This window comes from Coregonus clupeaformis, chromosome 19, assembly GCF_020615455.1.
Source record: "Coregonus clupeaformis isolate EN_2021a chromosome 19, ASM2061545v1, whole genome shotgun sequence".
In the NCBI taxonomy this organism is placed as follows: Eukaryota; Metazoa; Chordata; class Actinopteri; order Salmoniformes; family Salmonidae; genus Coregonus; species Coregonus clupeaformis.
The window spans coordinates 19,243,874-19,304,821 of record NC_059210.1 but is presented as its reverse complement, the minus strand read 5'-3'; the positions used below and the strand labels follow the sequence as shown (position 1 = coordinate 19,304,821).

Genomic DNA, 60,948 nt, shown 5'->3' with positions numbered 1-60,948 from the left:
AAGTTTTAGAACACCTACTCATTCAAGGGTTTTTCTTTATTTTTACTATTTTCTACATTGTAGAATAATAGTGAAGACATCAAAACTATGAAATAACACATATGGAATCATGTAGTAACCAAAAAAGTGTTAAACAAATCAAAATATATTTTATATTTGAGATTCTTCAAATAGCCACCCTTTGCCTTGATGACAGCTTTGCACAATCTTGCCATTCTCTCAACCAGCTTCATGAGGTAGTCACCTGGAATGCATTTCAATTAACAGGTGTGCCTTCTTAAAAGTTTGTGGGGGGGGAGTTTGGGAAAATGGCGGAAGCAAATGTTCTGTTTGAATCGGATGACATGTCAAGTGGAGATGAGAGTGAGAAGAATTCGATTACGGTGGCGAATGCAAAAGGAAAAAAGAGAAGTAAAGTGCTAGTGGAAACTAATAAATCCAAACCTAGTTCTTAGTCTTTTTTTTGGTTGGAATAAGGGTTTTGGATCCGTTTGAAGTCTCTATTAAAATTGTGGATGTGTTGGATAAGATGTTGTCAATTAAAATAAGTGGGCTTATTTTTTTTGTGTGTGTTTCTGTGGAACAGAAGGAGGAGCGTGCTTTGCGCCTCGAAGATGTCCGATTGGAATGTGTCGTGTGTGGATCTTCGAAGCAGGGCGCCTATCAAAGGCGTTATCTCTGGGGTGTCGCTAGAAGTAAATGCAAAGGATATACATGAAGAATTGGATCAAGTGGTTGGTGCACAACGACTGACCCGCATGGTAGATGGAGTGCGGAAGCCCTCTCCATCCATTCTATTGTTTTTTGATGAGTCTCTCCCTTCTCACATGTATTTGGGTTATATGAGATTCCCTGTGAGAGCCTTCGTGCCCAAACCAATGCAGTGTGATAAATGTAAATTATTTGGTTAAGTGTATGTAGACGAGAGGAGTATTATATGCCAGCTGAGTCTAAATGCTGCAATTGTGGTGGTGAACATGCACACGAATTTCTGATGTGTCCTGTTAGGGTGAAGGAGATGGAGGTGGCAAGAATATGGGCTGTCCAGAATGTCTCCTATCCGGAGGCATTGAGAAGAGTGGAAGAAAGGCTTGAAGTTGAAGAAGTAATGGTAGTAGGAGTAGAGACACAAGATGAGTGGTCCTCTGTAGCTCAGCTGGTAGAGCACGGCGCTTGTAACGCCAAGGTAGTGGGTTTGATCCCCGGGACCACCCATACACAAAAATGTATGCACGCATGACTGTAAGTCGCTTTGGATAAAAGCGTCTGCTAAATGGCATATTATTATTATGTTCTTTGTCAACAGAGGAACCCTGACATTTTGCATGTTAAGAAGGTGGACTTTGTAGCGTTTATTACTTTGGTTATCAACTGCACAGAGAAAACGGAGAGGAAATTGGAGAAAGTAGGCATCATTGTGAGTGCGGCTGAGCGTTTTTTGGGACTCATTAACTTTTCTGCAGAGGCATTACAAGGAATCCTGCCGATGAATGCTCTGTCCTCACAGGCACGTGAGACTGTGTAGGGATGTGATTTCAATGTGACTGAAGGAGTGGGATGGTTGTTTTGATTTATTTTTGTATTTTGTATTATCTCGGGTCCATCTCCCCTTCCCCCAATGGAATATATTATTTTTGTTTTGTTTCAATACCCCGTACAGTAGGTGGCGGCAATACGCCAATAGGTGTAGTCTGCCATAAAACTTTATAGAAGAAGAAGACCCTGAGGTAAGGGAGCAAAATTCGTCAGTTAGCTACGTAGCTATTCAAATTGGATTTTGTTACATTCTTTGTGTTTCAACAGGAGGTATTGAATAGTGAAACGGTAGGAACTGTCAGAGGCATGTTGCTAGTGTTAGCTAAGTTACTGTTTTTGACATTGACATTGGCTTTCTTGCTTGCTAGCTAGTTAGCAACAAATGCCTGGCTAGCTAGCGAGAAGCCCACATGTCATGTAGCTCGTTGAGTGGGGGCATTTGACTAAAGGAGAAACAAGCTTATATGAACAGGTTTTTCCGTCGTGGACGACCATTAATATCCGTTGGTTGGTAGTGTTTTCTGTGTGTGACGTTAACTGACTAACTACTTGCCATCGTGTTACCTGGTTTTTGTTGGCCATAAAATCGGTTGTTGAGGCAGCATGCGAACATGCTATCATCAGCTAGCACGCTAACGTTTACTGTCAAGTAATTGTGGCACCGCCCAGAGTTATTTGTGGGGATGCTAGAATTGTTTAGCTTCGCTAACAGGTATGCAACTAATGCGTACAGACAGTAAATGTCAATTTCGTCGTTAGAGGATCTGGTAATACGAGTGATAAATTCCTCGGTTTACGTCAGACCGCATCGCGAACAATCTTAGCTAGTTACTGTAGGTACGCTAGCAATGTAGCATGTCAATGTATCATTCATGCCAAAGGCATAATGCGTGATTGAACTGCGCTCTTGAGTCTTGTTGTGTTCCGATTACTGTAGTTAGCTAGCTCATGTTGATTTCACAATACCTATTGAGGCCGTCACTTTAACTTCAGATATTTTATATCCAGCCAAATAACAGTTCTTAGCTAAGTTAGCTAGTCAACTGACAGGCTTGTTTGGTTACTGACAATATGCTTGTTTGGTTATCAACAGGCTTGCCGGGAACTTTTGGTAGTAGCTACGTTAATTTAACATAATGCTAGCTAAGTTACCTAGCCACAACTGTTGCACTGTCTATGAATTTAGTATTAATTACATATCATTGCAGTTATGTTGCACACAAGCATGCATCCTTATTAAGACCATAAGTCACTTAATTCCCAGATTGACCCCTGTATCTATTTTGCTACAGAGCAGAAGGAGCTGTTACGATGGAGGCCAACAAAGCTGAAGGCAGAGGTATGTTCTTTTGTGTGATCTAATGTGGTGAAGGAATATGGCAAGTATCTGCTTTGCCCCTGTAAGACCAATTATATTACTCATAATCAGTTTACATCAAGCATCTCAAATCACACACTTGACAAGTTGCTTCAAGTTTCTCTGTCTCTACAACCCTGGAGTTGCATTTTCAACTCTATGAAAGACAGCTATGTTTCCTAGTGAGGATTTGAGGAGGATACAAAATCTGATTCAAATATAAAATGATTAAATGATGATATAAGAATTAAACTTATTTCATAACTTATTTCCCATGGGGGGCCACTTATGAAAAATGTATGCACTCACTTATTGTAAGTCGCTCTGGATAAGAGCGTCTGCTAAATGACTAAGATGTCAATTGGATCACTAAAAAATGTCATAAGAATGCAGCCAGCCACCCAGCTGTTAGTTGAACCTCTCAGCTAGACTCTAGATGGCAGGTAATGGAACAATCACGTCTCAGTTTGCCATCTAATCTCACAGCCTCTGATCTAGGCGGTCATAGGGTCATTGATTTTCCTGCACTGTACCTAACCAATTATCTGTCACCTCTTGAAGACAAATACATTTTAAAAGCACCATGCAATTTTATATCCACACAACATGCCTCTTACTTGGATGCTGTGAAAATACGTGTATTTTCTTCCATTTGATTATAGCTTTTTAGATCCCCTGGGATATGAACATAAACACAATAAGTGTTACTAAGTGACATTGCTTTGTACACTCAACCCTTTTTCAGGAACATAATAATAATAATATGCCATTTAGCAGACGCTTTTATCCAAAGCAACTTACAGTCATGTGTGCATACATTTTTATGTATAAGACTCCTTCTCAGGAATTTGGTGCCCTGTGTTTATTTGTATGTGTGTGTGCTTTGCATATCAGTTCACAACGCAAACTGAGCTATTGGTTGAACCCAAGTGCATCCTAGCCCCACCATTAGACCACTCCTTCAAAGCCTCAGCTCATTATTTCACAACAGACTATTTTGCATGTGGCATCTCACTGCCTTATACAGAAGTCATGGGCCATGTAATATTTAGTCACCAGCAGGGTTGTGATAGGACTGAAAGAGGTATGAACAACCGTCTTTGCTATAATATAGAGCGCATTTGTTATTATGAATGGGAAGCAAAAGCCTGTTGGATCAGCACAAACTCTTAACAGTGTCATCATGACTCATGAAACGGGTGTCATTATTTTTCCTGCCAGTCATTCGTCCTATTATAGGCACCAAACAGAAGAAAACTGACTGAAACAGGGAGAGACTGCCTAGACCTGTCTGATTTGAAACACTTGTTTTCTTTTTCCATTGCAAAATGTTTTTAAATGTTTTCCATTGTGGGACATGATGACCACGACCCTGGTCACAGAGCTGCTGACATGTTCGTATCTTGATAGCTAACTAGGGATGTGACGAATGGTTATTTTTTAAAGGTCCAGTGCAGCCGTTTTGATCTCAATATCAAATCATTTCTGGGTAACAATTAAGTACTGTACTGTGATTGTTTTCAGTTAAAATGGCCAAAAAGAAACAAATAGTGTCTTAGGAAATAGCAATTTCTCAAGTAAGAATTTTGCTAGTACTGTCTGGGAGTGGTCTGAGTGGGGAGGTGAAAACTGAGAACTAGCCGTTATTGGCAGAGAGGTTTGGAACACTTTCTTATTGGTCTATTAACCATCCCACCTAAACAGGCTGAAATTTCAGGCGCTCTTTTCAAACACCTCATTATCAGGGCATTATCATTTTCACAGTATTATTCCAACCTCATAGTGTGAAAACGTACACTATATATATACAAAAGTATGTGGACACCCCTTCAAATTAGTGGATTCGGCTATTTCAGCCACACCCGTTGCTGACAGGTGTATAAAATTGAGCACACAGCCATGCAATCTCCATAGACAAACATTGGCAATAGAATGGCCTTACTGAAGAGCTCAGCGACTTTCAACGTGGCACCGTCATAGGATGCCACCTTTCCAACAAGTCACTTTGTCAAATTTCTGCCCTGCTAAAGCTGCCCCAGTCAACTGTAAGTGCTGTTATTGTGAAGTGAAAACATCTAGGAGCACCATCTGGCAGTCCGACTGACGAATCTGGGTTTGGCGGATGCCAGGAGAACGCTACCTGCCCCAATGCATAGTGCCAACTGTAAAGTTTGGTAGAGGAGGAATAATGGTCTGGGGCTGTTTTTCATGGTTCGGGCTAGGCCCTTTAGTTCCAGTGAAGGGAAATCTTAACACTACAGCATACAATGACATTCTAGATGATTCTGTGCTTCCAACTTTGTGGCAACAGTTTGGGGAAGGCCCTTTCCTGTTTCAGCATGATAATGCCCCTGTGCACAACGCAAGGTCCATAGAGAAATGGTTTGTCGAGATCAGTGTGGAAGAACTTGACTGGCCTGCACAGAGCCCTGGCCTCAACCCCATCAAACACCTTTGGGATGAATTGGAACGCCGACTGCGAGCCAGGCCTAATCACCCAACATCCGTGCTCAACCTCACTAATGCTCTTGTGGCTGAATGGAAGCAAGTCCCAGCGACAATGTTCCAACATCTAGTGGAAAGCCTTTCCAGAAGAGTGGAGGCTGTTAATGCAGAAAAGGGGGGGACCAACTCCATATGAATTCCCATGATTTTGGAATGAATTGTTCGAGCAGGTGTCCACATACTTTTGGTCATGTAGTGTATATAAAACACAGGAAAATCACGTTTTTGACAGAACTTTAATACCTTAGCGTAAGACGTTGGGGGAGGGGGAGCTAAGCTGAAATGGAATTGTTTTAAGATGGTCATACTATGGATCATTTAGCTATTTGATTTTGAAGTTTAGTACCCCTTTAGGTAAAAAATTTAGATAAAATATAGATTTTGGCCTTTACTACTAAAGCCCATTGAAACGCATGGAATAACACCTTCATAAATGGCCAAAAGGAAAGTAAAATAAATAAATAATAAGAAACAAGGTTTTGAAGTCTGTCCTAAATCTAGGAGATATAAAAAAATCAGGAAGTATATATACATATATTTTTTTTACACATTTAACCCCTTTTTTGGGGTTACCTTCATACTTCCATTCTTTTTTTCTTTTCTTTTTTACTGGTACCGGTTACATTTAGACCAGTCCCATGACACTTGTGGGGGTTGTAGCGCAAAATGGAGAACACCATTGTGTGGGGTCCCATTAATATGTAGCCCAAATGGTTTGGACGCTACCAAACAAGTTGGCATATCAACGGTACCGACTTCAGACAAGTCTCCTGAGACGTGGGGGTCGTAGAACAAAATGGAGAACACCATAGTGTTCGTGAGTCATCTTTCAATAGAGGGGCCATAACAGTTTGTAGGTCAAACCATTCGGACGCTACAGATGTCTTTGTGAGAAGACCGATTTTCGCGATGTATCATGGTCTGACACAAACGGCTCTAGCTCTGCCACCTTTAACTGCAGATGCGGAAGTGCAACACTGGCAGATGCAGTGGATTGAGACGCATCCAATGCAAAAACAGATATCTCTAATTTAAACTGACATATTTTGATGGGGATTTTTTAAATGTAACTTAGATTCCCGGTGCGTCAATCGACTCTAGGGGGTTAAACGGCAATCGGTTTTCCATTAACCTCTACGGGATCGGTGTCCCGTATACGAGAAGATTGCGCTAACGTGCGCTAATGTGATTAGCATGACTGTTGTAAGTTAAAGCAAACTTTCCAGGACATAGACATGTCTTATATGGGCAGAAAGCTTAAATTCTTGTTAATTTAACTGCAATGTCCAATTTATAGTAGCTACTACAGTGAAAAAATACCATGCTATTCTTTGAGGAGAGTGCACAACAACAACAACAAATTATCACGGCAACTGGTTTGATACATTCACCTCTGAAGGTAAATAATGTACTTACATTCAGTAATATTGCTCTGATTCGTCATCCTAAGGGTCCCAGAGATAAAATGAAGCATAATTTTGTTTGTTAAAATCCATTTTTATATTAAAATGTAGGAACTGGGTTCTACAGTTTGAACCCCTGATGTCTCTGGCTCCACACCCACCCCGCCCGGCCATCTAGATGTGTGAAAGTTAGTGTATAAGCTAATGATCCATCATGTATGACATTCCTGGGAGTGTGTAAACTTACATTTTGTATTACCATATACTTTTTGTATGTTCTCTATAGTTATGTACTTGAAAATGTATCAATTGACCAATTCGGCACATTTGGGCAGACTTGATACAAAATAGTCCAGTATTGAAATGCTTCACAGGATCAATCTGAAACTTTTCACACACACTGCTGCCATCTAGTGGCCAATATCTAAATTGCGCCTAAACTGCAATATAATATTTTGGCCCTTCTCTTGAATTACAAAGATGATGGAAAAAAAAAAAAAAGTTAAAGAAAACGCATCTTTTTTTGTTTGTATTATCTGTTACCAGATCTAATGTTTTATATTCTCCTACATTAATTTCACATTTCCACCAACTTCAAAGTGTTTCCTTTCAAATGGTATCAAGAATATGCATATCCTTGCTTCAGGTCCTGAGCTACAGGCAGTTAGATTTGGGTATGTCATTTTAGGGAAAATTGAAAAAAGTGGTCCAATCCTTAAGAGGTTAAAACGATAACATGCTGCCTAAACCGCCCGCATTGCGTGAGCAAGCGCTGCAAAATAAATAGACACAGTTACATGTTATTCAATAGTTTCATCCAAACTGCTCCTGCACGTCAACGGGCGTCTGCGTAGCCAGGCGCTAAAATAGAGCTTGGTTCTATTTTAGACACTTGACACGCAGCAAGTTCTGCCTCCCCCATCTACTCATTTGTTTTTACGAGCATACTAACCCACGTGGGTGATTGAAAGATGGAGGTCCACAGTCCAGTTGATGGCGGTAATGCACATTAAAGTTGGTTGCCAACCGCCATATACAATCCACAGAGGAAGAAAGATGAACGAGGCGAGAAAACAAACAAAAAATGTACTAGGTTTCCCCTTTTATCTGTGGATCAATTGTCAGAGTAGAGAACACACGATTTTGTATGAGTCGAAATTCTACAAAGATCCAGCAAAAAAAAAAAACGGACCGTATGAATTTAAAATAACAACCCAAAGTTTATCTCCCAGGACAAATTAGCTAGCAACAGTAAGCTAGCTAAATGTCCATGAATCCTTTGTGTGTTTCAACCTGTCCCCAAATTAATATAGTTGGGGTCACAGTTGGTTTTGGTATTTTAACCTGCGTGTCATGAAATGCGTCTGGTGGGGATAGACAAAATCAACATATGCACGTGCGGCGGCGGTTTGGTCGAGGAGTAAGAAAAAATATATTTAAAAACATGTTAATTCAGAATGCAGCTGCCAGCAACGGTTTGGGTCTCACGCTGCGTCTCTTTCAGATGGTGAAGCATTGCACCTGTACTACCATTACTGTACTTCAATTCCACCTTGCAAAAATGTATTGCCTACAGGACTTCACTGCTGTCGCTTGCCTTTCTCTGACATTATTCCAACTGTTAACCAAAATGACGTAGTGGTGGAGAGTCGACTCCAAAATAACTGATTCCTTGACTCCTTGCACATCGACTCCCAGTGTCGACTCTCATTTCTGAGTGTCGGATTCCTAGTGCGGCACCTAATCAGTCTCCTCTGTTCTAAAAATACTGAATCTTAAGAGTAGGGAATCGACTCCTAAGATTCAGTATTTCTGGAACAGAGGAGACTGATTAGTTGCCGTGCTTCCGAGAACACAAAGACTAGCGAGGGAAACCTGCGGAAGAGTGTCTTCTTGGGTGTAACTGAGCCAAATGTATGCAAATTCAACACTTCCTGTCTTCTCTAATAAAACTGTTGGCTGCCCCCATCTAGTAAACACCTGGCTACTTGACTCTGTGTTTAGGCGTTTCTATAAACACTAGCTGTTTGCAGTAATACCATGCTACCTTCACTGTTACCTGGTGAAATTGAAACTACAGCATCTGTGTCTATGCGCTCTCCATGGCGTGTCTCTCTGTGCTCACTTGGCCTGTGCGTTCTTGCCGAGTCTTTGTGCACACTGGGTACTCTGGGCACTGATGGGCTGATTGAGTGCAGGATTGTTCGGTGGTGTCTTCGGCGCATTCTTCACATTATATTGCATTCCTCATAAACAGTTTAAGTGTTTTCCTGACACTTATTTAGTCCATATAACCCATTGCGCTGTTCACTTCTTTGTTCAAGTCCATGGGAGTTTCATTTTCAATGTCCCAATCATACTCATTCAATGTTTGTTCCTTTGCAGTTAATCGTTCCATATATTCCTCCAAGACATTAACATCAGGGTTTTCTTCTCCCAGTACCTGATCAATTCTGTTCAACAGCTTTGGAGTTGCCGTCCTTGTTGTTCCCCGAATCTGTTTAAATCGTGCAAGTTGCTCGGCCATGGTTTCTAATGGTTAACTCCACGTTTCCAATATTAATCCTCAGAATCTCTTTTCCTTGTCGTTTTTCCATTGAGGAATCCCACCCTCCCGGGTTTCAGAACTAATTTGTGGCGTATAATGAGGAGTCCCAACGCAGTACTTGCAGTTGAAAATAAATCAGGTTTTATTCCCTATTGTTTAACAAATCTCAACTTTGGGAAAAGGGTAAGTGGAACAATAATACAAATCAAGTCATTATTTCGCCCTTGCAGGTCTTCTCCTGCCATGGCAAACACAATATCTGTAGAATCTGCTCATTAAGAGCTCTGGTGGGGGGTTGGGCGCAGCCCATTTGCAGAGAGAGATTTATTCCGAATAGGCGCATTCTCGGACTCACAGGTTATCATGCCATTTCTTCATATAGTTACAACACCCCTGACCTTGCCTCCTTCTCAACACATTGGAGGAGGAGAAGGGATGTGAGGAATCATGAAAATACAATTTAGATTCAGTCTAAATGTGCAGATTGGAACATAGCCAACATGATTCACACAGTGAATCGATGAGTAGTAGTGCTCAGGTGTGAGTCAGTTTGTGTGCTCTGGTTTGACAGGTAAGGGAGACCATGGCATGCAGATCCCAGGAGGGCCGTTGGACAAACCGGACAGCCTCCACAACATGGAAAGGTGAGCACTGGTCACAGATTTATTTAATGTGCGATTCCAACACTATGGATGTTACATTTGCACGCAAAATAACAACTTTAATGTCTCGTGTAATGGACAAACAAAATATGAACTAAACTTTTGATGTGTGCGTCTATAGTAGGGGTGTGCCTAAGGCTGTGGCGGTCATGAAATTTGGTCAGCCGTTAATTGTCATGCAAATGACTGCAGGTCTCACTGTAATTGACCGTTAATTAACATAAACATGTTTAGCATCTACGGGCTTCTACGAATACAAGCTGCTGATGCGCGCCTTTGGAACATCTACATTTAAAAAAGTTGAATAACTCCATTTAATATAGCCTTCACCTTCACAATAAAATCCATTATTTATTTAGTTGTGATAGGCCTATAAACCTGGGAATGTCTTAGAAATCAAAACATAAGGGCAGCATGGTGCAAAAGGCATGCGTTCTGATCCTTTCAACTTGCCGTGGAGAGGGAGGCAATTGCATTGGTGTCTGCTTGTCTGGAAAGCAAGTTAGGGGATATCTAATCGATGGAAGATGGAATTAAAATGACAGATTAAAAGAAAGAATGAGAAAGGCTACAACGACCAAAGGAGTCTGAAAGTATGTGGACACCTACTCGTTGAACATCCCATTCCAAAATCATGAGCATTAATATGGAGTTGGTCCCCCCTTTGCTGCTATAACAGCCTCCACTCTTCTGGGAAGGTTTTCCACTAGGTGTTGGAACATTGCTGCTGGGACTTGCTTCCATTCAGCCACGAGCATTAGTGAGGTCGGGCACTGATGTTGGGCGATTAGGCCTGGCTCGCAGTCGGCGTTCCAATTCATCCCAAAGGTGTTCAATGGGGTTGAGGTCAGGGCTCTGTGCAGGCCAGTCCAGTTCTTCGACACCAATCTCTGCAAACCATTTCTGAATGGACCTCGCTTTGTGCACGGGGGCATTGTCGTGCTGAAACAGGAAAGGGCCTTCCCCACACTGTTGCCACAAAGTTGGAAGCACAGAATCATCTAGAACAGGGGTGTCAAACTAATTTTAGCTCAGGGGCCACATGGAGGAAAATCTATTCCCAAGTGGGCCGGACCGGAAAAATCATGGTGTATATATAACTTAAAAACAACAACTTCAAATTGTTTTCTTTGTTTTAATACGATCAACATACAACATAAAGCTGGAGCCTGAGGACAGTGTGTCCAAAATAGTACAAGCACAACATCACTATTAATCATAAAACACGTCAAGTTTATTTGAAAATTCTAAAGAAAAAGAACACACAAACACACAATGCCTCAGTGATTAACATAACTGTTTCACAGATCACAGAACTATATCAGGGTGTCATTTCTCAGGCAGAAATGTAGATAAAAATAATGAAATCCTGTTCCCCAAACAAGTGCAAGAACCACAGAGTCAAGAATAGGTTAAATATACAAATAAAATAAAATCTATTAAAAACAATAGCACATCAACATAAAAACATATAAACATAAAGCTGGAGCCTGAGGACAGTGTCCAAAAGCACAACATCACTATTAATCATAAAACACTTCAAGTTATTTGAAAGTTCTGAGGACAAAGAACACACAAACACACAATGCCTCAGTGATTCACAGAAGTATATCACAGATCACAGAACTATATCAGGGTGTCATTTCTCAGGCAGAAATGTAGATAAAAATAATGAAATCCTGTTCCCCAAACAAGTGCAAGAACCACAGAGTCAAGAATAGGTTAAATATAAAAATAAAATAAAATCAATTAAAAACAATAGCACATCAACATAAAAACATATAAACATAAATCTGAAAGCGTTGCTCAAACTCCCGTAACAGTCCCGTTATTTTATCTTTGAACCGCTTCATGTCTGCCACATGTTGGGTCGCGCACACATTTTTCAGACAGGGGAAGTGAGCTGCATCACCACCGGCAAGTTGCGTCTCCCACAATGACAGCTTCAACTTGAAAGAACGTATGCTGTCATAATACTGCGTGACAACTTTGTTGCGCCCTTGCAGCTGTTTGTTCAAGTTATTCAGGTGCTCTGTAACATCCACCATAAATGCAAGGTCCTGCATCCATTCTGCGGAATGAAATTCTAACACTGGTTTGCCCTTTTCTTCCATGAACTGTTCAATTTCTTCTCGTAAATCAAAGAAACGCCTCAGCACAGCACCTCGGCTTAACCATCTTACCTCAGTGTGGTATGGCAGGCCATAGATGTGGTCTTTCTCTCTGAGAAGGGTGTCAAACTGACGGTGATTCAGGCTTCTGGATCGGATGAAATTAACAGTTTGGATGACCACCTTCATGACGTTATCCATCTTTAATGACTTGCAACACAAAGCCTCCTGGTGCAAAATACAGTGAAAAGTCAAAAAATCACGTCCTCCATTTGCAGATTGCACTTTCTCTCTGAACTCTGTCACAACGCCTGCTTTTTTCCCGATCATTGAGGGCGCACCATCTGTAGCCAGGCTGACAGCGCGGGACCAGTCCATTCCGACCCTGTCCAGCGCGCCGACGAGTGCGGTAAAAATATCAGCTGCTGTCGTTGTATCTGTCATCGGCACCAACTCCACGAACTCCTCGGTGACGGTCAATGTGTCATCAACTCAGCGGATGAAAATGGCCAGTTGTGCAACATCTGTAATGTCCGTGCTTTCATCAATTGCAACCGAAAACGCAATAAATGACTTTACTTTTTGCTTCAACTGGCTGTCCAAATCCACTGAAAGATCGGTAATCCTGTCTGCAACTGTGTTTCTTGTCAGGCTGATATTTGCAAAAGCCTGCTGCTTTTCAGGGCACACAATCTCCGCTGCCTTCATCATGCATGTTTTTACAAATTCACCCTCACTAAATGGTTTTGAAGCCACTGCGATTTCATTAGCAATGAGGTAGCTAGCTTTCACTGCAGCGTCACTGATGTCTCGGCTGTGAGTAAACACAGACTGCTGTTTCTTCAGACCCGCCAACAGTTCATTCACCTTCTCTCATCTCCGCTGTCCTTGAAAGTTGTCATATTTGTCAGCATGAAGACTTACATAGTGGCGACGAAGGTTATATTCTTTCAGCACTGCAACATGCTCTGAACACACCAAACATACAGCTTTCCCATTCAATTCCGTGAATAAATAGGATGACCATTTTTCTTGGAACACTCTGCACTCTGCGTCCACTTTTCTCTTTTTTGACAGAGACATATTGGGGCAATGAGGGTGCCAAAGCACATAATGTTAAAAGTAGAAGCCGTAATAAATATTGCGGGCAAAACAAAGTAGCTCATTGGCTGCACGTGCTTGACCTACTTGCTCTGCCCCGGTATAAACAGTTTGCTTGCTTAACACAATTGCTATTGCGCCATCCAGTGGACACAATTGGAACAGCAGTTTATTTTATAGAAAAATTGCAGCGCATTTTTATACTTTACAAATTTTTATTTTATTTTCAGAATCATCTCGCGGGCCGGATTAAACCCGTTTGCGGGCCTGATCCGGCCCGCGGGCCGGACGTTTGACACCCCTGATCTAGAATGTCATTGTATGCTGTAGCGTTAAGATTTCCCTTCACTGAAACTAAGGGGCCTGAACCACGAAAAACAACCCCAGACCATTATTCCTCCTCCACCAAACTTTACAGTTGGCACTATGCATTGGGGCAGGTAGCGTTCTCCTGGCCTCCGCCAAACCTAGATTCGTCCGTCGGACTGCCAGATGGTGAAGTGTGATTCCTCACTCCAGAGAACGCATTTCCACTGCTCCAGAGTCCAATGGCGGCGAGCTTTACACCATTCCAGCTGACGCTTTGAATTGCGCATGGTGATCTTAGGCTTGTGTGCTTCCACAGGCAGTTTGGAACTCGGTAGTGAGTGTTACAACCAAGGACAGACGATTTTTAAGCGCTTCAGCGGTCCCGTTCTGTGAGCTTGTGTGGCTTACCACTTCACGGCTGAGCCATTGTTGCTACTAGACACTTCCACTTCACAATAACAGCATTTAGTTGACCGGGACAGCTCTGCCATGGCAGACATTTGACGAACTGACTTGTTGGAAAGGTGTAATCCTATGACGGTGCCATGTTGAAAGTCATTGAGGGCTTCAGTAAGGCCATTCTACTGCCAATGTTTGTCTATGGAGATTGCATGGTGGTGTGCTCGATTTTATACACCTGTCAGCAACGGGTGTGGCTGAAATAGCCGACCACTCATTTGAAGGGGTGTCCACGTAATTTTTTTTGTATATATAGTGTGTGGTCATTATTTGAACTGGCTAGCCAGCTAACTTAACGTTAGCTAGCTAGCTAACAAGCTAGACATTTACCAAAACATTGTTTAGAAAGTTGATTTTAGTTGCATGGTTTGCTAGATTGACATGTACTAAATTCATTTTTAAACAGATGGGTTTATTGGTGTTAAAATACACCAGTTATGCTATTTTGGACCACCAGGCTGCTGATGTTATGCAGCCTGTCGTTTTTGTGTTTTAAACTTTTTCATAACGACAACGAAAATGTTGATGTCGGACGAGAATTGAATTTCATGATGTCACTGCGACAACTGTCTACAGACATGTCGATAGACATATAAACCAGCCTTTAGTCTTGAAATCTTTGGCTGTTTAGTACACGACCGTACTCACTCTGTTTAGCACATGGCCTCACATGTGAATCCTTAAAGAGAAGGGTGGGGCTAAGGCTTAAGAGGGTGTGAATGATGCTGAATGGGTGTAGACAAAGCTCTCCAGTAGGTGTACCAAAACATTCAAGGGCCATTTTCTCAAAAGTGGGTTTAGAGGTTTATCAACTTTCAAAGCAGAATTACTTTCCCACTGTAGTGTATGATATACCATTTTCTAGCTCTGAGTCTCTACTTTTAAAAACACCATTTCAAATTTTGCTAACTAAGACTGAATCGAGGTGGTCGATCACAATCCATTGACAACTTTGGCTTTAGCTTGCCTATATAGAGCTGGTACTCCCTTTTTTCTGAAATGGGTGCAAGAGGGCGAAGTTCGTAACCTGCTCGAGCACTTTCACGAGGTGCTGAAACTCCCTATTCTTCTCAACCACTGAGAATGGGTGCATATCTGCGTTTTATAAACACCTATCGCTCTTGTAATTTCTTTGGTCCGGTCAGAATCCGCTGCGAAGTTGTTTTTTTGCGCTTCCGTTTTGATCCGGTGGTAGGAATACTGCGGTGACGTCGGTGTGATGTAAATATGTCAACATGTTTGAGGTGTTGGCATCTGCATAGGCTGTTCTCGTTGAGCAGTGGAGACATACTCTCTCTGTCCATCGCCGTTGTAATCTACTGGGAAACTAAAATGTTCACAAACTGGAGATATAAACGATGATGGAGAATCCTCCTGGTTTATCGACCCCACCACTCGCCATTGTACAGAACTAGTTCCTGGCTGCGCCTCACATTTACTTTAAGAAGGCACATGGAGAAAGAGATTGTGAACCCAAACGTGGAAGTTTTATTCTAGTGGGTTGAGTGGCGAAAAATAGATTTGGGTAGCGCAAGGCTATGCAATCTTGTCTTCAGGAGATGTTATATTTAATGTATTTATTTCACAAAGCTGATCTATGCAAGTCAGTGGAACAATTTACATTCCTGATGATGGGCTATCATGTAGGATAAGAAGTGTGCTTGTCAGCAAGGACAGTGCAGTTATTCCTCATACTTGTAAAAATTATTCCTCAAATTCCAGTGTAACTAATTATTTGATATCTAATATTCATACTTTTGAAACAAATTACATGATACTATGCTTTTTTGTAGGTGTTCATGTAGGCTGTCATGGACAGATTGTATGTCATAAAAACAAGAATAGGCTATATTGAAATGCCTCTTACCTCAATAATCCTGTTTTGTCATCTTAGTGTGCACAAGCTTATATTATTATTATACAAGCTGCTAGGCAGAGATGTTAAGGCGACTCAATAGCTCATAAACGCGAAATATCTTGCCTTCAGAAAGTATTCACACCTCTTTTTCAGATTTTGTTACAAAATTAGATTTAAATTAGATTTAATTGCAATTTTTTGTCAACGATCTACACAAAATACTCTTAATGTCAAAGTGAAAGAAAAATTATAATATTTGTAAAAAATAAATAAAAGATATCATGAAAAACATAAGTATTCGACTCGACATGTTAGAATCACCTTTGGCAGCGATTACAGCGGAGTATATCTGGGTAAGTCTAAGAGCTTTCCATATATTTGGATTCTAAGCTTGGGCGGTATCCAGATTGTCATACCCTCATACTGACCTTGCGCCATATCGGGATATTTGATAATACCGGTACTGAACACAAAGGGCGCGGTTTTCAAACTCCACTGATACTCTGTAATCCGAAAGTTAGCAATGCTAAGAAGTGCATGTAAAAAGAATGCGAACTAAATGCTAATGAGCGCATTGAACATTTTGTACAGTTTCTGACCTTAATGAGACAAGTAACTCAAAAATGCTACTCACAGTTTGCTGCAGGCACAAAAATAATTTAGCCAGCAAGGCTCTTGATCCAGGAGGGATTCTCTGCTTTTCCCAAGTGACTGCTTGATTTTGGAAGAAGCTAACCACTTAGCTAGATAGCTAACTAGCTACTAAATTAGCAAACCAAATGCACAACTGCAGAGCATTTAGCACATTTTAGACAGTTAACTTAATAGTTATAAGACATCTAGCTGGCAAACATTTAGTTGTGAATTTCATACTGTAATTAGATCACCTGTCGCATGCTGCACAACAGTACAAACAAGGCTTCCTTCTTTTCACTCTGTTGATTAGGTTAGTATTGTGGAGTAACTACAGTGTTGTTGATCCATCCTCAGTTTTCTCTTATCACAGCCATTCAACTCTTTTTATTTGTACCCATCAACCAATACGTACCCTTTGCGAGGCATTGGTAAACCTCCCTGGTCTTTGTGATTTAATCTGTTTGAAAATCACTGATCCACTGCGGGACCTTAGATATGATTGTATATGTGGGGTACAGAGATTAAGTAGTCATTCAAAAATAATGTTAAACACTATTATTGCACACAGAGTCCATGTGACTTTTTAAGCAACTTTTTACTACTTCACTTATTTAGGCTTGCCATAAAAGGTTGAATACATTTCAGCTTTTCATTTTTAATTAATTTGTAAACATTTTGAAAAACATAATTCCACTTTGACATTATGGGGTAGTCTGTGTAGGCCAGTGACAAATATCAATTTAATCCATTTTAATTCCGGCTCTAACAAAATGTGAAGGCACTGTATGTACTGTAAGAAGATGACAAGTTGGGCTTCCCGAGTGGCCCAGCGGACTAAGGCACTGCATCACAGTGCTTGAGGCGTTACTACAGACCCGGGTTCGATCTCAGGCTGTGTCACAGCCGGCCTTGACGGAGAGACCCATGAGGCGGCGCACAATATGTCCAGCATCGTCCGGGTTAGTGGAGGGTTTGGCCGGCCGGGATTTCCTTGTCCCATCGCTCTCTAGCGACTCCATGTGGGGGGCCAGGCGCCTGAAAGCTGACTTTGGTCGCCAGCTAGACGGTGTTTCCTCCGACACATTGGTGCGCCTGGCTTCCAGGTTACGCGAGCAGTGTGTCAAGAAGCAGTGCGGCTTGGCAAGGTCGTGTTTTGGAGGACGCATGGCTCTCGACCTTCGCCTGTCCCGAGTCCGTAGGGGAGTTGCAGCGATGGGACAAAACTGTAACTACCAATTTGGATATCACGAAATTGGGGAGAAAAGGGGGTAAAAGTACAACAACAAAACAGTTTCTTAAACTTGTCAGCTAGCCTCAACCACATTTAGATTGTTTTTGGAGAAATTAATTATAGTATGAACATTTTCAAACACTGCAGGATTTTTTTCAAGCCCTATTTTAAAGGGATAGTTCACCCACATTACACGTGTACATGTTTGTTTCCTTACCTTGAAAGCTGTCTAAGCAGACACGGAGAGACTGCAATCCATGCTTTGGTTAGCTACTGCCACAAACCGTGAAAAATAGGGGTAGGGTTGTAGAGAATCGAAGGACCATGAATGTAATAAGAAACCTTAAGTGCTGGCTTAAGGCCGGTAGCAACCACTACAGAATGTCCGGTCAGAACAAGGATGAGGCAGATGTCCAGGTTAAAGGGAGTTTAATGGAAGATGATGTCCACATTCACACATCACACACACATCTGACCATGCATGGTTCAGATAACTGAGAATAATGTCCAGTGAGAACTGACATGAACTATGTGGTCCTGAAAGCAAAGAGGAGAAAACTTAGACTATAGCACTGCTATAAATGAATGACATGGCTGTATAAGCTAGCACAGGTAAGTATATAACATCAAGGGCAAACACTAAAGCAGGCATAAGGCCTAGTCACATGGCAATGGACTAAACAGCCTATTGGACTTGTACACATGAAACTCAGTGCTCAAATAAACATTACAGTAATGTTGAAATGTATACATAATATAGTTACAATGAGCATGAGTGACATATAGAATAGAAAATAGCCTAGCACTGTAAATGAGCAATGCTAATAAATGGCTAATCACTAACAGTCATGCTAAGATGCTAATGCATTCCAATGCAAAATGCTAACGGTAGTGCTAATGCTAGCGGGAGCGCGAGCTACCTAACAAGCTCAACACACGGTAATTGTACACAATAAACCACAAAACTTAGCTCTACATAATGACACAGATCTCACGGCACTTACATTTAGATGCACAAACAATTAAAGATCAGACATACAGGGATTCAGTCCACAGGAGGAAAAGTTAAGCAGGAGGTTAAACTGTGGAAGTGATCATCAGGATGGGGAAAGCACGTTTCTGACCACACAGTGTGCTGGGGTCATAGACTAACTGAAACTGAAGCCCCGGGAATCAAGGCCACTGATAGGCTGAAGGAGATGTGGTGATAAGTATTTGGTGTGACCGTGACCAATAAGACACTAACAAAAGTGGGGGTCCTAATTTACTGGACCCATAAGCATTGGGTGCGTAACCTGATTAGGGCGTCCACCCACAGTGCTCAGAATGACAGAAATCACATTTATTAACAGAACATACAAGTCGAGATTGCAATGATGTGCGGTCCAATAATTCTGATGTGCACTTCGAACATTTTAGAATAACTGTCCACATTTACTTTTCCTCAGCCAACAAGTTTAGGCTACCTATTCTATTTGTCAGCTTGTCGAGAAAGAAATGGTCTATTCCAAACAGACTCTGGGACAGTTGTGGGATGACAGATCCCAAATTCATACAACCCGTAGGGACAGGCTACATAAAATAAAAAATAAGCAATGAGGCTGATGCACCAGATGATAACATTAAAGCATAACATTTTGATAAACTATTATTTCTTCACATTATAAGCGCAGCAATGCACACAAGGCAGTAGGCTACTTGCGAATGTTCGCTCCATAATGCAATTACTGGGAAAACACCATTGTCAAAATGGCACTGCACATGTGAGTGGTTTCATGTGACAGAGATGAAAATATCCATTAGAAATTTAGAAGAGAGGAGATCTAATAGGCTACTTTGAAACAATGTAAGACGAGCCTCGTATTAAAACATTCAGGTTTCAAACAATGAAGTATATGTTTTTAAAATGCATACGGCCTCCAGCTCATTGTAAAGTGGTGTGTGACGCACTGATGAAGCCTGCCTTCTGTTGCCGTTTGACGCCGTGTTCAAAACAACTGTGAACTGGCAACTCGGAAATCTCCAACTTCCGACTTGTGCGTTCAAGACTGGGAACTGGGGGCAAAAATGAGCTCCGACTGGGGATTTTCTTTCTCAAAGGTCACCCAACTCGGAATCTCGGGCCTCTTTCTAAAGCGCCGACTTTTTGACCTGAAGATCACTGATGTCATGATTTTACCTGTATTTTCCCAATTGTCTTGAAAGCGCCACAACCTGATGCAGCAGCTCTTGCGCTGTCTGACAGATTTTCCACTTGAAGGCTCTATCGGTATGCTATCGGTGTGTGATAAGATGCATAACGAATATACTGTACACGCGCCAATTTAATTCCACTAAATTATGCAAATTACCCCATAGACCAATAAGCGTGACCAGTCAAATGTATTTCCATCGACTGGTATTTCCATCAATGAATAGGCCAAATTTTATTTATTTCAATGTTTCTATATCTTTATCGGACAAAAGCCGGCTATTACCGGCTAATGGAAACCCTGGTTGACATGCATAACCTTTTCTAACCAATTCTAATATTTTGAATAATGTGATGGGCCTATGCCGCTGAAAGCAGATATGAAATAGTTTTATTTATGGATTGATCATTGCCTCAGAAAGAAAGTATTTCAACATCTCCAAAGCAATTAATTGCCTGTATGGCGCAGAAACCGCTGACTCGCTGCCTTTAAAAAAAAAAGTATAATCAAGACACCTGCTGGCAACGCTTAACTGGTTAGGACAGCTCATGGGGTCTCCTAAATATCTGTTGACTAGGTAGGACTCGTATGACTGATCTGTAGCCGTGCTCTACCAATCTGTAGCTCAATTGGTAGAGCACGGCGCTTGTAACGCCAGGGTAGTGGGTTCCATCCCCGGGACCACCCATACGTAAAAATGTATGCACACATGACTAAGTCGCTTTGGATAAAAGCGTCTGCTAAATGGCTTTTATTATTATTATTATTATTATTATTATTATTACTAAAGAGGCTTCATGCATAGCTTTTGATTTTTACCCCTAAGAATAATAGGAAAATGTCTATTCTCAGTACTTACAACCAATTTTCTTCTCTGAGAGACTTTGTTGATACGGCCCCTGGCTTCATACTCTGTAACGGCCTAAATTCATGCAATTTTCTATTTTAACTGGTCAAATAAAGCCTGCAATCCAACATTTAGACCTTTAAAGATAATTATGAAGTGGTTTAATTTGCAAATGACAAACTTTATTTTCCATGCTCAGATTGACTTTTCCCACGGAATTGCCCTCATAGAGTCATGCTACTATACTTATTTCAAATGCGCATGGCTCTGGATTCCGGAATGTTGTATTTTCACTCAATCTGCACTGGGCCTGCAACACTGTCTGCCTGCACAGGAAGAATAAGGTTTAGGACTCATCTCGGAAACCCTATGTCCCAATTCTCCTGAAGTGTGCTCTTGTTCACTTTGCTACATGGATTTAAAATGAAAGAACTGATTACGGACACTCCCTCTTTAGCCCATGATTACACTTATCCAATGCTTTTACATTTATGGGGATAAGTGCATAATTGCAGACTTTGGAGAAAGGATCAAGAATTGGGACACCATTTTGTGATGTGTGTGCATGATAATGCCTGTCCCGCTCTTCCCCAGCCTGCTCCCCAAGGCTGTGAAGAGGCGAGTCTACGCCCTGAAGAGGCTACAGGTGCAATGTGCCCACATAGAGGCAAAGTTCTATGAGGAAGTCCACGAGCTGGAGAGGAAGTACGCTGGCCTCTACCAGCCCCTCTTCGACAAGGTACAGTCACACCTCACTACTACAGTTGTTACCTCTGTGGCCTCCTCTTCTTGTCTCCTTTCCTCTCCTGTGCACTGAGCTATAAACACAGGATTAGTGAAAGCAAATGACAGACACATTCTTGGATTTTCTTAACAATTTGTGCAGACTAAGGACAGGAAACCACTTGAGATAATGACGCCCCACAGGAAGGGATAGAGGTCGACTACTTTCAACAGTGACTCACTACTCAAAATGTAAAAAAGGGGTGTGCTGCTTTGGCATCAAGTATGAAGACAGGTGCTAATCGGAGAACAGGTTATAACTTATAGTGACCAAATGAAGTTGCAGCTCCATTTACATACACTACCAGTCAAAAGTTTTTTAACTATTTTTTTTACATTGGCTCAAACGCATTAAGAAGGAAATAAATTCTACAAATTAACTTTTAAGAAGGCACACCTGTTAATTGAAATGCATTCCAGGTGACTACCTCATGGATCTGGTTGAGAGAATGCCAAGAGTGTGCAAAGCTGTCATCAAGGCAAGGGGTGTCAATTTATTCATTGTCTTTTGTTTGGAGCGCTCCTGTCAATGTTGCGTAAGGACGCGCACCTGATTACGCATAGAAGTAGGCCTAGGCTACCTGACCTGTGCGCAAATGTATACATGTGCCCATTTGGGGATGTCTGATAGTATTTGTCTTAACTCGGCGTTCCTAATGAGCTGTGGAGCTTCTCAAAGAAAACATTTCTTCCCTTCAAACGGCAAGTAATCCGTTTTTTAAAGTCTATTGAGAATGACAATAGTTCCTCAATGTATTTGAAAAATCTTTCCCGCTCTCTCTCTTTTGATAACCACCGAGCCTCGGCGTGAAAGGGGAAAAATGTTATTCTCTGATCCAGTGGAAACGTCATAAAATATCTGGTTAATTCTTATCCGTTATCTGTCCGGAGCTCACTAGCATGGAAACTGAGGGCCTAGTTGATACAATGTTTCAAGTTCATTGCAGACAGTCGGAGTAGAGAGATGAATGTGATTTTTTTTTTTAGTTCTTTATTTTTATCAGGATATTGCAATGTTTTTATATGTTGACTTTTGTAGGCTATTTTTATCTAGTTGCCAGTATAAGTTACTTGCATTGGTATATAGGCCTCTCTCTGCATTCTGCTCTAAGTTATTTAGCTGCTAATGGCACGCGGTTTAGGCCATCATACAATATGACAAGATAAACAATGTGCTCGCCTCCACCTTATATAAACTTAAATTGGGTGCTGGATCCTCGTGTGTGTATATAATCCAAAAAAAAACAGAAATAGGACAGCACTCGGGTAAATAAACTTAAATTGACATTTTTATTGCCGGATGAAGGTTTCAAGTATGAGCCCTTCGGCGTGCAAGGCAATGGCAATTCATGTCACAACAACAATACCACACAGTGAAGAGGCGACTCCGGGATGCTGACCTTCTAGGCAGAGTTGCAAAGAAAAAGCCATATCTCAGACTGCCCTTCTTAATCTTTTCTTTTTATTGGCCAGTCTGAGATATGGCTTTTTCTTTGCAACTCTGTCTAGAAGGTCAGCATCCCGGAGTCGCCTCTTCACTGTTGATGTTGAGACTGGTGTTTTGCTGGTACTATTTAATGAAGCTGCCAGTTGAGGACCTGTGAGGCGTCTGTTTCTCAAACTAGACACTAATGTATTTGTCCTCTTGCTCAGTTGTGCACCAGGGCCTCCCACTCTTTCTATTCTGGTTAGAGCCAGTTTGCGCTGTTTTGTGAAGGGAGTAGTACACAGTGTTGTACAAGCTCTTCAGTTTCTTGGCAATTTCTCGCATGGAATAGCCTTCATTTCTCAGAACAAGAATAGACTGACGAGTTTCAGAAGAAAGTTATTTGTTTCTGGCCATTTTGAGCCTGTAATCGAACCCACAATTGCTGATGCTCCAGATACTCAACTAGTTTCAAGAAGGCCAGTTTTATTGCTTCTTTAATCAGCACAACAGTTTTCAGCTGTGCTAACATAATTGCAAAATGGTTTTCTAATGATCATTTAGCCTTTTAAAATGTTAAACTTGGATTAGCAAACACAACGTGCCATTGGAACACAGGACTGATGGTTGCTGATAATGGGCCTCTGTACGCATATGTAGATATTCCATTAAAAATCTGCCGTTTCCAGCTACAATAGCCATTTACAACATTAACAATGTCTACACTGTATTTCTGATCAATTTGATGTTATTTTAATGGGTAAAAAAATTGCCTTTCTTTGAAAACAAGGACATTTCTAAGTGACCCCAAACTTTTGAACGGTAGTGTGTATATATACTGAGATCATGTGACACTTAGATTGCACACAGCTGGACTTTATTTAACTAATTATGTGACTTCTGAAGGTAATTGGTTGCACCAGATCTTATTTAGGGGCTTCATAGCAAAGGGGGTGAATACATATGCACGCACCACTTTTCCGTAATTTTTTTCATTTCACTTCACCAATTTTGACTATTTTGTGTATGTCCATTACATGAAATCCAAATAAAATCCATTTAAATTACAGGTTGTAATGCAACAAAATAGGAAAGACGTCAAGGGGGATGAATACTTTTGCAAGGCACTGTATGCTTATGTTTCTTGCCAGTCACCCAGTGTTGTTTTTGTGTGCGTGTATGTGTGCGTTCTGCCCAAAGAGACGAGACGTGGTGACAGCCACAGTGGAACCCACAGACGAGGACTGTAAGTGGCACAGCGACAGAGAGGAGGAGGAAGAGCTAGCGGTAAGTAGAACTGATTAGCTCAAATTTATCATGCCTCTCAAACGCCTTGTAGTCAGTCACAGCTCAGTTCAGATTGAACCTTGAAACTCTGCTTCCTCACTAGTCCCATTTCAATGTATACATGGTGCTATAATTGCTTGGTCACCTTACCAAATATTCATTTTGGTTGAGTGTTACCTGTGTTTGATCTAGTCTAATCATTTCTAAACATTTTAAAATAAATTACAGAAGATATGAGAAGTAAATCGGATAAAGTTTATTAGTTATGTTGCTAGTCTAAAGCAGTACTATTTGCCAGTCTAAAGCAGTACATACAAATGTTTGTGTGTGTGTGAGATCTGTCTTGTAGCATGTGGAGGGGCATGGCCACCAAGCATGCAGGTGACCATAGTCTGCTCATTAAGAAGGGACACTCCATTGCTAATTGGGGAAAAGTTTCTGCTCTAGTCCAGCTCTTTAAAAGTATTTTATATGTTTCTGTATCATACAGGTTATAGTATCTAAACTGTTATTGTAGAGTTGTTTACTTTGCTAAGTGTTTATTGGCTTAGTTTGACAGTGCATTCAATTACAAATGTTTCCTGTCACCTGTTCTCGGCTTGGTTATAAATGCTCAGGTGTAGAGCTTTATGGGAGAGAAGATGGCCACCTGTCTTTGCAGGGGTTAGTTTGGGTTGTTCGGAGCCCTGGGGCTAGTCAGACTGATCTTCAATCTTTATATTAGTTTGACTAGTTTTTTAAATCTGTTTATTATTTACTTTGAGCCTGGTCCAGCATCTTGTTGGATGATTTGTATATTTTGTAAATACCTGCACCTACTCCAAGAGCCTTAAAATAAAAAACTTGCACTGGATATTCTGCTTCCTGCCTCTGCTTGCTCACCAACACCAGCCAGACAGCTCGACCATCCAGGGCAAGTAATGGGCCTACCAGCCACCCCTAAAATTTGCTGCACTTGAACAAAATTATGCACATCCAGTATAGCTCTCCAGGACCACTGTTGGTAACTGACAACTGCATAGGAAATGCACAGATGGGGAATACATGAGAAATCAAAGTGTAGTAACCCAGTGTAGTAACAATTGTCTGCCTGTAGGAGGAGCTGAAGACTAAGGCTGCTGTTGAGGAGAAGAAAGAGGATGCCGCCCCAGAGGAAGACCCCAAAGGCGTACCCGAGTTCTGGCTCACCATCTTCAAGAGCGTGGACATGCTTAGTGACATGCTGCAGGTAGACACAGTCTTACTTACATGTGGGGCCTAGTCAGTGTGTGATTTCTCTCCTAACGGGCGCACACACATAGCAGAGTGGTGAGTGATATGCTGCATTTGAGTGATATGCTACAATGTAAACACATTGGAGTGGAGTACTGCATTGAAACTGTTTCTATCCCATCAGGAACACGATGAGCCCATCCTGAAGCACCTGCAGGATATCCAAGTCAAGTTCTCTGAGCCTGGACAACCTATGGTAGGTATTACAATCCAACTGAGTCTGAGATATCTGGGATCCATTTTTTTTCCCTGGATCATTGAATCCTTCATCTGTGTCTGGACATAGAAAATTGAAATCGATAATTGAGTTCCTGGTCTTCTGACTTGTTTTTTCAGATCACATCCCTTTATTCATTGAATGAATTCATCCATGTTTTTATTTTGTACAAGAAACTGATCAAATAGCTGATCAAATAACTCTCACTGTCTGTACGTGGAACACAATGGTGGTTGGGAAGTTGTTTGCTGGGTAATTAAGTCATTTGGCCTTCTATTGTTCCCCCTTGACAGAGTTTCACACTAGAGTTCCACTTTGAGCCCAATGGTTTCTTCAACAATGCTGTGCTCACTAAAGTCTACAAGATGAAGTCGGAGCCTGACGCCACCGACCCCTTCTCATTTGAGGGCCCAGAAATTATCGACTGTGAAGGGTGAGGGTCAACGACATTAGGAGATTATCACGATACTCCATCTCAATACTCATCGCAAGGAAATAAAACATGAAACAAACATTTCCTCAGGAAAGCAGTCCTAAAGTGGTAAACAAATAGTCATGTTTCCACCGAGAGTCAAATGTCTTTATATTCCAAGCTATAGAACATATTTTACATGAAACAGGTTCTTAAAGGTAGTGAACGGCAATACCGGGTCAATTTCCGCAACAACTAATTGAAGCGCGAGGTTTAACTTCTCCCGCAGCTATCAAGTTGTAGCTATTTAAGGGCACCTGTGCACATGCGCATCTACTCTGTGAATGCATTGTAACGCATCGCTCATCTGTTACATCTCATATCGCTGAGTCTCTGTTTAAAAGACCATAGTGTTTTGTGTAAATTTTTTTGCCATGGAAAATGGTGTATCATGGTATTGTGACAATAATAAACCATAACCCTCTAAGGGACAGTTTCCCGGACACAGATTAACCCATAACAGTCCTGTCTAAGCCAGGGGAGAGGGGGGTTCTACTAAGCTATATGGAATTGTCCTGCTTAAACTGACAGGTTTTAATGTTTTTTTATTATTATTATGCTAATGTGATATCCGCGGGGGTGCGGACATTGACTCTAGGGGTTTAAGCTCAGTCCTGGACTGAAAAGCTATTTCAATGGAGATGCACCATTGACCATGCTTTTTATTCCAGGACTATGCAGAAACCGGCCCTCAAAGTTTTACTCGTCATGTCAGTCTGCACATAAAATTGAATTGTATAATTTCTCTCTTCTTTCTCTCCCTGCCCTCCCCTCTAGTTGTCAGATAGACTGGCACAAGGGGAAGGATGTGACGGTGAAGACCATTAAGAAGAAGCAGAAGCACAAAGGCCGTGGCACCGTCCGCACAGTCACCAAGCAGGTCCCCAACGACTCCTTCTTCAACTTCTTCAACCCCATCAAATGTGAGAACACACCACAAACACAAGTCTTTACACCCTTTGCACAGTTGTCACATTTGGCTCCCTTCAATTTAAATCTAACAATGGATTAAATTGGGAGTTTTCCCTACTGATCTACACAACCTACTCCACACTTTCAAAGTGAAAATAAATGTATAGACGTTTTTGAAAAGATTTATTGATGCGTAGGTCTTCGCACCCCTTGGTAGAAGCACCTTTGGCAGCAATTACAACTGTGAATCATTTTGAATACATTTCCACCAACTTTGCACAACTCTTGGGGCCCAATCTATCTATTGTTTTTGGCAAAATTGCTCAAGCTCATTCAAGTTGGTTGAAGAGCATTGATGGCAGAGATGGGATCAAGTCACAATTTAGCAAGTCTTAACCTTCAAGTCTTGTGTTAAGTCCCAAGTAATAATAGGCAAGTCTCAAGTCAAGTTCCAGAGCTCAGGTCAAATCACACGTCCCTAATTTTGGGTTTAGAGTCCTCAAGTCAATAGTTAAGTGTTTTATACCAATTTCAATTCCATTAAAATATGCAAGTAATATTTTATATTTTCCTTACACTAGCCTACTAGTACAATTTACAGCTGGTGTTGATAGTTCAGCTACAGTTTGACTGACATTATGAAATCTCCAATTAGAATGAAGTGTTCTTTTTTCCTCCCGGCCACTACATGCGCGTTGAGGTCTGTGGTTGGCTGAGAATCAACATTCACGTAAACTCTTGCTCAGAGCGCATATTTTCAAGCGACAAGCGTTGAAAATATAGGACAGTGCTCTATTTTCCCCCTTTCCGCACCTGCCGGCACTAGGCAGAACCAAATTTAACGGTCATTTCCCATATAACTCAATGTGATTCTCCGCTTAGAGCAACGGAATTGCATGTTTACTGTGTAATGACAGAATTTAACAGGAGAAGAAGGTGGTGCTGCTCTTTTGGGAAATCCAAGTCTCTCGAGTGTTACAGCTCAAGTCCCAAGTCATAGTGTTTATTTTTATTTTTGCCAAGTCGAGTAGTACTCATGTCCAAGTCACGTGACTCGAGTCCACAGCTCTGATTGATGAACCGCAATGTCTGAGTATTGTCTCTGGTTTTCAAGCAGATTTAAGTCAGGGCTGAGACTAGGGCAGTGGTGTTCATGAAATTTTGGCAGCTGGTAACTGTCATGCAAATAATGGTAGTTAACCGTTAATTAACATAAACACGTTTGGCATCTCTGGGCTTCCACGCATAGCTTACAAACCACTGATGCAGGCCTTTGGAACATCTACAGTGAGGGAAAAAAGTATTTGATCCCCTGCTGATTTTGAACGTTTGCCCAATGACAAAGAAAGGATCAGTCTATAATTTCAATGGTAGGTTTATTTGAACAGTGAGAGACAGAATATCAACAAAAAAATCCAGAAAAACGCATGTAAAAAAAATGTTATAAATTGATTTGCATTTTAATGAGGGAAATAAGTATTTGACCCCCTCTCAATCAGAAAGATTTCTGGCTCCCAGGTGTCTTTTATACAGGTAACGAGCTGAGATTAGGAGCACACTCTTAAAGGGAGTGCTCCTAATCTCAGCTTGTTACCTGTATAAAAGACACCTGTCCACAGAAGCAATCAATCAGATTCCAAACTCTCCACCATGGCCAAGACCAAAGAGCACTCCAAGGATGTCAGGGACAAGAATGTAGACCTACACAAGGCTGGAATGGGCTACAAGACCATCGCCAAGCAGCTTGGTGAGAAGGTGACAACAGTTGGTGCGATTATTCGCAAATGGAAGAAACACAAAAGAACTGTCAATCTCCCTAGGCCTGGGGCTCCATGCAAGATCTCACCTCGTGGAGTTGCAATGATCATGAGAATGGTGAGGAATCAGCCCAGAACTACACGGGAGGATCTTGTCAATGATCTCAAGGCAGCTGGGACCATAGTCACCAAGAAAACAATTGGTAACACACTACGCCGTGAAGGACTGAAATCCTGCAGCGCCTGCAAGGTCCCCCTGCTCAAGAAAGCACATTTACATTTACGTCATTTAGCAGACGCTCTTATCCAGAGCGACTTACAAATTGGTGCATTCACCTTATAGCCAGTGGGATAACCACTTTACAATATGTATATTTTTTTTGGGGGGGGGGTTTTGTTCCACCATTGGGGTGCCAGAGCAGCGAACAGTTTTGACTGGGCTGAGCGGGAACTGTGCTTCCGCAGAGGTAGGGGGGCCAGCAGGCCAGAGGTGGATGAACGCAATGCCCTCGTTTGGGTGTAGGGACTGATCAGAGCCTGAAGGTACGGAGGTGCCGTTCCCCTCACAGCTCCGTAGGCAAGCACCATGGTCTTGTAGCAGATGCAAGCTTCAACTGGAAGCCAGTGGAGTGTGCGGAGGAGCGGGGTGACGTGAGAGAACTTGGGAAGGTTGAACACCAGACGGGCTACGGCATTCTGGATGAGTTGTAGGGGTTTAATGGCACAGGCAGGGAGCCCACCAACAGCGAGTTGCAGTAATCCAGACGGGAGATGACAAGTGCCTGGATTAGGACCTGTGCCGCTTCCTGTGTAAGGCAGGGTCGTACTCTCCGAATGTTGTAGAGCATGAACCTACAGGATCGGGTCACCGCCTTGATGTTAGCGGAGAACGACAGGGTGTTGTCCAGGGTCACGCCAAGGCTCTTCGCACTCTGGGAGGAGGACACAACGGAGTTGTCAACCGTGATGGCGAGATCATGGAACGGGCAGTCCTTCCCCGGGAGGAAGAGCAGCTCCGTCTTGCCGAGGTTCAGCTTGAGGTGGTGATCCGTCATCCACACTGATATGTCTGCAGAGATGCGAAGCACATATACAGGGCCGTCTGAAGTTTGCCAATAAACATCTGAATGATTCAGAGGAGAACTGGGTGAAAGTGTTGTGGTCAGATGAGACTCAAATCGAGCTCTTTGGCATCAACTCAACTCTCCGTGTTTGGAGGAGGAGGAATGCTGCCTATGACCCCAAGAACACTATCTCCACCGTCAAACATGGAGGTGGAAACATTATGCTTTGGGGGTGTTTTTTTGCTAAGGGGACAGGACAACTTCACCGCATCAAAGGGACGATGGACGGGGCCATGTACCGTCAAATCTTGGGTGAGAACCTCCTTCCCTCAGCCAGGGCATTGAAAATGGGTCGTGGATGGGTATTCCAGCATGACAATGACCCAAAACACACGGCCAAGGCAACAAAGGAGTGGCTCAAGAAGAAGCACATTAAGGTCCTGGAGTGGCCTAGCCAGTCTCCAGACCTTAATCCCATAGAAAATCTGTGGAGGGAGCTGAAGGTTCGAGTTGCCAAACGTCAGCCTCGAAACCTTAATGACTTGGAGAAGATCTGCAAAGAGGAGTGGAACAAAATCCCTCCTGAGATGTGTGCAAACCTGGTGGCCAACTACAAGAAACATCTGACCTCTGTGATTGCCAACAAGGGTTTTGCCACCAAGTACTAAGTCATGTTTTGCAGAGGGGTCAAATACTTATTTCCCTCATTAAAATGCAAATCAATTTATAACATTTTTGACATGCGTTTTTCTGGATGTTTTTTTGTTGTTACTCTGTCTCTCACTGTTCAAATAAACCTACCATTGAAATTATAGACTGATCCTTTCTTTGTCAGTGGGCAAACATACAAAATCAGCAGGGATTCAAATACTTTTTTCCCTCACTGTACATTTAAAAAAAGTATAAATCCATTTAATATAGCCTACACCATTATTTTAGGCAGGTCTAAAGAAACATTATGATATGAATTAAATGTAGCTTATTTCAGAAGAACAGAATAGCATATTCTGAGTCTGTTATGCCCCAATTTGGCTATGCCATATGGCTGTGGGTTACACTAGTTCATTTAGCAGATAAGATTTACTTATAATTCCCGTGGCATTATTTTATAGTCAGAAGAATACAATTGGTCATAGCTGAATAAAATAGAATATTCTTCCCAAACGATTTCCGAGGGAGTGCGCACATGCAGCTATTCTGTGTTGAGCGGTTAACAAAGTGATAATTTGAAAATGGTCCTCCTATATGCTTACTTTAGTTACTTATGCAACTTTAGTTGTGATACAAACCATATGTTTTGATTTCTAATACATTCTAAGGCTGCATGATGCGACTAATGATAAAAGCAAAGTCACAATATTCTCACATCAGACTGCTCAATTTAATCTGGTCTTTACATACAGCCTACTAATATATGTGTGGAATAATTTTTTATTTAGAATGGCCCACAACAAAAAACATGTAATCTGCACGCGAATAGCAAATGGAGGAAGCACTTCCCGCGGCTACGTTTTTAATATGCCAGGTAGGCTACACTGGTTGTAAAGCAGATTAATGTGCTTAATTTGAAACATTTAGCAATAAATATAGCAGCATGAGAAAGCTGGGATCCTCTTTTAAATAGGGGCCATTCAAAACTGTGTTTATACACAAGATTGCGCAATGACTGGGCTTATAAAAACTCATGTTTCACTAGGCTATGGGCTCTCCAACACTGTTCTAGGGGTCATAGGCCTTTAGGCTACGCTTAGTTATTTGGCCACTTCAGTTGTGATACAAACCTTACCAAAACATATAGACCTATGATGCATGCAACTAGGATTTTGACTCAAAGGTCACGTGGAATTTGACTGCGGTCATGACCCGTAACTGCCGATGTGGCAGAAATGTGGTCACCGTAACAGCCCTAGCTGAGACTAATAAACACTCAACACTTTGTGGAAATCCATTCTGGTGTGTCTTTGACCTTATAATTAGTGTAAATATCGCCCTGAAAAATGTAACAGAGGTAGGTTTTCCTCTAAGGCAGGGATTGGCAACTTTTGATGGGGTGGGGGCCACAAACAAATCTCACAGAGGGGCCGCAGTTGCGCCGCTGCCGGTGTAGAGAACTTTTCTGCTTTAAAGCAATTTTGCTGCCATTCTACGCATTTTGCCATGGAGTGGAGAGATTTTGGAATTGTATAACTAATTTCATGCAATTCTACTCATTTTTCCATGGGGCGGAGAGGAATGTTTGCAGTTTTAAATATGACAGCTAGACTAACTTCTACTATTCTAACTCGCAACAGTGAGTTGAGATCCCAACTGAATAAAACAATGAATAAATAAATACACTTAACAAAAATATAAACGCAACATGCAACTATTTTAAAGATTTTACTGAGTTACAGTTCATATACATTTATAAATGCATTAGGCCCTAATCTATGGATTCCACATCACTGGGAATAAAGATACCTTTAAAAAAAAGTAGGGGCGTGGATCAGAAAAACAGTCAGGATCTGGTGTGGCCACCATTTTCCTCATGCAGCGCAACATCTCCTTCGCATAGAGTTGATCAGGCTAAGCACACAGCCAAGACAATGCGGGAGTGGCTTCGGGACAAGTCTCCGAATGTCCTTGAGTGGCCCAGCCAGAGCCCGGATTTGAATGTGAGAAACTCCCCAAAAACAGGTGTGCCAAGCTTGTGGAGTCATGCCCAAGAAGACTCAAGGCTGTAAATGCTGCCAAAGGTGCTTCAACAAAGTACTGCGTAAAGAGTCTGAATACTTATGTATTTGTGATATTTAAGTTAAAAACCTGTTTTTGCTTTGTCAGTGTGGGGGTGTGTGTGTGTGTGTGTAGATTGACGAGGGGGGGGGGGGACTATTTAATTAATTTTAGAATAAGGCTTTAATGTAACAAAATGTGGAAAAAGTAAAGGGTTCTGAATGCCTAGTATATACATACACACACATGTATGTGGACAGTCCTTCAAATTAGTGGGTTCGGCTATTTCAGCCACACCCGTTGCTGACAGGTGTATGAAATCGAGCACACAGCCATGCAATCTCCTTAGACAAACATTGGCAGTAGAATGGCCTTACTGAAGAGCTCAGTGACTTTCAACGTGGCACCGTCATAGGATGCCGCCTTTCCAACAAGTCAGTTCGGCAAATCTCTGCCCTGCTAGAGCTGCCCCGGTCAACTTTAAGTGCTGTTATTGTCAAGTAGGAACGTCTAGTAGCAACAACGGCTCAGCCGCGAAGTGGTAGGCTACACAAGCTCACAGAACGGGACCGCCGAGTGCTGAATCGCGTAGCGCGTAAAAATCGTCTGTCCTCGGTTGCAACACTCACTACAGAGTTCCAAACTGCCTCTGGAAGCAACGTCAGCACAATTACTGTTCGTTGAGAGCTTCATGAGATGGGTTTCCATGGCCGAGCAGCCGCACACAAGCCTAAGATCACCATGCGCAATGCCAAGTGTCGGCTGGAGTGATGTAAAGCTCGCTGCCATTGGACTCTGGAGCAGTGGGAAACACGTTCTCTGGAGTGAGTGTTTACGCTTTACCATCTGGCAGTCCGACAGACGAATCTGGGTTTGGCGGATGCCAAGAGAACGCTACCTGCCCCAATGTATAGTGCCAACTGTAAAGTTTGGTGGAGGAGGGATAATGGTCTGGGGCTGTTTTTCATGGTTCGGGCTAGGCCTGTTAGTTCCAGTGAAGTATGCTAATGCATACAATGACATTCTAGACGATTCTGTGCTTCCGACTTTGTGGCAATAGTTTCAGCATGACAATGACCCTGTACATAAAGCAAGGCCATACAGAAATGGTTTGTTGAGATCGGTGTGGAAGAACTTGACTGGCCAGCACAGAGCCCTGACCTCAACCCCATCGAACACCTTTGGGATGATTTGGCGAGCCAGGCTTTATCGCCCAGCGTTAGTACCCGACCCCACTAATGCTCTTGTGGCTGAATGGAAGCAAGTCCCGCAGCAATATTACAACATCTAGTGGAAAGCCTTCCCAGAAGAGTGGAGGCTGTTATAGTAGCAAAGGTGGGACCAACTCCATATTAATGCCCATGATTTTGGAATGACGAGCAGGTGTCCACATACTTTTGGTCATATGGGAGGGTGATTGATTCTAGGGCCTTCAAAAGAGGGGACGGTAGTTACCCATCCCTACTCTAAGGGTATTATCTGAGCTTTGCCCATTTCATATTTATTTTGATTCTGACAAACTCCCAAGGTCCTTGCGGTGACAACAATCATACCCATAACATGATGCCACCACAATACTTGAAAATATGGAGGGTCCACTCTGTGATGTTGGATATGCCCCAAACCTAAAATGTTGCATTTTTGCCAAAAAGTTTTTCTGTGCAGTCTTCACTTACAGCTTTGTTTCGCCTAACTGTGGGTACACGCGAGGTCTCTAGTGGGTATGCGAAAAAAATCAGAAATATGCGTTTTACATTGCCAAATGTTCCATTCTTCACAAATTGAACTGTCAGGCCTCTGTCAAGGAATGGTCCCCATTTCAAGCTAATCTAGCTGTACCTTCTGTGTTTCCGCTATATTCATTTGGAAGTGGCGCTGTGCTGCTGCTAAATTGTTGCCACCACGCCAAATAAATATTTCTGCCGGCGCACTTTGAAGATACTGAGCTTTCCTCAGCCAACAAGACAGGTAACGGACAGCAAAATCAGTTTATTCAATTGATCAGCTTGTCTCATTCAATGCCAAGAACATAATATTCCTCTCGAGGCACTTTCAAGTTGAGTGCCACAGGGAGAGAAACATGCATTCTGATAAACCCAGTCATTGCACAAGATTTCTTAATGCAATCATGGGAAAAACACACTTTTGAAAGAAGATTTGAAGGCCTCTCCTAAAAATGAGACTCACACAAATATCACAAAGCTATCCATGCATCAGTAAGATGTAAGGTGCATGGGTACCTATTAAAGGTAACCATGCATGCAGAAAGCAAGATTGACTTACATTTTAGTCATTTAGCAGATGCTCTTATCCACAGCGACTTACATTTAGTGAGTGCATACATTTTTCATACTTCAGGCCATGTGTAGCATACAGTACTTTCTCTGCAGTTATTCAACACAACCAGCAGGTGACGGTAGACTCTTACTCCTGCCCTCCGCACCCTGGTCCTGGCAGTGGAACGGCTTTCCCCCAGATACTCAATCTGTACATACTTCAATATATCATATCTTGGTTACTAAGACGGCAAGCACCTCTTTAGGCATTTTAAATATTCCTAGAGGTGATTTTGGTTTTAAAGTGACTTTAAGATGCTCTTTGTAGTAATGAAAAGTGCTTTATAAAGTAGGCCTAAATCTGCGTCTGGAATTCGTCCATACTTAGAGATATACAGGACTGGAGCTGCTCCCAGTGCTCACATTGCCTCTCACACAATGACAGTCTATTCATGGATAGATGTGTTATTCACAGCCTGGTCTGTGTAGGCACAGTCTCTGTTGTGGACTAGAATCAGACTTCTGTCCCACATACGTTGGACTTCAAAGCTTAGGTTACGTCAAAGATGTGAGCTTTCCATTCTTCGCCAAGACAAGAACAACTCTAAACTGTGTGTGCTTGTGCGACCCAAGATTTTGATTTGTTTACTCACATGTTCTATCTATTAGTCAGCCCTTCCTTTCAAACATGCCTGCCTGCACCAATCCTGAACCCTCACCTTCAAACTCCTGATACCTCTTTGGCATATTCTAGGCATGTGATTGGTAGATATTAATACTGCTCAGGTGTGTGCCCTCAGGGTGGGGCCTATGTAGTCAAGTCTTTGTGAATCAGCTGTTTATCGTCTAACATGCACACAATAGTTATTCTTTGTAAAGAAAAATAAATAAATTGTACACCTCACCCTCACAGCCCCTCTGACTCACTTCCCACCCTTCAATGTAAGCCTACATTTAGTTAAATTCAGTGTAGCCAAAATGGCTTGACATATAAATTCCACTATCTTTCCTCTATCCCATCCTCTTTTGTTAAACTTCATTCTTAAGTCTCTACCTTATCTTCTGTCCTCTATTTTTATCTTCCCGTGAAGAAAGTTAATTCCATTCCATCCCCCTCTCCTGTCTCCTTCCTGCAATCAGTGTTGTCTCTCAGGCTATGTGAGTGGGAAATGGGGAGAATGCTGGTTAAGGGCTAACCTTAACCTTGACTCGTCTGACTTTCCTTCCATAGCAGATTCCCTGGAATGCAGCCCTGCCTGCCTGGTACCACTGTGGGAATGTGTGTGCGTGCGCACACCCACCCATGTGTTACTGTTAAAGAAGGTTTAGACTTATGCGTGAGTGTTGTCTGTTTGAATGATTGTGTGTGTGTGTGTTGCACAAGCGTGTGAGAAGTGAATCATATATATGTACACTACCGGTCAAAAGTTTTAGAACACCTACTCATTCAAGGGTTTTTCTTTATTTTTACTATTTTCCACATTGTAGAATAATAGTGAAGACATCCAAACTATGAAATAACACATGGAATCATGTTGTAACCAAAAGTGTTAAATAAATCAAAATATATTGTATATTTGAGATTCTTCAAATAGCCACCCTTTGCCTTGATGACAGCTTTGCACACTCTTGGCATTCTCTCAACCAGCTTCATGAGGTAGTCACTTGGAATGCATTTATATTAACAGGTGTGCCTTCTTAAAAGTTAATTTGTGGAATTTCTTTCCTTAATGCGTATGAGCCAATCAGTTGTGTTGTATACAGAAGATAGCCCTATTTGGTAAAAGACCAAGTCCATATTATGGCAAGAACAGCTCAAATAAGCAAAGAGAAACAACAGTCCATCACTTTAAGACATGAATGTCAGTCAATATGGAACATTTCAAGTACTTTGAAAGTTTCTTCAAGTGCAGTTGCAAAAACCATCAAGCGCTATGATGAAACTGGCTCTCATGAGGACTGCCATAGGAATTGAAGACCCAGAGTTACCTCTGCTGCAGAGGATAAGTTCATTAGAGTTACCAGCCTCAGAAATTGCAGCCCAAATAAATGCTTCACAGAGTTCAAGTAACAGACTCATTACATTTTTACATTTTAGTCATTTAGCAGATGCTCTTATCCAGAGCGACTTACAGTTAGTGAGTGCATAAATTTTTTCATACTGGCCCCCTGTGGGAATCGAACAAACAACCCTGGCGTTGCAAACGCCATGTTCTGCCAACTGTGTGAATCAGGCCTTCATGGTCAAATTTCTGCAAAGAAACCACTACTAAAGGACACCAATAATAAGAAGAGACTTGCTTGGGCCAAGAAACACAAGCAATGGACATTAGACCGGTGGAAATGTGACCTTTGGTCTGTAGTCCAAATTTGAGATTTTTGGTTCTAACCGCTGTGTCATTGTGAGATGCGTTGTGGGTGAACGGATGATCTCTGCATGTGTATTTCCCACCGTAAAGCATGGAGGAGGCGGTGTTATGGTGTGGGGGTGCTTTGCTGGTGACACTGTCTGTGATTTATTTAGAATTTAAGGCACACTTAACCAGCATGGCTACCACAGCATTCATTTACATTACATTTACATCATTTAGCAGACGCTCTTATCCAGAGCGACTTACAAATTGGTGCATTCAACTTATGATAGCCAGTGGGACAACCACTTTTTTTTTTGTTGATGGAGGGTGGGGGAAGAAGGATTACTTTATACTATTCCAGATATTCCTTAAAGAGGTAGGGTTTCAAGTGTCTCCGGAAGGTGGTCAGTGACTCCACTGTCCTGGCGTCGTGGGGGAGCTTGTTCCACCATTGGTGTGCCAGAGCAGCAAATAGCTTTGACTGGGCTGAGCTGGAACTATGCTTCCGTAGGGGAGCTAGCAGGCCAGAGGTGGATGAATGTAGTGCCCTTGTTTGGGTGTAGGGTCTGATCAGAGCCTGAAGGTAAGGAGTTGCTGTTCCCCTCACAGCTCCGTAGGCAAGCACCATGGTCTTGTAGTAGATGCGAGCCTCAACTGGAAGCCAGTGGAGTGTGCGGAGGAGCGGGGTGACATATGAGAACTTGGGAAGGTTGAACACCAGACGGGCTGCAGCGTTCTGGATAAGTTGTACGGGTTTATTGGCATGTGCCGCTTTCTGTGTAAGGTAGGGTCGTACTCTGCGAATATTGTAGAGCATGAACCTGCAGGATCGGGTCACCGCTTTGATGTTAGCGGAGAACGACAGGGTGTTGTCCAGGGTCACGCCAAGGTTCTTTGCACTCTGGGAGGAGGACACAATGGAGTTGTCAACCGTGATGGCGAGATCATGGAGCGGGCAGTCGTTCCCCGGGAGGAAGAGCAGCTCCGTCTTGCCGAGGTTCAGCTTGAGGTGGTGATCTGACATCCATACTGATATGTCTGCCAGACATGCAGAGATGCGATTCACCACCTGGTTATCAGAAGGGGGAAAGGAGAAAATTAATTGTCGTCTGTGTAGCAATGATAGGAGAGACCATGTGAGGATATGACAGAGCCAAGTGACTTGGTGTATAAAGAGAATAGGAGAGGGCCTAGAACATTCTGCAGCGATACGCCATCCCATCTAGTTTGGGCTTAGTGGGACTATCATTTGTTTTAATCCCATCTAGTTTGGGCTTAGTGGGACTATCATTTGTTTTTTCAACAGGACAATGACCCAACACACCTCCATGCTGTGTAAGGGCTATTTTACCAAGGAGGAGAGTGATGGAGTGCTGCGTCAGATGTCCTGGCCTCCACAATCCCCCGTCCTATAATATGCCATTTAGAAGACGCTTTTATCCAGAGCGACTTAGTCATGTGTGCATACATTTTTACGTATGGGTGGTCCCGGGGATCGAACCCACTACCCTGGCGTTACAAGCGCCATGCTCTACCAATTGAGCTACAGCGGACCACAACCAAATTGAGATGGTTTGGGGTGAGTCGGACCGCAGAGTGAAGGAAAAGCAGGCAACAAGTGCTCAGCATATGTGGGAACTCCTTCAAGACTGTTGGAAAAGCATTCCAGGTGATGCTGGTTGAGAGAATGCCAAGAGTGTCAAAGCTGTCATCAAGGCAAAGGGTGGCTATTTGAAGAATCTCAAATATAAAATATATTTTGATTTGTTTAACACTTTTTTGGTTACTACATGATTCCATACAGTGGGGGGAAAAAAAGCATTTAGTCAGCCACCAATTGTGCAAGTTCTCCCACTTAAAAAGATGAGAGAGGCCTGTAATTTTCATCATAGGTACACGTCAACTATGACAGACAAATTGGGAAAAAATTATCCAGAAAATCACATTGTAGGATTTTTAATGAATTTATTTGCAAATTATGGTGGAAAATACCGTGACAAGATCCTGGGGCCCATTGTCGTGTCATTCATCCGCCGCCATCACCTCATGTTTAAGCATGATAATACACAGCCCCATGTCGCAAGGTACACAATTCCTGGAAGCTGAAAATGTCCCAGTTCTTCCATGGCCTGCATACTCACCAGACATGTCACCCATTGAGCATGTTTGAGATGCTCTGTATCGACGCGTACGACAGCGTGTTCCAGTTCCCGCCAATATCCAGCAACTTCGCACAGCCATTGAAGAGGAGTGGGACAACATTCCACAAGCCACAATCAACAGCCTGATCAACTCTATGCGAAGGAGATGTCATGCTGCATGAGGCAAATGGTGGTCACACCAGATACTGATTTGGTTTTCTGATCAACACCCCTACCTTTTTCTTAAGATATCTGTGCGTATCTGTATTGCCAGTTGTGAAATCCATAGATTAGGGCCTAATTTATTTATTTCAACTGACTGATTTTCCTTATGAACTGTAACTCAGTAAAATCTTAGAAATTATGTTTAGTGTATGTTACTGTGCTTGTACAAGTAGTGGTTGTGACATTCTTGGGCTGTTTTCCATGGGTTTGTGGATGTATGGAATTGCCCACATGACCGTTGGTGATTGTTTGAGATTTTGTAACATACAGTATCCTTAGAATAAAATACATTTAATTATACTAAACAAAAATATAAAAGCAACATGTAACAGTTTCCAAGATTTTACTGAGTTACAGTTCATATGAGGAAATCAGTCAAATTAAATAAATGAATTAGGCCCTCATCTATGGATTTCAGATGACTGGGAATACAGATATGCATCTGTTGGTCACAGAATACATTAAAAGAAATGGGCCTCGGGATAACGTCACAATATTTCTGTGCATTCAAATTGCCATCGATAAAATGCAATTGTGTTCATTGTCCATAGCTTATTTACATTTACATTTACATTTTAGTTATTTAGCAGACACTCTTATCCAGAGCGACTTAGTTAGTGAATACATATATTTTTATACTGGCCCCCCGTGGGAATCGAACCCACAACCCTGGCGTTGCAAACGCCATGCTCTATCAACTGAGCTACATCCCTGCCGGCCATTCCCTCCCTACCCTGGACGACGCTGGGCCAATTGTGCGCCGCCCATGAGTCTCCCGGTCGCGGCCGGCTGCGACAGAGCCTGGATTATGCCTGCACATACCATAACCCCACCGCCACCATGGGGCACTCTGTTCACAACGTTGACATCAGCAAACCGCTCGCCCCCATGACACCATACACGCTGTCTGCGGTTGTTAGGCCATATTCTCTAAAATGATGTTGAAGGCAGATTATGGTAGAGAAATGAACAGTCCATTCTCTTGCAATAGCTCTGGTGGACATTCCTGCAGTCAACATACCAATTGCACGCTCCCTCAAAACTTGAGACTTCTGTGGTATTGTGTTTTGACACAGCTAGTAGAGCACGGCGCTTGTAACGCCAAGGTAGTGGGTTCGATCCCCGGGACCACCCATACACAAAAATGTATGCACGCATGACTAAGTCGCTTTGGATAAAAGCGTCTGCTAAATGGCTTATTATTATTATTATTATTATTATTATTATTATTATTATTATTATTAATCATCATGTTATTTAATCAGCTTCTTGATATGCTACACCAGGTGGATGGATTATCCTGGCAAAGGAGAAATGCTCACAAACAGGGATGTAGACAAATCTGTGCACAACATTTTAGAGAAATAAGCTTTTTTGTGCGTGTGGAACATTTCAGGGATCTTTTATTTCATGAAACATGGGACCTACATGTTGCATTTATATTTTTCTTCAGTGTAGATTGAGATCAAGATTATTGGGTAAAGATGAAGACTCCTAGGTTATTTAATTAAAACTCATGACATTGATGTTGAGTCACTCATTGCCCTGGCTGGCGATGGAGTGATTTCCCAACACATTCTCAGAACAAGATAAAGAAAGCAGGGACATTTCCACCTTCCTTTGAAAACTCTTTGATGTTTTGTCAGTGACAGCTGTGCTCTGTCGGTCACCAGGGAGTGACTGCTGTGGCAACCGAGGTCAAAGAGCACCTGGGTGATGCCGCTGTAATTTTATGGAGGTGCAGTATAGACGTTATCAGAAGCGTGAATGTCATTTGATCGTTGTTGAGTGATTGATCTATATCGGCCTGCCCTTTTTAAAGATTTTTTTCTAAAGAATTGGCTGTGTAAAACGTTTGTTTGCTAAATGGAAACTTTTTGAATCAGAAAGTGAAATACTCACAGGTAATAATAATTTCCTTTCTCTTCCAGTGTCACCTGATGGAGAGATGGTGAGTAATATATTGTCTGCATTTCAGACCCAAATGCACAATTTAATATTACATTTATCAGTTTCTACATTTAATGGAAATATTGATAGAGGCCAGTTACTTGGACAGAAGCCTAATCCTGGACTAAAAAAGCGATTTCAATGGTTTTCCATTCAGAATGCTTTTTAGTCCAGGGGCTGTATTTACAAAGTATCTTGGAGTAGGGTTGCTGATCCAGGATCAGGTTCCCCCTTTCCATTAATTAATCTGAAAGGGAAAATGGATCCTAGATCAGCACTCCTACTCTGAGTACATTTTATGAATACTGGCCCTGGTCTGGGCTGTGTCTAGGAAAACGGCCCATGACGTCCAGTCCTAAAAAACAACAACTGTGTTGTCTCCCCAGGATGAGGACTCAGAGTTCACCCTAGCCACAGACTTTGAGATTGGCCATTTCTTCCGCGAGAGGATAGTCCCCCGAGCTGTGCTCTACTTCACTGGAGAGGCACTGGAGGACGACGAAAGTGTACGTGTCAAACACTCACACATTTAGTTAGGCATTCAGCTAATACATTTTATAACATGAGCGTAACTATTGAGTTTGTCAGATAAGTACATTGATAAAGAGGTTTCCAATTCCACAACTTTGTATGTGGTGTGTATTTGAAATTGGGAGCTGTAACAGAATGTGGAACGAACACTCAGTTGTCCTCTTGTCTGTGCAGTTTGAGGAGGAAGAGCTGGAGGAGGGAGATGAAGAGGTAAGGAGAGGATTGGATATTAATATCTTTATTTGTTAAACATTTTTGTGAAATATAACATGCTAAGGATAATTCTTTATTTACTCTCTGTCTCTTGTGTTTTAGGAGCAGGATGGTGATGATGATGATGATGACGAGGGAGACTTTGACCCTAAGGTCAGTATTTACGTAGTGCTGCTAGTGTGTTCCTAACTGATAATTCTCCTCACCTAAGTGCATGTGTGTCATAGGAAGTAGCCTCTTAGTTCCCTTCATAAAACATTGTTATAACTAGGACTGTCAAAGTGAATGTGTTAATTATAGGTCACTTGAATTTTTTTTACCACCATTAATTGTTTTTAGCGCATTTAATCACTGTCAATTTTTTTTGCCCACAAGTCAGTCTTTCCGCTGAAACCATCCACTCTTGCTTGCAGCAACAAGTTTGAGGGAAAACGTACAGGAAGTTTAACCATAAACAATTTCCCAGGTTTTTCTTTAAATAACAGCAAAAACTTCATTTGCACTGAAGTAGCTAGCCAGTTTTTCTAACATTAGTCATCTAGCAAACCAAACTACAATATTTAGAATGCAATTCAACACTCATTTCCCACAACGATTTTAATCATTTTTGTTGTAGTTCTCAGGTCAAAAGATGTAAGCAAATGATCCCAATTCTAGTTCAGTAGCAGCTTATGACTAGTTCATGTTGAAGAACATTTACAAGTAGCCTAGGCTAGATCTAATAGCAGTATGCTATTTTACATTAACTTTTATATTTTTACTATAATCAAAGTATATTATAGGCATTGGTTGAAGCTCAGTGTTAAATTCAAATCTCCCTACCATCATATGTAAGCCAATATGAGACCAATCTCGATGAAAATTCGCAACTGATTGGAGGTACACCACACACTCCCCGCCTCTTGTCATGAGCCGTCCGTCTATTACCGAGAACCACATACCGGATTTCAAAAAAAGGGTTGTTAGCAATTGATTTTGGGATCTCTTGTTCAGCAACAACACAGCTACTTGCACCATGCTGCCAGTCATAAGAAATGTATGCAAACAAACCTACGCTACTGTATATGGCTAGCTATGTGGTATTCAAACTGAGGTTAATCTATAAATGCAAACAGATATTTTGATTGGCTAGGTAGCTAACTAGCTAACATTAGCTTGCTTGTAAGAAATCCAGCAGCTAGCCTCTGTAGCTAGCTAACGAACAGGCAAAAAAGGTAGCTAGCCAATGAATGTGGTTTTGTTTTGATTAGCTAAGTAGCTAGCTAACGTAACGTTATACCAGTCTGATGAGAGCAAACGTTGACTAGGTAGCTAACCTACAAGCAAGGAAAGCTAGCTAGCTATATTTTGCCAAGTAAGGTTTTTCACAAAGCTGAAGTCATCATGTGTAAACTGCTGATCTAGACACTTGCGTGTAATCAGAGCATAAACAAATATGCACAAATAAACTAGCGAATGTCCTTGGATAGCAATAAAAACTGTTCCATAGAGGCACAGAATAAGTTACAGGAAAAACAAAGTGAACTGGACTGAATATGGGGAAAAATGCACCAAATTATTTTTTACATCTTCAACATAGAAATGAAATTTGTTACAAATGACGGAGTCACCCATCATTCACCAAACAATAGTTTGAATGAGGAAGCAAAGTACTTTAAGCAAATGTTTTTGTTTCAGTTTCCTCCATTTCCACTAACCAAAGTTAATTGTAAGGATTTTTTTTTCTATTAATAATGTAAAATGAACAGCTGTACAGAAAGACTCATGTGATGCCAAATTACAGAGGAGGAACTTCTTGATGCAATTAAAGCATTTAAGTCCGGGAAAACTCCAGGGCTGGATGGCATGCTAGTTGAGGTATATCAAACCTTTGTGGATGTACTCAGAGAACCGTTATTTGCATGTTTTAACCACTCCTGTAAAAATTGTAGATTATCAGATACTCAACAAGGTCTGATTTCACTATTACTGAAACAGGATCCAGGTGGTAAATATAAAGATCCAGTCAATAAAACTAAATTGGAGGCCCCTTAAACTTCAGTGTTGTGACGCAAAAATTCAAGCAAAATATAATTAAAAGGTTATTATCAGATATTATTAATCCTAATCAGACTTTTTAGAAATGTTTTTAGAAATGTTTGCAAATGTATTACAAATAAAAAAACAGATACCTTATTTATATAAGTATTCAGACCCTTTGCTATGATACTTGAAATTGAGCTCCGGTGCATCCTGTTTCATTGATCATCCTTGAGATGTATCTACAACTGGATTGGAGTCCACCTGTGGTAAATTCAATTGATTGGACATGATTTGGAAAGGCGCACACCTGTCTGTGTAAGGTCCCACAGTTGATAGTGTATGTCAGAGCAAAAATCAAGCCATGAGGTCGAAGGAATTGTCCGTAGAGCTCCTAGACAGGATTGTGTCGAGGCACAGATCTGGGGAAGGATCCCAAAAAATGTCTGCAGCATTGAATGTCCCCAAGAACACAGTGGCCTCCATTCTTAAATGGAAGAAGTTTGGAACCACCAAGACTCTTCATAGAGCTGGTCGCCTTGCCAAACTGAGCAATCGGGGGAAAATGACCTTGGTTAGGGAGGTGACCAAGAACCCAACAGTCACTCTGACAGAGATGGGAGAACCTTCCAGAAGGACAACCATCTCTGTAGCACTCCACCAATCAGGCCTTTATGGTAAAGTGGCCAGACGGAAGCCACTTCTCAATAAAAGGCACATGACAGCCTGCTTGGAGTTAGCCAAAAGGCACCTAAAGGACTCAAACAAGATTATCTGGTCTGATGAATCCAAGAGTGAACTTGTTGGCCTGAATGCCAAGCGTCACGTCTGGAAGAAACCAGAAACCACTCATCATCTGGCTAATACCATCCTTAGGGTGAAGCATGGTGGTGGCATCATGCTGTGGGGTTGTTTTTCAGCGCGAGGGACTGAGATACTAGTCAGGATTGAGGGAAAGATGAACGGAGCAAAGTACACAGAGATCATTGATGAAAACCTGTTCCAGAGTGCTCAGGACCTCATACTGGGGCGAAGGTTCACCTTCCAACAGGACAACGAACCTAAGCACACAGCCAAGACAACGCAGGAGTGGCTTCGGGACAAGTCTCTGAATGTCCTTCAGTGGCACAGCCAGAGCCCGGACTTGAACCCAATCGAATATCACTGGAGAGACCTGAAAATGGCTGTGCAGCGACGCTCCCCATACAATCTGTCAGAGCTTGAGTGGATCTGCAGAGAAGAATGGGAGAAACTCCCCAAATACAGGTGTGCCAAGCTTATAGCGTCATACCCAAGAAGACTCGAGGCTGTAATCGCTGCCAAAGGTTCTTCAACAAAGTACTGAGTAAAGGGTCTGAATACTTATGTAAATGTGATATTTCAGGATTTTTATTCAATAAAAATAGCAAAGATTTCAAACTGTTTTTGCTTTGTCATTATGGGGTATTGTGTGTAGATTGATGAGGGAAAAAATCTATTTAGTCAATTTTAGAATAAGTCTGTAACCTAACAAAATGTGGAAAAAGTCAAGGGGTCTGAATACTTTCCGAAGGCAAGTATCATTGCTAAAATCCCAAAGTATCCCTTTAGTGCTAAAAGATCTCGTAAATAACCTGTAACTTCAATCGAGTTTTCCTCTGACTTTTGACTGCATGCTCCTCTCTCTTCATGCACCTCAGAACAATCAGAACAGCATAGCAACGAACACTATAGATTTATTTTTATGGTAATTATTTTTGTTATGTAGCCCGGGCAGAATTTGGCAACGGCCCTAGCAACAGACGGGTTAGTTATAAAAAAAAAACTTTGCTAACCAAATCCCATTGTGACGCAGAGGTGGACACATTTTGGCATGTGGCCACTATTTGGCATGACCGGCCCTATAAAATCATATAGAGTCTGTTAAATTATTTCCAGGTTTTGGGTTTTTCCGAGTTTTCACTCTCAAATGTTATAGAATAAAAATCAAATTGGATGTTCTGAGTCCACAATCATTTTTTAACCACATCAGGAGACCACCTTTGAGGTCTGGGAAAACATTTTTTTTAAATTGTGGAGAGTGTAGTTTCCCTTTAATTAAACTGTTCACCTAGCAAGACACCGTTGTGCTAGCGGTGTTTCTGTACTGCATCGCAGATTTTATAGGGCCATATAGATTTTATATATATATATCTGTCTTAACTTAGAATTGTTTACTTCAGGCTGACTGTTAGCATCTATTAAATTGCAATGTCCTATAAATTGAATGTCTAAATCATTCTACTAAATAAGTTTTTGCAGCGACACAATCGATAAGGTTACAGCAAAAACATTAGTTTTTTACTCTTCGTGATTCACTAATGATTATTTTATTACAATTATTCGATTCACTAAGATTGAACCGAACACCAGCTACTACAATGACGAAGCAAATTATTTGATTAGTCAAAAATAGTTAAAATAATTGCTTCTTTTTTTTGTTGAGAAATGTGAAGCGGTGCATCTAAGTAAATTAAATTTGTATTGCCTTACAGAATATAATACAGCATAATGTAGAACCGACATTACTCCCTGTCATGTAGAACAGTCAATTTTGACAGGTCAATATATTGCGTTTCTATCTGAATAATCCTATGGTTTTGTTCCTGACCATTGTTGTTGTCTCTCCCCTCCCCCTGTACCTCCCATTACAGGCATAATCAATCAATCATTCTCACCCCATGCATTTCTAGGTAAGGGAGAAATGAGAATGGCACTGCATTCTGTACTTTGTATTTCTGTCTTTTGGCTCACTTCTCTCATTCTCTCCATCCACACCTTTCTCCATCCAGACATTTCTTTATCCAACACTCCATCCTTTATTCTCCCAGTTGTCCAGCTTAATCCCCTAGAGTCGATGTCCGCAGCCCCGTGGAAATCTAATTAGCATAATAAAACAATCCCCATCAAAATCTGTCAGTTTAAGCTAGAGATATCAGGTTTTTTGCATGGGCTGCATCTCAATCCACAGCATGTCGCAATCCACTGCATGTCGCCCTTCTGCATCAGTTTGTCAGACCGTGAGACATCCCGAAAAGCGTTCGATCTTCTCATGAAAATGTCTGTGGTGTCCGAATGGTTTGGCCCACAAACTATTATGACCCCTCTATGGAAAGATGACGAACACGATGGTGTTCTCCGTTTTGCTCTGATCCCCACAAGCGTATACTGAAGTATACTGAACAAGTATACTGAACAGTAATGTAAACGCAACATGTAAAGTGTTGGTCCCATGTTTCATGAGCTGAAATAAAAGATCCCAGACAATTTCCATATGCACAAAAAGCTTATTTCTCTCAAATGTTGTGCACAAATGTTTTTACGTCCCTCTTAGTGAGCATTTCTCATTTGCCAAGATAATCCATCCACCTGTGGCATATCAAGAAGCTGATTAAACAGCATGATCATTACACAGGTGAACCTTGTGCTGGGGACAATAAAAGGCCACTCTAAAATGTGCAGTTTTGTCACAACATAATGCCACAGATGTCTCAAGTTTTGAGGGCGCCTGCAATTGGCATGCTGACTGCAGGAATGTCCACCAGAGCTGTTGCCAGAGAAATGAATGTTAATTTCTCAACCATAAGCCGTTTCCAACGTTGTTTTAGAGAATTTAGCAGTACGTCCAACTGGCCTCACAACCGCAGACCACATGTAACCACGCCAGCCCAGGACCTCCACATCGGGCTTCTTCACCTGTGGGATCGTCTGAGACCAGCCACCCGGACAGCTGACGAAACTGTGGAGTGTTTCTGTCTGTAATAAAGCCTTTTTGTGGGGATAAACTCATTCTGATTGGCTGGGCCTGGCTCCCATTGGGTGGGCCTATGCCCTCCCAGGCTCACCCATGGCTGTGCCCCTGCCCAGTCATGTGAAATCCATAGATTGGGCCTAATTAATTAATTAAAATTGCCTGATTTCCTTATATGAACTGTAACTCTGCCGATTTTGCAGGTTTTCCTACTTACAAAGAATGTAGAGGTCTGTAATCTTTATCATAGGTACACTTCAACTGTGAGAGACGGAATCTAAAACAAAAATCCAGAAAATCACATTGTATGATTTTTAAGTAATTAATTTGCATTTTATTGCATGACATAAGTATTTGATCACCTACCAACCAGTAAGAATTCTGGCTCTCACAGACCTGTTAGTTTTTCTTTAAGAAGCCCTCCTGTTCTCCACTCATTATATTAACTGCACCTGTTTGAACTCGTTACCTGTATAAAAGACACCTGTCCACACACTCAATCAAACAGACTCCAACCTCTCCACAATGGCCAAGACCAGAGAGCTGTGTAAGGACATCAGGGATAAAATTGTAGACCTGCACAAGGCTGGGATGGGCTACAGGACAATAGGCAAGCAGCTTGGTGAGAAGGCAACAACTGTTGGCGCAATTATTAGAAAATGGAAAAAGTTCAAGATGACGGTCAATCACCCTCGGTCTGGGGCTCCATGCAAGATCTCACCTCATGGGGCATCAATGATCATGAGGAAGGTGAGGGATCAGCCCAGAACTACACGGCAGGACCTGGTCAATGACCTGAAGAGAGCTGGGACCACAGTCTCAAAGAAAACCATTAGTAACACCACTACGCCGTCATGGATTAAAATCCTGCAGCGCACGCAATGTCCCCCTGTTCAAGTCAGTGCATGTCCAGGCCCGTCTGAAGTTTGCTAATGACCATCTGGATGATCCAGAGGAGGAATGGGAGAAGGTCATGTGGTCTGATGAGACAAAAATAGAGCTTTATGGTCTAAACTCCACTCGCCGTGTTTGGAGGAAGAAGAAGGATGAGTACAACCCCAAGAACACCATCCCAACCGTGAAGCATGGAGGTGGAAACATAATTATTTGGGATGCTTTTCTGCAAAGGGGACAGGACGACTGCACCGTATTGAGGGGAGGTTTGATGGGGCCATGTATCGCGAGATCTTGGCCAGCAACCTCCTTCCCTCAGTAAGAGCATTGAAGATGGGTCGTGGCTGGGTCTTCCAACATGACAACAACCCAAAACACACAGCCAGGGCAACTAAGGAGTGGCTCCGTAAGAAGCATCTCAAGGTCCTGGAGTGGCCTAGCCAGTCTCCAGACCTGAACCCAATAGAAAATCTTTGGAGGGAGCTGAAAGTCCGTATTGCCCAGCGACAGCCCCAAAACCTGAAGGATCTGGAGAAGGTCTGTATGGAGGAGTGGGCCAAAATCCCTGCTGCAGTGTGTGCAAACCTGGTCAAGACCTACAGGAAACGTATGATCTCTGTAATTGCAAACAAAGGTTTCTGTACCAAATATTAATTTCTGCTTTTCTGATGTATCAAATACTTATGTCATGCAATAAAATGCAAATTAATTACTTAAAAATCATACAATGTGATTTTCTGGATTTTTGTTTTAGATTCCGTCTCTCACAGTTGAAGTGTACCTATGATAAAAATTACAGACCTCTACATGCTTTGTAAGTAGGAAAACCTGCAAAATCGGCAGTGTATCAAATACTTGTTCCTCCCACTGTATATATGGAGATAGTTTAGTGCCTAAAATAAGGGGATAAATACATTAATTAAAAAATGGTTTCTGATCTTTCTTATGTCTCTGATATAGGATAGACACTTCAGAACAAACTTCCTTTGGATAATTTTTTGGAGAGTATAGCTTGATCCATGAATGAAGCTGTTAATTAATGTGTTTCTATGGGCAAATTCAATGTTTCATCAAATCATAAAATAAAATGTATACCTTAGGGGTCCTAAAACTTTATGAAATAGCTAAATGATCCTTGGTGTGACCATCTTAAAACAATTCCATAAGTTAGTTTTGTAGAATTCCCCCCCCCGCTTAGACTCCCATCTCCTCAGAACCCAGTCTGTCTCCATCTCTTTCACTCAACCTTTCCAATACCTTTCTTTTTCTTAGTTCTACCCCTCTCTCTATCCTTTATTCTCAAGTAGTCCCCAGTCGTCTCACTAAAGGCAAACTCCCTCTTCTCATTACTTGGTAAAAAACAACTTACTCCAGCCCAATTGAGATTCTCACCCAGTCACCCTTCTCACTCGTCTCCTAGCTCTCTTTCGTAACTTTTTCTCCTCTTGGCTTGATCTGTTCTTTTGACTCCGACTAGTTCAATTAGCTGACTATCTCTCGGTCTGTTTCCTTCAACCTCATCCACCCGTCTTCCGCCGTCTTCCTCCCTCGATCCTTCGCCTCAGCTCTCATTGACCTCTCATCTCAATCTCTCTTTCTCTCCTTCTTCTCCTCAGAAAGAAGAGCCCCAGCCTGCCGAGTGCAAACAGCAGTAACCGTGGTGACCAGGGGAAATTGGCCGAAGTCCTGCTGTCCATCAAATCAGTCCTCATCCAATCAGCAGGTCTTCCCGCCCCTGTTGGCTCCGCCCCTTATGAACTCTCATACAAACGCAATAGAACGCAACCAAACAGTGTTTTTAATACATGCATGCCCATTTTTCTGCTGTCCTGTCGCCCCCCCTCTTTGTTTTGGCTTCATTCATAACCAATTAAGAAGTGACCTGTACTTTAAACAATTCGCCATGGTAACGTAGAGTAAGTCTACTTGACAAATAGGTGACTACTGCCGAGAACCTCAGAATATTCGAAAAAAAAATTATTGAATGGATGGATCCCGAACTTTAGTTTTCACAGAAAGTTAGTTACTCAGGGTTTTATAATGCCAATAAGATAAGTGTTAATTTACCAGGAAACTGCTGAACAAGTTTGACTTCATACATCACTGGGGTTGCTGACAACTTTTTTTTCTTCTCTTTGTTATGGTGTTTTTAATAGACACAGTGTATTATTCTGAATTTGGTTTTCTTTTTTAATATTCATGTTCATGTCCTTGGACTATTTATTCTGGTTTCATGCAGCTGTATGAAGTGGTGCATTATGGGAAAGGATTTTAGGCCCCACCCACAATAGTTAAGGCCCATTATCATTCACCATGCAAATTCCCAACAAACATTTGTCCCTTCTTTCCCAGGCTTTGTAAGACTAACAAAATGTTTCTACTGCCAAATTGTATTTTTTAATATGTGAAATGGTTTCAAGCGTTTTGAGAATGTCTTGCCATACTACTGCTTCGACTGTGCCCGGACTCGTAGGGCTTAAATAAACATGGCTACACTTCTCATGGAAACCATGGCATGATCCTAAACCTATCGTTCCTAATTCCTTATTTGTCCCTTTTAGCAGATCTGAAAGGACCTTGTAGGTTTAAGCAATATAACAGATATAAAGTTTGAGTTATTACCATATTGCGGATACGTGCACAAGGTTATTGGGTTTGAAAGTGCAATTTACACATCGTCACATCACACCTAACCAAGAAAAGGGATAGCGGTACAAGATGGTAAAATTAAAGCATAACGTTAGTATAATATAATACATACCTATCCAGTCCTCGGAATATATGTTAGGGGACGGCAGTAAGGGTGTTGGTATATATGTTTGGAATTGGGCCAGAGAAGGTTGAGGTGTTGTGACAGTTTATGCAGCCATCATATAAACAGTGCCCATCGTTACAGAAGCCTACCAATCCGACCCCTCCACCGCCAAACATGTTCTGTCCATATTCCTGCTAACACAACGAAATGTAAACATGTATTACTCCCCTAAGAATGCCTGTTTGTGTCTATAGAATGTCTCCCCAAATGCGAGACAACAGGTTGCCCATGTACTTGATCCTCTCAGCATGTTGATGCTGGTTGGTACGGTGGCCAGCTTGGTATCGGTGGTCATCGTTACAGTGCTTTACTGCACATATCCCCCTTTTTTAAATAAAAGATTGTAGAGCCCTCGTTTTTCAAAGGACAGATCTCTTGAAGCCACAGTGACGTCTTCAACCCCCCTCCCCACCTAATTGGACCTTGTGCTAGCAATGGCCTTATCTGGTTCCTCACAATTTGTTACTTGCGCAATATTCTTTTCAGTTTGTACAGAATTAGTTAATATTCTATTAAAGTTGTGTGACAGACTGTTTCCGTTTAAATGTTTTGTGTGTCCCAGGCCATGTTTATTGCAGTGGGTGGGTAATATCTGATATTCATTCATTTAAAGTAATTGTACCACTGAATACTGTTACATTAAGCTCTGAGTTACACATGCAGGCATTATGAAATGTCCCTTCTCTGATTAATAAAGTAGCTATCTACTGGTAGGACCGGTCTCGAGACCACATATTGAGTGTCTCGGTCTTGTGTGTCAGATACATTTGTATTAGGTCTTGACTAGTTCTCGGACAGTGAGGACTGGCAATTTCTTCCCGAGACCAGCAGAGTAAAAAACTCTATCAGCTTCCATTCAGTCGGCGCATAAAACCGCTTCGCCAGGCCAAATATATACACTCCTTTCTTTAAACAATATCTTAACAGCCTTAATATCTATTATAGACAGGGGTGCACATAACTGGTACGCAGGTACGCAAGCGCGACAAAAATCAGGAATGCGTAATGCCACTTGTGTTACTACGCGCCTTTGCGTACTTGACCGATCTTCTCATCTAACCTTACACATGACATGTTGCTTGTCAACTACTGTCAGGGATGTCCAAAAAGCAACAGACATTAAGCAGCTTCTTTGGCGTTTCGCCACCTACAAAGAAACGCCAACTGGAGCCAGAGCCGAATAATTACTTTTTTCGGAAAAGTGGCTCCAAGATGTTCAAGGTGTTCAAGATGTCCAAGGCTTGAAGCTAACGATGAGCGCACTGAAATGTGGTGCAATATTTTCCTCTCAAATCCACATCTAGCAGACAAAACAGGTGCATTTTATAAAGGCTCAAAGAATTTCAACCATCCTTTATTTGACAAACATGAAAAGAGCAAGGACCACACGAATGTGGCGCAAGCCATTGCTAAACAAGCTAGCCGATAAGAAATGTCCAGTCGCCCACTTGCCAGATGGCGAGACAAGCTGAATGAAGAACAGCGGCAAGCTCTGTTTAATATTTTTCTCCTCGCCTTTCATAAAGTTAAACACGCACGTCCCATGTCTTCCTATTCTGAGGATGTTCCTTTACTGAAGCGGCTAGGAGTAAATGCATATCATTCACGTGAAGGGGGCACACGGATCATGCAGAGCATCGCTCACACCATCAGCGGGGAGTTACGAGCCAAGTTGCAGTCTGCTGAATTTTGGGGGCTGCTTTTTGATGGATCTGAGGACATCAAAAAAACTGAGCAGGAAATCGTTTACATTGTGTCTGTGTCCAGCAACGGAGAGTTTACTTCGGACTTTATTGGACTGATTGAATTGGGTGCTGACCGAACCGCGCAGGCCATAACAGACGGACTTGTGAGACTTTTCCAGGACACAGGCTTGGATGACTGGACAACAAAGTTGGTCGCTGTGTGCACAGACGGGGCTGCTGTCAACGTAGGTATCTACAACGGCGTTGTGCCAAAACTCCGGCAACTTGCTGCGGTTGGAGACTCCCTTGTGCACATTCTGTGCACCGCACACACACTGGAGAATTGCGCGAAATCAGCTGATCGCAACGTTCCTTACTGTGAGACATTTAATCGCTCTGTGGTCAAGCTGCTGCAGTTTTATTTACAAAAAGGTGGAGCAAAAAACTGCTGCACTGAATAAGCTATGTGAAGAAAATGGGATCTCCTTTGTGAAACTGGGTAAGTTTCATAATATCAGATGGTCTGCATGGAGGCATGAAACACTGTTAAAAATATCAAGACTATTGCCAGCCATTAAAATGCAACTGGTTACGAGTGATAACAGTGACTTGCAGCATATCTGCACAGAGCGTTTTCAGTGCTTTCTGTCAAACATGCTTGACATTTGCAATATTTTGAAGACCACATCCATTAGGTTTCAGAAGGAAAAGCTGACCATTGGAGAATGTAAGGATGATGGTGGCCATTGGACAGTTCACACTTCTGCTTGATGGTGAAAGCCACAGGGCACACACTGTTTCCGATGCTGATGCTGACAGAGACAAGACACACTTACTCAGGGGGTTAATTGAAGAGTTTGAAATCAGATATGACTCCCTCAAGTCATGTGATCATTTCTTAGTATTTGATCCTTCAACATGGCCTCAGGAAATGCAAGACCTCCACAGTTTTGGAAACACAACCGTTTGCAGCATTCTCAAGAAATATGAGGCCACATTGCAACTTGACAAAGATACCACTGTGACAGAATGGATGTGCTTAAAGCAGGCAGGAAAACGCCTGGGAGCCTCTTCTGTGTATGACTTGGTCCAAATAGTAAATACAAGTAACCCAGATGCTTACTCCAACATCAACAAGGTGGTTAAGCTATCTCTTACACTGCCTTTAAGCAGTGCAGCTTGTGAGAGGGGATTCTCACATCTCAACATAATAAAAACCAAGTACAGATCTCGTCTGTCACATGCTCGTCTCTCAGCCCTGATGCACATTCACCTGTCAAAGCAGACCATAGAGACATTTGACCCAAAGCCTGCTGTTGACCTGTGGACGGAGACAGCTAATCGGAGGCTCAACCAAGGACAGGGAGGTGCATCTGCAGCATCTTCATCATCTACCATGCAGGAAGCTGAAGCAAAGGGCACTGAGGAGGACAGTGAGGAAGACTGCACTTATTAAGACCACGCTACTTATGGGGTGAGTACCAGACACCATCTGCTGGTACTCACCTGAGTAACTCACTGAAAAAGTTATGTGCACCCCTGATTATAGACATGTTTGTGCAGTGGAGAACCTATAGGCCTTCGGTGTGTGACAGGTTTGTGATTGTTAACCTGATAAGGATCGGACCCTTTAAATTTTAGCCTAAAATGACATACCCAAATCTAACTGCATGGAGCTCAGGACCTGAAGCAAGGATATGCATATTCTTGATACCATTTGAAAGGAAACACTTTGAAGTTTGTGGAAATGTGAAATTAATGTAGGAGAATATAACACATTAGATCTGATAATTAGATGATACAAACAAAAAACATGTTTTTTTTAATGTTTTTTTTTCATCTTTGAAATGCAAGAGAAATGCCACAATATAATATAGCAGTTTAGGCGCATTTTAGATTTTGATGGCAGCAGTGTGTGTGCAAAGTTTCAGATTGATCCAGTGAAGCATTGCGATACTGGACTATTTTGTATCAAGTCTGCCCAAATGTGCCGAATTGGTCAATTGATACATTTTCAAGTACATAACTATAGAGAACATACATTTTGTATTGGCGCAGTGGTCTAAGGTGCTAGCTGTGCCACTAGAGATCCTGGTTCGAGTCCAGGCTCTGTCGCAGCCGGCCGCGACCGGGAGACCCATGGGCGGCGCACAATTGGTCCAGCGTCGTCCAAGGTAGGGGAGGGTTTGGCCGGCAGGGATGTGGGTTCGTTTCCCACGGGGGCCAGTATAAAAAATAAATAAAAATAAAACACGTATGCATTCACTGTAAGTCGCTCTGGATAAGAGCGTCTGCTAAATGACTAAAATGTAATTGTAAAATGTAAATGTAAAGATCATTTTTGTAAGTTTACACACTCCCAGGAATGTCATACATGATGCATCATTAGCTTATACACTAACTTTCACACATCTAGATGGCCGGGAGGGGTGGGTGTGGAGCCAGAGACAGCAGGGGTTCTAACTGTAGAACCCAGTTCCTACATTTGAATATAAAAATGGATATTATCAAACAAAACTATGCTACATTTTATCTCTGGGACCCTTAGGATGACATATCAGAGCAAGATTACTGAATGTAAGTATATTATTTACCTTCAGAGGTGAATGTATCAAACCAGTTGCCGTGATACGTTTTTTGTTGTGCACTCTCCTCAAACAATAGCATGGTCTTTTTTCACTGTAAAAGCTACTGTAAATTGGACAGTGCAGTTAGATTAACAATAATTTAAGCTTTCTGCCCATATAAGACATGTCTATGTCCTGGAAAGTTTGCTTGCTAACAGTCATGCTAATCAAATTAGCGCACGTTAGCTCAACCGTCCCGTATACGGGACACCGATCCCGTAGAGGTTAAGGACAGCAACCGTAATACCAGCGCACTCATGTAGGAGAGTACACTTTTTGTAAAACACAAAGGGCCAGTGGTGTAGTGGAGGGTATACGCTGGTATACCCACTTTTTTTTTCAGTGGTTATTGCGAATGCTTACTTAATCCCTACTGATGCGTATCAAAGTAGTGTAGTGGAGGTAATTATTAGTACAATACAGTAATCATGCACAAAGTAGCCTACACAAATGCAAAACGGGAAACATATTCACATGCGCGCCGTGCAAGCCTAGTTTCAGCGGAATATCATCTGCAGGCAGCAAGAGTGTGCAACTCTCAGCTGGTTTTGTCATGGAGAAGCTCACAGAAGAATGACATCGGTAACAAGTAGGGTGGTAAAGACGTTTCAACCTATTATATCTAACCGTAAATGCTAACTAAGGCAACAATGGGTATGCAAACCAGGTATTGAAAAAGTTTAGTCCGAAGTCTTGGTTAGTAGGCTATTTGTGATGTGCATTTGTCATCATGCGCTGTTTGCATCAGGGGCTTATGGGTGGACAGAGGCCCACCCACTGGAGAGCCAGGCCCTGACAGGCCCACCCAATCAGATTGATGTGGTTTAAGCATTGTTGTAGACTTCGACCATCACATTTGTCTTTTTTCTATAAAACAAAAGTTTGCTTTTGAGAGTGAACATCTGAAAAATCTATAGGAAAACTCATTAAAAAAAAACCTAAGAGAACAGGATTTCTTTTACACATGGTGGCTTTCCTTCGCTGGGCGGGCCATTTAGGAACCTTTTGGCAAAATTACCCACTTCTCCAGGCACCACTGTGTAGGGCCGACAGAAAGACAGCAGTCACTCACAGCATGATATTAAAGGATAAACAGTCCATAAACTCGGACATAATAAGCCAGTAGGTCCCAATCATAAGAATACAAAAACACAACTATCAATAATTTCCCAGTCAATATTTACAAATATTACTTCACATTGCAAAAAAAACATTTCACGTTTAGCACAAACATAAAGTAACCGGTGATCTAAAGTTTAAAGTGGAACTGACAGCGTTTTAACTACTTTGCAGATATGAAACAAACAGGCAATCATATCAGTCACGAATTTCAAATTCTCAGTTTATGCTACAAAACCAACTTTATAAGAGGTTTTAGAAATAGGTTATATTTGACTCAACACTCCATGACGTACACTAAGGCATTGTTGGCAGAATAGATGGATGCAGTTCAATGCATGATTAATATAATTCACCAATACATTTCTTGGTAGTCCAAAACATATTGCTATCAGGTTGTAAATCACAGCTGGCCTGGTACATTGTTTGCTGCCTCCTTTTCGGGATGCACTGTTTCAGTTTCAATTACTCAATATTCTGGACAAAAACGGACAAATGTAACTAAGGCTGAGAATGTCAATACAATCAAACTAGCAAGGGCAATGATCACAAGTCAGTCATAACGTGGCTAATAGGCTAGCATATTTATTTAAATAGCAATCTAAAAACACAGAGCCTAACGTTAGCTAGCTAGCTATATGCTAGGAGGATGTCATGTCATGCCATTGGAGGAGTGGGTGAGTGACTGACTTTACACAGCTAGAGATGCGGATGTCATTTGGTTAGCTAGCAATAACTTATGCTAACTGGATAACATTCGTTCATCTCTTGCGTTCGCAAATTTGCTCTGGCTATCTACTCCGATTTCAGAGCACTCTCGTCTGAATGTGCCAGAGCGGAGAACAACTGATGAATTTACGAACGCACAACACCCGCTGAATATGACCGGTGTCAGTAAACGTAGGAAAAAAAAGTAATAGTTAGCCAAGAATGCTCTAGATAACATGTAAACAGCCTAACCAGCACTGCTACGTCGAGTAAAATGGTCAGCGTGAGGTGTTTTCTCATTTGTGTCTGGAGGTAGCTAGCTAGCAAGCTAGCCAACTTTAGCCAGTTAGCTTGGGTGCTTGGTTGGGACAAGCATGCATTGGCAGGCAAGCTGCAGAAGGATGAGGAGGCTACAATTCCCAATTGTTTATCAGTGCAATTTTGACGGCCAAGAATTCTGAGAGAGTTTATCTAGTGTTCCTTCGTTAGATTTTAGCTCATCTTGCTCTGGCTAGCATTAGTTGTTGATCTTGTTGTTGTTGATGTGCATAACAGAGAGAGAGAGCCTACCTTTTCATGGTTGATCAATAGCACTGTACAATTCCTAAATGTAAGAGGACTCCCGTGGTGTTTACATATTTGCAGAAATCCATTCAGGTGTATTTTGTGGCTTCTAATGATCTAAAGTCATGCTGTTGCAACTATCTGTAAACACACAGTCCGGTTCAAAGTGAATGATGGCAGGCCCGTGTGGCAAATGGCTTGTTTGTATAAAGGCCTACTGTAGCTTTGATTGGCTATAGCGCACCGGTCGGCGTAGACTCTGGTCCTGGATGAGACAGATTTTTTTATTTGGTTTTATTTACTACAGTGTCTATTAATTGTTCAAACACACAGCCGCTTTCCCACTCTATATTGCTATAGAATTTTCGCAAATACCTTAGTATATGTAATTCCCACACATTTTAAGAATTTATGAAAATGTGAAAATGACCATATATATATATATATTTTTAAGTGTCATTCTTCCTGGGGTTGTATATGAGCAGATTTTAATAATATTTCATGTTGCTAAAATTATTTTAGTTCCACTTTAAATGCAACAATGTTTCACACACACACACGTTATTTTCAAAGATGGCTAACAGCAAGCACGCTGTAATAAAAAAAAAACAGTTCCACTCACCAGATGATGATCATTTTAAGCGTAACTTCTTGTTGAAAGTTATTCTTGAAACGGGAGAAGCTAACAAATTAGCAACAACATCCTTTTTGATAACACTAGCCGACAACAAAAGCTAGCTAGCTAGCTAGACCATGGGAAAACTACTGCTCGCTATTGCGCAGTGACCTTTTGGCCTTCAAGGCAGAAGTTTCCATACGTTTTTGTAAAAACGTTCCCACCCATTAAGTCAAAATGTGATTGGTCACTCCAAAATGTTGCCCTAATACAGTTCAAATCAGAACATAATTTAAAATAATAATGTAATTATCATTATTATTATTACATAATCATAATTGTAAAAATACTTAGCCCATCTCTGAAAGCATAGAAGGCCCATTGTTCCCCACTGTGTTTGGGTTAGTAATAATTGGCTCTATTTTCCCTCAGCATGCAATTTTTCAGTATTCTGAATGTTGTTCTGAAATATGAACACAGAAATACTGGACATTTTGAACTCTTATTATGGTGGTGATTTGACAAAATTACAATCATGGTCTTGAATTGAACTCGCATTTTTCTGGTCTCGGTCTTGACTCGGTCTCGGACCCCTTGTCCCCCTCCCAGTCTCTGTCTTGACTCGGTCTCGCCCCCCCCTCAGGTCTTGCTCTTGACTCGGACTCGATTTGCTCCGGTCTTGCTCTTGAATCAGTGTCGCTTTAGCTGGTCTTGAACACAACACTGACTGACACACATTTACAGTGGGGAGAAGTATTTGATACACTGCCGATTTTGCAGGTTTTCCTACTTACAAAGCATGTAGAGGTCTGTAGTTTTTATCATAGGTACACTTCAACTGTGAGAGACGGAATCTAAAACAAAAATCCAGAAAATCACATTGTATGATTTTTAAGTAATTAATTTGCATTTTATTGCATGACATAAGTATTTGATCACCTACCAACCAGTAAGAATTCCGGCTCTCACAGACCTGTTAGTTTTTCTTTAAGAAGCCCTCCTGTTCTCCACTCATTACCTGTATTAACTGCACCTGTTTGAACTCATTACCTATATAAAAGACACCTGTCCACACACTCAATCAAACAGACTCCAACCTCTCCACAATAGCCAAGACCAGAGAGCTGTGTAAGGACATCAGGGATAAAATTGTAGACCTGCACAAGGCTGGGATGGCCTACAGGACAATAGGCAAGCAGCTTGGTGAGAAGGCAACAACTGTTGGCGCAATTATTAGAAAATGGAAGAAGTTCAAGATGACGGTCAATCACCCTCGGTCTGGGGTTCCATGCAAGATCTCACCTCGTAGGGCATCAATGATCATGAGGAAGGTGAGGGATCAGCCCAGAACTACACGGCAGGACCTAGTCAATGACCTGACGAGAGCTGGGACCACAGTCTCAAAGAAAACCATTAGTAACACACTACGCCGTCATGAATTAAAATCCTGCAGCGCACACAAGGTCCCCCTGCTCAAGCCAGCGTGTCCAGGCCCGTCTGAAGTTTGCCAATGACCTTCTGGATGATCCAGAGGAGGAATGGGAGAAGGTCATGTGGTCTGATGAGACAAAATAGAGCTTTTTGGTCTAAACTTCACTCGCTGTGTTTGGAGGAAGAAGAAGGATGAGTACAACCCCAAGAACACCATCCCAACCGTGAAGCATGGTGGTGGAAACATCATTCTTTGGGGATGCTTTTCTGCAAAGGGGACAGGACGACTGCACCGTATTGAGGGGAGGATGGATGGGGCCATGTATCGCGAGATCTTGGCCAACAACCTCCTTC

The 60,948-nt window shown here is 41.9% G+C and overlaps 1 protein-coding gene across 4 annotated transcripts; it reads left to right on the top strand.

Moving 5' to 3' along the window:
• Positions 1 to 1,678: 1,678 nt before the first annotated feature.
• nap1l4a (nucleosome assembly protein 1-like 4a) lies at positions 1,679 to 50,869 on the top strand. 4 transcript variants are annotated; one of them, XM_041837633.1, is made up of 14 exons: positions 1,679 to 1,727; positions 2,829 to 2,875; positions 9,921 to 9,993; positions 21,350 to 21,494; positions 24,165 to 24,251; positions 25,348 to 25,479; positions 25,648 to 25,719; positions 26,034 to 26,173; positions 26,990 to 27,135; positions 41,585 to 41,604; positions 41,990 to 42,109; positions 42,309 to 42,344; positions 42,450 to 42,500; positions 50,646 to 50,869. In XM_041837633.1, exons 2-14 carry the CDS (start codon positions 2,848 to 2,850, stop codon positions 50,682 to 50,684), a joined length of 1,089 nt encoding a protein of 362 aa, XP_041693567.1. In that variant the 5' UTR covers positions 1,679 to 1,727; positions 2,829 to 2,847; the 3' UTR covers positions 50,685 to 50,869. The 4 variants fall into 4 exon arrangements, with proteins under 4 accessions (XP_041693567.1, XP_041693566.1, XP_041693569.1 ...); XM_041837632.1 differs by lacking the exon at positions 1,679 to 1,727 and adding an exon at positions 1,734 to 1,824; XM_041837635.1 differs by lacking the exons at positions 1,679 to 1,727; positions 50,646 to 50,869 and adding exons at positions 1,734 to 1,824; positions 47,039 to 47,077.
• The last annotated feature ends 10,079 nt before the right edge of the window (positions 50,870 to 60,948 follow it).

Excerpts from the sequence above, each read along its gene's own strand:
- nap1l4a (XM_041837633.1), top strand. The coding sequence starts at position 2,848 with ATGGAGGCCAACAAAGCTGAAGGCAGAG. Across the intron at positions 9,994-21,349 it reads AGCCTCCACAACATGGAAAG|CCTGCTCCCCAAGGCTGTGA; the intron begins GTGAGCACTGGT and ends GCTCTTCCCCAG. Across the intron at positions 25,720-26,033 it reads CTGAGCCTGGACAACCTATG|AGTTTCACACTAGAGTTCCA; the intron begins GTAGGTATTACA and ends CCCCCTTGACAG.